Below are 72,089 nucleotides of genomic sequence, written 5' to 3' on the forward strand. Positions count from 1 at the left end.
GATACTTTTCGTAACTATTATTTGAACTTTAAGGTTCAACAGATACTTGCAAAGTAATTGTTGTATGGTTTTATTCACAATTTATTGCTTAATTTAAGCAGTTCTAGACTTTGGTAAATTTCTACATATCTGGGTAAATCTGAGTAAAAACCTTGCATGATACGATTTCTGGCAGATCTGAGACAAATTGCACTGGCGTGGGCGAAAACCACCCAACGTCAGCGCAACGACTTATTTGTTATTACGCTTTAATTTATTTGCCTGCAGTCGGCGATTGCCATGAGTTATAGTATATGCATAAGCAGATCTGTAGTGCATATATAGTCGAGCAGACATTGGGCGGACAGCCGGCAGCCCAATCGAAACCCTGGTCTGGGATCCACGCGCCGACGACATTCGAGTGGTGTCGTTGTTATCGTTGTTGTTGCTCTGGTGTCGCTTGTCTGAATCCGAATCTGTATCTGTGTGCGAATCTGCATCTGTATCTGTATTCGAATCCGAATCTGTATCTGAATCTGGCGCCTATATCCCCACCTCGGAGCCGATCTCTGGGGTTCTTTTTGGTAGGCAGACAGCTGGCAGTCAAGTGACAGGCGGCAATAAATCAAACGGCAAACGACAAACGGCAATTGGCTTCAAGTGTAAACTAATTTCCATGTCGATTTATAATAACAACTTGTTAGCATTTTGTATTTCCACTGCACGAGACTTCATTAGACGGAGCGCCAACGCATTCCCACATGGGAACCAACCATTCTGCACTTTTGCACAGTTGGGGGAAAGATAATAGTTCCAAAGATGATTCGGTTTTTTGAGCTTCAATCTAGTTGTGTTATAATGTTAAGTATCTTATGTTAAAATAAACTACATGAATATAACAACTTATATATTTAAGATTAAACTACTACAAATTAATTCTTCGTTTTGGAAGCTCATGCTTATATTAAATTCACCACTTTGATCAGCATATAAATCTAAAATTTGGTTTGAAATAACTTTCCGAAACTATCCTAACGACCCCCATTGTAAGCAGAGACTCGCAGCAGCTCTTTTTGATAACTTTTTTGGCCTGTTGATTTATGCAAATTTCATTCCTGGAGCCAAGTGGAAGCCGCAGCCAAGATCGGCGTAGATAAATACCCTTCAATCTAAATGTAAATGGCTCCGCATGTAATTGCCACAAATTGCCACTGCAGTGACCAGTTTGCGTTGGCAGAATGTCGCTGGTTGTTCGCTCTTCTTTTTTTTCGTTGCTTTTTTTTACTTTTTTTCTATGGCCAAAACGGAGCCCATTGGCCATGGTAGTAGAGTGGTATATGGGTATAGTAGTCTGTGTGCCATGGTGTTCTTGCGCCTTTTTTAATTACCCGCAGGATGCGCGACAACAGCAAACAAATTGCCTCAATTTCCAATGTTGCTGCTCGTCGTGATTCATGTGACGTAGATGGAGCAGCACAAGCTGCAGCAGCAGCAGCAGCATCAATGGCCGCAGCAGCAACATGCAACAGCAGCAGCAACAGCAGACATCTAACGGACTTTGGGCCGCTTCCCTCCCCCGATGCAACTGTAAATAACGCGTAAAGTGGCCAAACATGCGTGGCGGCGGTGGCCGAGACTAACGGGACTCACTGGCTAGTGGCCAGTGGGCAGTGGGCGGCAAGTGAGCAGCAGCGCCTGGCAACAAGCGATAAACAAACGCCACGCCAAGTGTTGCCGCCAGACACCAGCAACAACTGCAGCAGCAGCAGCAACTGCAACATGTTGCGTAGAAAAGTGTGTTGCAGCCTGCTAATGATGATGATGATGACCGTGTTGCTGCTGCAAGTAGGCGGTTGCTCTGGTTCTAAATGCTCTGATCTAACTAATACACTTGGAAAAAGACAGTAAGTATATAGTGAGATTTGTACTTATAGAGCTAAGGCTCTATAAGAGCTAAGGCTCTATTATCTCTTATTTAATTAAATAGCTTTTGCTTTTTTATGTTTCTTAAGCTTTAACTTCATTCAACGCAAAACCCGTAGGTGAGGGTGCAATTATCTCCTCCGATAAGCGGGAGATGTTTATGGCTCAAAGAACTGCCAGATCGCAGATAGTGAGTCGATTAAATGACTGATGCGCTGAAAGCTGAGCTTAGAAGGCCTTCACCCACGAGCAACATGAACTGTGCCCCGCAGCAACACCGCAGCAACACGGCAACATCGCGCGTTGCACGCTGACAACTCACATTGTTTGCGGCGCCTTTGAGTGCGGAGAATTCGAGTGCAGTGCAGAGGCAGAGCCAGAACCAGAACGGAAAATGGAGTCCAGGCGGAAAAGCCAACCGATTGCAGTGCCACCTTGCGAAAAGCCTGCCTGCTTTGCGATTTGATTTATAGCGCGAATAGATTAAGTTAGCGTATCTGCTGGATGCTGCTTAATTAATTTGTATCTGCTGCGAAATCGAATGGCCTGAAATGGCGAAACCGATCCCTTTCCCCTCGATTTGGGCCCCCATTTTCCCCTCAGTACCCCTTTTCCGTTTCGATGCAGTCGTTTAACATGTCACAGGACCGGCTTTTTCTCTTCCGTTTGGTTTGTCGGAGGTTTTGTCCTTTGGCAGCTATAAATTTTACGCCTGCTGCCTGTCAGCCGCTCTTATTTATTTATTTATCTGTGCCGTTCGGTGCGTGAGATTCATTCGAAGTTTGGCCTGTGTAGGCCAGCGATGTCAAACGAATTTGCCGTTGGCAGGAAATCGTTGTTTTTGCATTCGGCCCAATCACTTAGTCATTGATTGGCCCAGGAGCATATGGTTCATCAATGGGCCCAAATGCCGATGGCCGGATTGCCGAGCTTTTGTTTAGGCGCTGCAACACGCAACGAACGCACGGCATCGAAATGCAACAATAAGCCAAACAAAAAGCCAAACAATGCCCGATTTGGAGCAATCAATCAAACAGCTGCAACAGCAGCAACATCGAAACTCTGACATGCAGCAACTTTTAACAAGTGAGGGGTTTTGCTGATAGGGCAACGATCTTAAAGATACCCTTCAAAAGGAGTGATCATCCTTAAAAATATAATCAAATTTCAAAATACTAACAACAATTTCAACATCTGTTCTGTGATTAAAAACAATTAAAATATGTAATAAAATCATTTCCTAAATTATCTAAATAAAATATAATAAATAAAGTAGAAATTTGAAACATTGCATTTCATTGAATAATGTTCTTGACGATATATTTATAACTTTATAAATGAATTCAAATTACAACAATGAATATTCAAAATTAATGTGATTTGTTACTTCAGCATACCCCATGATTGATATTGTACAGGGTACGACGACAGCAGCAGCAACAGTTGCTTGCGGTGGCAAGCTGTGGCGTCTGCGCCTATTGATGTTGCTGCTGTTGCTGCTGCCGCTGCCGCTGCAGCGTGTCTCATGTTGCTCCTAGGTGAGCAAGGTGTTTCGGCTGCCCCAGTACCATTCCCATTCCAGTTCCCACTACAGGTCCCACACAATCAATCAAGCCGCCGGCAATTAATCAAATATCTCCAAACATAATTAGAGATGGGAAATCTAATGAGACTGCAGACTGAAGACCGAAGACGGTAGACTGAAGACTCCACTCGAGGCGACTTCTTAACCCTTCGCTGCGGTTGCGGGGGCAGCGTGTTAAATTATGAAAAATGAATGCGTGGAACGCGCTTTTAATTGTGCTAATGTTGCGTTTCGAGTGCCAGAAGATATAGGCCCCCCACCTGATCATCGCGTCCCATGGCGATCGCTTCCTGCGGCGATCGTGTCTGGAGTTTTGAGTCTTCAGCTTGGAGCTGCAAGTTGGCAGTCTGCATTGTGGAGTCGGGCGTCGGGAGTCTGTTGTCTGGCGTCCACAGTCTCTGTCTGCATCTTTGTTCGCCTCGGGTTCAGTTGGAAACAGTACCGCTGGCTGGGACTCGGCTGCCTGTTCAGTTGCCCCTGTGATGTCCCGCTAATCTCAATTTGTAAGTTAATCGGAGGCGCTGCTTGAGTCGGCCGAAAGAAAAACGACCGAGCGATCAGAAAGAGACGATTTGTTTTTTTCGGAAACTCGAAATACCCTACAGGTGGGAGTCGATTTGATGGTAAACGATGGAAATTTCAAGAATAAAGTCTACATATCTAAAAAAAAACTGGACACAAGGTCCAGGTTTATATATAAGATAAAAGAGAGAGCGAAGCTAAAGTACATTCACAAGATCATCGCTAACCTGGTAATTTTTACAGGGTTCCTCCAGGTCGATCCCCCAAATCTTTTGAGATCAAGCCGTTCCCTTTCATTACTTTTATTGTCGCTGCCTGAGAGCGAATGAAATGTTCGATTGTGCGTAGCTTGATTGGGCTCGACTGCTGGGAGGAAGTCGGGGTAAGGGCCTGGAAATCCCCTTCATGATTCGAGATGGAGCGTGGAGCATGGAGCATGGAGTGTTTGTAGTGGGCGCGTCTTGTAATTAACTCCGCTGGCACATAAACCAGACGGCCAGACCCGGCCTTTCATACATAATTTTTCATGAAATTGGCCGCGAAAGTGGCTGCAGCTCATTGAGAAATGGGTTTCGGTCGCCAGATCATTTGGCTGGGAAAGTCAACGCATCGACGACAGGCAGGTGAACAATGGACAGAATCGCTTTCGCAAGCGGCAAAATTTATTGATACGTAACCTGAGTAGGCATATTATTTTAATTAGGCGACACTAAAGCGTCGCTATCGAGGCCGTCAGATCGCGCCAGATCGCGATTGAGAGATCGTCTGGAGAGCCAGAGTCGCCAACTCCCAGACGAAGTCTCTCAATCGGTGGGCAGGTGGAGGAGATCGAGACAAAACTGCAAAAAATTAGCATCATTTTTGCTTAAACTGAATGTGTTAGTTGTTAGGACAAGCAAGAATTCCTAAGAATTTTATTGATTTGTTTTAACATACAAAAGCACAAAATGCAAGGAAGAATCATGTTGAATAATGGAACTTTACAGAATATCTTAAACTTTAAATGAAATGATTTTTTTTAAGTGCATTATCCTCGACAAGTCTTGCCTTCCAGCTGACACTTGACAACATATCCGATTCCGAGTCTGGTGCTTTGAAATTGCGTGGCAAGTGCGATTTGGATGCCGATCCGAGTCTGAATCCCGATCCCGATTCCGATACCGATGGTGATACCAATGCCGAATCCGATTCCGAATCCGATCCCGTCGGCGATGCTTGTCTTTGTTTGGTTTGTCTCTGGTTTGTCACTCGGATTGATATTGATGGACTGACAGAGGATTTCCGCCGGCCAGCTCAGATCACTACCGGATCACTCTCTCCTCGGCTTGGGCGGGGATTCCCCTCTGGGCTGCCAAAATGTCTGGCCTAGACGGGGCTTATATAAATTTCAAGCATTTTATTGTAACGCGTTTTATTAAAAGGCCGTAAACATTTATTTTATTTCATAAATTAGAATTTTAAGAGGCCGCGGAATTTGCATAAGAGCTTGTAAATGTCACTTGATTGGAACTGGCCTTGCCTTTGTGATCTGGGCCCTAACGGTAGTCGATCGATGGACCATCGGTCCATCGGCCCAGTGGTTCAATGGCGAACCCAACCCATCCGAAATCGACATAAACATCAACGGCGACACTGAAAGGCGCCGTAAACAACACTAACAACATATTTAATTTAATAATATTAACAAAAGCCGATCGGCGAGCCTGAGAACAGATCCATAAACATCAAAGGCACGACGTCGAAAGAAAGAAACTCGGATTCGTATTCGGAATCGTTGGGCTCAGTTTGCCAGGTTGATTATGCGGGAGGAGTGTCTCTGGGGGCATTAATTAGCTCCGATTTAGTCGCGGCACATAATGCCGATATATCTATATATAAATTTATTGTATACCCGGCTGTATCTTCGTGCCACGGTGTCTACTTAGATACACATCGCATTTGACTAACGGATCGAGATGAATGAAATTTGATATGCACAAACAGATAGCCGAAATCGAGCGTGGCGAGTTAATTCAGGGGCAGAAGTTAAGGGGAGTGATTAAAAATTATATACTAAACTAGTATACACCTAATTAAATAAGCCTGGAATTTAAGATCAATATATGAATGAGTTCAGAGCATTATTTTAAGGAAGGAAGAGTATAAATTACATCAAATTAATAATACGAATAATATTCTATTGAGATTACTTATAATGAAATATATTGTATATATATAATATATAAAACTTATCCCATGTTTAGACCTCCTTTTCACCACACCCCTGACCGTCTAGTCACTTAATTTATTTATTAAGCAGTCGCAGATAGTCAAGCTTTTGATCAGACTTTTTGGCATTTCTCTCGCTCCGTCTGGGCCATAAAAATAAACTTCGATTTTGATAGGGAGTTTTGGATGTTGAAATCTCGTTGTCACTTGCTTATCAGCATCGGGCCCTTAAGACTCGGGCGTCTATTATTGATTTTCAAATGCTTTTTGGCGCTATAAATCGGCCAGCGATGGCCAAAAACTTAAAATAGCCAAAGCAAACAAAGCCCGCAGAGACAAAAGACGCACAACAAACGCCAAACACCGAAACAAATGATGGAGTGACGGGCATTTCTTAGGTTAGTTAGCATAAATAGATGCGCAGTGCAGATACACAGATACAGATACCCAGATATATCCCAAAGATATCCCATCTAACTCCGGTGCGGCATTGTGGGTGAGATGCTCCAGGCCGCAGGAAACGGGGGCAGCAGGGGCGCTCAGCGAGGGAGAGCGATCTCAACGGGTCTGCATAATTATAGAGGCATGTGTGCATAAAATTTGTGGCATCATTAGGCTGCACCCCCGGCAAAAGACATACCAGAAAAAAGCAAAGCGACAGACCCGAACCCAAAGCTAAGACCAAACAAAAGCGAACCCCAAATAAGATTTTGGCTTAAAGGCTTTTCAAATGAATCCCTCTCGGTTTTCGGAGTCGGCTAATGACCAGGCTAATCATTATGCCTAAGCTAGATAACGACGGAGTCTGGAGTTGGAAATATTTTGACAGTTTCACGCTCAGCCCGCGAGTGCTATATGATACTTTAATTATAGGCCAATGCTGCTGCCAGTTCTCGACTCTCCGAGTTTCGTTTTGGGTTGTCGATTTTTCTAAGGCTTTTTTCTCGTCGAAAACATGAAGTATAAATTTATAATAAATAAGAACGGGCAACGGGTCAGCGGCAACCGCGCGAGCGAACAGAAAAAATTGTGTTTTTCGAAATTCTTTTCAGAAAAAATATTTGAAAGAAATCTTTTTTTTTTTTAGTTGGCGGCTGCTGCGGTGGCGGCGGCGGCTCCGAGAAATCTTTCAATTAAAATTTGCATAATTGTGGCAGCAAAATAAAATTTTGCATGAATTATGTGACTACTTGGGCATTATTTTCGATCGACAAAAATTGTAGCTCATAAAATAAATTTCGAAAAATTGACAAAATTATAGTATCGACTCTTTACAACGAGTTTCAAAACTGGTTGCTGTCTTAGCATAACGTGAAACCGATCTAAGGCCCAAATATATGACTATGTCTTTATTATTATAAGCAACCCGCCTCCTTTTCAATAAATAAAAACCATAGCCATGCTACAGTTGCTGAGTGCTCATGTCTTATCTATCGAATTAGCAGCTGAATGGTACCATTATATCCACTATATCTCATCGATCTCGGACCCAGGCCATTAGGAAATATCATATTTTTACGATTGTAGCTTTCGAAAAGCTAATTTAGAAATAACTGTCAGAAATTCGAACTTCGTTGGGGGTTTATTCCACCGCCATCGAGGGCTCTTCCACGTTTGAGATTTATGTCCCCGTCATAACTCGACTCATCTCATTCGGGGCTCGTATTACGGAGTCGCAGAAAGACAATAAAATCGTAGAAGAAATGTCTATGAAATTATGATTTCTCGTACTAATTTGATTTGTTAATAAAAACTATTTTAGTATCTTGCATAGATATCGAAAGCAAAGGCCGGTTAACCCATGGAAAACGAATAACTTTTTTGTTTCTCAGTTTTATTAATCCATTTTATTTCTCTTAATTAAGTTAATCAGATTAGTTTGCATGTATGGAAATAAATATTTAATAAATAAATCTTGAAAATTGTAATAAAATAAAATAAAATTAAAGATTATTAATTGGGCATACCTTTCTATAAATTTTATACACATGAGTATGAAATGTGGATAATTTCTAAGTCATATTTGGTCATCAACAGTTAAGGAAGCTGTACAGAAAATGTGCCTTAATTGACTACAAATAAATTGATTAAAATATATAATATTGGTTAGATGTTATAGGTCATTTGTAGTTCCTTCGTCACCTCAACAACTGAGTTGGGTGAGGTTAGTGCGGAGCGAGTGGGTTAACGTTTGGCCCTGTTGTTGGTCGCTTTCCGCTGCCGTTGGTGGTCCGGCGTTTATGGCCGCCTGCCAGTTGCTGGTTGGCTTAGACGCTAGACTGGGCCAAAAGCGACCACACCCCGCCGTATGCTAATTGCGAGGGAGACGGCAATAGGCGAGGGGAAAGAGACAGAGGGAGAGAGGGTGAAAGGGTCGCATAATCAGTTCATCAGCAGCAGCTCTTTTCGCTGGCTGTTGATAAACTAATTTGTTTGATGTCTGAGCTAAATTGCAGGCAGCTCTCGTTTTAATATAGAGCAAATATTCATTGTGACGAGCGGCTAGAGTGGCCAAAATGACCACTAAAATATTGTATGAAATTGACCAAAAATGACAGACAAATTGGCTTTTATCGCTCGGTTTTGTGTGTCGCCCGAAATCGGCCATATTAGTTCGTGAATAATTTAACCATCCAAAGTGGAGCTAATGGTGTTAGTTGTCGTGTTTCATGTGTCTATTTATTAACACTGCCTTTGTCTAAACACGAGTGTGGTTGTGCATCAATTTACGATGTGGCGTCCCATAAAGAATTGCCTGAATAGCCAAATGAGTTCAATCAGCATCCATTTCAACTGGCCGCTGATAAATTTCATATTTATGCTAATGCACCGGAGGTGGTGTATCAAAAATCAGCCGAAACCACACCGCATCACCGCACCACCGCACCACTTAGCACCACCCATCGTTGGAGCGCTATTCTAAAATTCAAATATCCGTCTGCAATCCAAATATATTTAATATATTTCGGTGGCCTGCGGTGCAGTCATCCGAAGTTCGCTATAAACACGGATAAGTTATATATCCGTGGCTTATTTGGGGTAATCTCATACCGCACATCCGCTTGGAGAAACTCGGTTATCGGTTTTCGCCTGAAGTTAATAAACTATATCGAAATATGTGAAACCTAAGGTATCTATTTCTTATTTGGGCATTCTCTTTTAAGCCGCACACTTTTAACTAATTTAGCGATATTAACGTATTTGATTTTATCAAGCTAAATGAGTTTTCAAGATAGATTTTTATTTATTATTTGTATTTTTCAATAAATATATGGTTTCATTTAAAATATTCATTTAAGTGGGTCCTATCAATCTTAGTCAACTTGGAACTAATTTAATGCTGCTACCCATTCAAAAGTAATGTTTCTCTAGGACTTTAATTTGAAACCAGCTTGAAGATCTCACAACAATCCCATCCCAATCCAGTTCATTTTTTATGGAGCTTATCTTGAAACATTTCCGATGTTTTACAACCGTTTCTGAGCTTTTATGTTTCTGTTGCGCTGGTAATATATATCCAAAATATATAGTAACTCCGACATGTGTTTCCCTAGACGCGGTTCATTAAATGTCATTAATGAAATCGTTTTTATCACTCATCGGCCCAGAGGCTCTTTTGCCATATGCTTAATTGTCAGTGAGATAAAGCTTTGATCCCAATTAACGAATCTCGAATGCAAATGAGTGGAGGAAAACACCCCACCAAACTCACCCAACTCACTAAATCTAAGCTGAACTGAAGATTTTACTGCGCCATTTTTAATAAGTTTTCAATTTGATTATATATTTTTGTTATACACCCAAATTGAGTCATAAAACTGAGCCCGGCCAACGGTTAATTAACTGTATTTGAATTTCGATTCGAACCGTTTTGGGGATTTGCTGGGGATTCTAGTTCGCGGACAGCCAACGACCAACACCCAATTAGCCCGATTTTATATGTACTAAAGTTTTTTTTCTTGTAGATTTTAATGCGAGTTATCAAATGGGTAACTGTTACAAAAGAGACAGGCTACTTAAAAATTATATCAATTTTTCACCTTTTGTTTTGTTTTGATTTTCCATTTGAAAATTAATGTTTATGGATTTTGATTTTGATTTCGATTTTTGTGTTTTACGAGCACCGAGAGTGTGGGAAAACGAGGCGCCGCCTCTGGGCGCAGTTAATAAATATTCATTGCCAGCGATCATCAAAGAGGTTAATCAAGTCGATTTCGAAAGGATATTAGATGAGACATGTGAAGTGCCCACAAGAAGATCGCCGATCGCCAGTTCCACTCGGGTGGGGGGCACACCACGCATCGAAGTCGGAGCTCTGGAAAAAAGAGTTCCCACAATGAAGAAGCGCGCTTGTGGCACTTGTGATTTCTACGAATGTTACAACAACCACTGGGGCTTCCTCTTCTCGATGTTGCCCGTTGGGGCTGTGGTTGTTGTTGTGACATTGAGGGCGAATGCGTTTGGTAAACGACGTCGGCAACGTCGAAATCAGGTAAAAACAAAAGGTTAACACAAAAGAACAAACAACGAAAACAACTGACAACAGCAACAACGATTTCGCTTTTGGCCTGGTCCACAAAAAAAGGCAAGCAAGGAGGGCAGACTCAAAGCCGGATTGGTTAATACCCTACACAATTCAACAAAAAAATCGTTTTAATATAACTAAATAATTATTATAATTCTGGAAAATATGGTAGAATATTTTAGGCATGGCATAAAATTACTTAATAAAATAGAAGTATTATCCGTTAGGTTTTCCGTTCAAGAGAGATTTTACTTATTTTAGATGGCAGAACCTTATGTTTTTTTTTTAAATTTCTTTCCATTATTAAATACTCTTTTCTGGTGCTTATTCAGAAGAAAGAGACACCCAGGCGAATAAACTACCGAAAAGCCAAACACCATGACATGGACACCAGGCGGATTCTCGCAGTCGAAGCACCGCTGTTCAAATCGCCTCAAGTCCGCTCGGACTCCGACTCCAGCTCGAACTCCTCCAACTTCCTCCCCCAAGACCCCGTAGTACCCGGGCTAACCTGCCAAAAACCCCGCCTCCTACATCTCAAGTGTGTGGAGGAGAACCAACCATCGCATTTTGTAACTCATGTGCGACATTAAGTGCTTTGGTTTTTTGACGACGTCGGCGGTGGAGAGTTGAAAAACAAAAGGAAAAACTGACCCGTAAGTCATCATAAATGCAAGTTTATGGCCACAATGAAATGATGACGGGACTCGCGGCTCGGAATCGGACTTGGACATGGAAATGGAAATGGAATAGAGCTTGTCCGCCGGAGGTCGTCGGAGCAATCCGCTTTACCTACCGACCTGCCGCTCACCGAGCAGCGACAGCACCGCCGCTTCTACGAAATCACATCAAGAGTGTTCCCGGGCCCTCGGAGTTCGACTTTGGCGGCCAGGCGGGCGTAACTCTTTATAGACTCGCATTTGTAGATCTATCTATTCCGCGGAAATCACAAAATGCTACAAATACTCGTACCCCCAACTCTGGTTGCTTTTATTTCGTTTTCGGTTTCCCTTGAATAACGCCAACGCATTTTCTCGGCTGGCGGTTGGATATGGTATAAATATATTATGTTGTGAATCCATAAGCGATTCCTTGTCAATCATTTGCCATATTAAGGCGCCTCTGCCCAGTGGCTGATTCGCCGCCCACTTTTCTTGATCCTCCTCCTTGGCGGAGTTTTGAACGCTCGTTAACCAATTATAGCGCTAGGAGATCGATTTGATGGGACATCAGTAGTGGTCTGGATGGGATACAGTGGGTAAAGCGCCAGCAAATCCATAGTTACCATACAAAATCATTCTATAAATCCATTATTTAACATGGTAGTTAGTCAGAAAAGTGAGGTAGCAACTGCATATTAAAAGACACACTTTATAAACCTTTATTTTTGTTCCACTAATCTCTTGACTATCTTAACCACTGCCACTGTTAAAGATGATTTGGGCTTGTTAGTGTCCGAGCTCGAAGTCTTCCAGCGGACTGCAGTGACTGCAATGATGATGAATTGTGTGAATTTAGCACATTAGTCGCATCATCCGAGCAGAAGGACAAATGCAGCCGGTCTTGCCGATTCTGCACCGGATTCCCCTGGCTACACCCCGATTCCAAACCGATTCCATTCCGACTGCATCCCGATGCCCCCAGATTTCCGGGGAGGGTAATCATATCGCTGGACTGTCGCTCCGCAAAGGTGGGCAGCAACTAGATCGATGGCCAGTCAGGGTCTCATACTCAAAGTCGTAGTCGCAGTCATAGTCGCGGAGTTATGGAGGTAAATGCATTCATTGTGAGTTGTAATTGCAATTGATCTTGATTATGGAGCCTGTGCGATAATGTTCTTATTGAGCAGCTTCAAGTCGGGCTTACTGGTCAGCGGTCAGCGGCAATGTTGCGATGTTGCTGCTGCGATGCGATTCAATTGTTGCACTTGACGTGGGACAAGCAGCTCGCATGTTGCACAGAACCGAACGTGCCTCAATGTGTTTTCCTCCATTGATCATTGATCATCCAGCCCAAGTGGGCGTCGCTCACAGAGAGCTGGGGTGGGTTGAAAAGGGGGGCCGATCCAGTCGGTCCGTTTAATTGATATACAGTACCTGATCTACTCACCCTTTACTTTCAAAGTTTCGTTTTTAATCAGAGAGAGAAATAACATAAGCGTACAGCAAACATTCATAACAGCGTTGATTTCAACTCAATTCAACTCAAAAAATGCTTTACATTTGTATGTTGTTTTTTAAACACACCTTGAATGTGTTAAAAATTTTTATTTTGTGTTTATTACCTACTTATAAGTGTAATTGATGGCTTCTTAATGTCAACACAAATGTTAAATAATTTTTAGGTGTATAATTCTGAGACGTAGTATGCCGAACGTAAGCAAAATTTCCAGGGTCAGCATTTCAATAAAAGTACCATCCGATTAACAATACATTTATTATAACAAAAGGAATGCAAATTTCGTCGTCAGAGACATAACTATAAAATAATTCTTAAATATTCTATTTTTTCGCTGTGCACCGTCTCGGCGAATCGAATTCAGCTAAATTCACACAAGAGTTCATTAGAGTTGACGCTTGCCTTAAAACTGACACACGTTACATTCGAGCCTGACTGGCGATCGTCGTGGAATTGGGTCCCTAGTGCAATTTAGTGCGGCTAATAAGCAGCCGAGATGTCGCTGCAACTCAGTTGCGGCTCAAATGCAACCAGCCGACATTTAAAAGTCGGGCTCAATCTGCTGCCGATCGATGGCGAATCAAACTAATCATTCAAAATTCAACACAGGCCCCGACTTTGACTCCTTTTGCCTCTTAGCTCTAAGCCAACTAAACTCCGCGCTGTTCAGCTCAAATTGTCATCATTAGGAAAAGGCAATCGCTACCGCTCAGAGCCACCGTACCGTTGAGCCACCGCACCACTGAACCCACCGAATCCACCGATTCCGCCGATGAGCCACCGCTCCCTGCCTAAATTTGATTTCTTCCTGCTCCTTTGTGCGCGCTTTTGTGCGCCATCAAACGCCGGCGACAGTTTGTCAGATTATTATCAGATTGCACTGGCTCACTTTTGACTTTCGAGCAGCGGCGGTCTAGGAGGAGCTCATTCGGGCCACAGAGGCGTCGCCACGAAGGGATCTGCTCAGCTGACCCAGTTCACCCGCAGGATGACGCCCATGTCCGGCGCGCACAGAGAGTAACATTACTATATAAACTATATCAAAAAATAGCAAAGTTATTAATTTGAACTACTAAGCTAGTTGCAAGTTGCACGTTATGATCTTCAGATACAAAAACAGCTTAAATTCGAATTAACCCAACAAGCATGTAGTATTTCTCCAAGTGTACCCAGTTCAGTCCGCCTGAAAGTCGCCGCTGACTGTCAGCGATTGTTTTGCTCCCGCGCATGCGCGCGGCTCTCTTCAAACGAAATCACATCGAATGTCGTCGCATGCGCGTGATCAACGTTGTTGATCTCTACCTGTGTCCCGCCCCCTTTATTGGGTGCTCCCCCTTACCCACCGCCCCTGATTGTCGTGGCATGTCGATTTTGGATTTTGGGTGCACTGAGTCCACACAAGACTCTGAGTCCCTTGCTTCAGGTCGCTTTCGTTTTAGGGCTTTTCAATACATTTTTATGGATCTCTTTGTTGACTCTTGTCAATAATACCCTCCTTAGATTTCGGGTGGGTGGGCTCTGCTTGCTCTCGAAATGCTGCGTTTTGAAATGTTTACAGTGCTGATGGAAAATCAACCTGTTGGAAAAACGCCAAGGGGAGGAGAAAGATTCCCGAAAAAAGGCAGATCGATTTTTTTTAAACATACTACCTTCGAAACTGGGTAAAGTTTTTATAATATCTAACCCATACATATAACTACGCAAACTTAGAAACCGAATCAGCTTACCAAATAAATCTCTCTACAAAATGTAGTCCACACTTTCTTGTAAGAGCATTTTTCATTCGGCCACTCATCGCAAAGGAATTTCCAATTCTTTTCGGTTTTTCGGCTTTTACGAGCTTTTTTCAAGTGAATTTCAGCGCCTGACGCGAGAGACAATGGTTTCGGTATTGTTCAGAATCCGCTGCTTTATGTGGGTGGCTTCTGTCTGGCGGTACATCTGTCCCGCTCTCTGTGGCTTTTCCAGTTAACTGCCCATTTTGGCCCCAACCCCGGTTGGCGGCGTATGGGAATCGTTAAATTAAATCGCAGTCGTTTATGAGGCTGGTTTTCCTTTTGGGCGCCTCCACTGCCGCATGATGAGTCTCGACCTCTTTTGGGCCTCAAATTTGTCAACTTGTAGTTAGTATATTTCTCTGCCGCTTTTTAGTTGACCCCCTGCGACTGCGTCTGTTGTTGCTGGGCCATAAAATACTTATGTTTTAAGAATTTTACGATGCCGACATCGTCTTGTGTGTTTTTCTTGTACTTTACCTTTACCTTACCTTTTTTTTATACTTTTTTTGTGTTTTTAGTGAAACCGAAATCTGACCAGATTGCCACCGGTTTTTGTGGAGAGATTTTTATGCCTACTTGTGACCGATTTTAACTGATATTGCCAGTAGTTGCTTCCGCTCGATTTTCCCTTTCTGTTTTCGCTGGCCGCTTTTAATTAAAATTTCATAAAAATGCCTCGCACTTAGCACTTGTCTAAGCGCTGGACTTTCCAAGTGCCCTCGGCTCCTTGAGGTCCTCCACCTCCGGCGATTCCCGCTCCTCCACCAGCAATGCCTCTTTGGAACAATGGCGGTTCGGGGCTTTGATCTTCGTGCCAGGCCTGATCGGTAGCCAGCACCACCAACAACAGTAACAGCACCACCAGCACCACCGCCGCCATCAAGACCAAAATCCACAAAAGGTTTATTATTTATTGTTGGCCCAGAATGGGCGAAGCAGGGGCGGCGAACAGGGGGCGTTGGCGGCAGGAGGCTGGCCAAGGAGGAGGCATCGACAAGTGCAGTCCATGCTGCAGCTGCAACTCGCAAGTTGCAAGTTGCACGTTGCCAGTTTGCCGATTGCACCACGAGCCATAACTACTGGAAACTACGCACGGCAAGAAAAACATATGCGATTCTTTGGCTTATTAAAAAGGAATATCCACAGTAAAATAAGCATTCTTAAAAATTGTGTATTCATAATCAAAATGATAACAAATGTAGGTCTGTTTCCTAATAAAAATAGTACTAAAGTGAAAATAAGTTCTTTATATAGCATTCTTTATTTAAGTGCATAACGCTCAAAGAAAAACGGGAGCCAAACGAAAGAAGCCAGCAAAAATCTCGGCGTGCACTGGATCGTAACGCCAGAGAAGGGGGCCAAATAGTGGAAAAGGAGGCGTAACCAAGGGGGGAGATCAGACAAAACGTTTTACAAAACGTTCGGTTTGAGGACGTTCAAATAAATGCACTCAAAAATGCCCAAATGCCCGCAAACAAAATAAATAAAAATGTTATTGATATTTAGCGAGTGGTCTGCTGAGCACCCCCTGGCCACCACCGTCATTCCCGCAGCGCGTGCTGTTGCATCCTGCAGCCATCGATGGTCCCCTGTTTTTTTGCTGATTTTTCTTTTTTATGGCGCCCAACGTGGGGCTGGCTTTTGTCCATGATTTGCTAGATAAACACGACTGCAAGCGAATGCCGCTTTGTTTTCGGCTTTCCATTTTTTATGCGCTTGCGGAATTCAGGTAGTAATTCCCATTTTAATGCATCCCCCTTGCTGCAGTTGGCCTAAAAATTTACTTTTATTCCACTTGGACGTATTCCTGGCACACGAATGGGTTAGTCTCGTTTAGTGCCGATTTGGGGGCAATTATGGCTTTATTAAACATCGCGGTGAAAGTCCTCTAGTCCGTGGTTATTAGTAACCCAAATCATTATTTTAAGTTTATGTTCCCTGATCTGTAAGGCTATAAAATTTATGTGCTCTAAATCAACGACAATTATGATGATAATTTACGTCTTACTATATTTCTTTCGAAAAGTCATACTTTTATGGCACCTAAAGTGTAAGACAAAGCATTTACTACAAAATAGTCTGTAAAAAGCACCGTATAAAACATCTCAATCTGGGATTTATCTAATCTAAAATGTAAGCCCGGCTTAGGCAATTAATTTGCCTGCCCGCTGAGCTTGCAAGACTTAACCAAACGTAGAACAGAAGACTTCCTTTGAGCTAGGTTTTTATTGCCATATCGGGAGGAACACACGATCTCGTGTCATCTATGGCATTTCCGAGGAACTCAGTGGAGGAGCAGACCTCTTGAGATGCACAACATGCGCAGTCAACAAATTTGCAGCAACATCAACGCCATCTACGGTGGGTGTTGCCGCCTCATAAACATCTATCATCGCACAAAGACCTGCGGATCCCTGAAGGCGAGGGGGAAGAGAATCTTCGGAGACTGAGGCACAGAGACGGAGAATTGCTGCCCGCCTTAACTGTCAACGACGATTAAATATACATTTGCATAAATTAGCCAAAGTATTCTTCTTCGTGCTTCCAGGTCGAAAAAAGGGTGAAAATAAAAGAGCAGCCAAGTAAGCCAGCCAGCCAGTCCGAAGAAAAGAAATCAAATCGAATGGAATGGAATGGTATGGTATGGAATAGATCGGAATCCACTCAAATGAAATGCGTCGAAATCAAATGCCGTAAGAAATGCTCCCCAACAAAACGCGAGACCCCGAAAAGCCCGAGCTCCATTGTTGAGCCTCGGCAGCAGCTGTCACATAATTCCGCTATAAATTCTTATTCAGTTTGGACTAGCTGTTGATTTCAACACCTTAGATAAGCGTTCAGCGCTGGAGCGCCTCTTATTTCGATTTTTCTCGTTTTCCTATGCCATCCACACCGCTCCACGTGGCTCCGTCACCCCCGCGTCGGCGGACTCCTACGCCTGCGCATATAAACTGCTTGTAATACGCGGCTATTAATTTAAAATTACAGTTTTACAAGCCCCGCAGCATTCAAAAGCCGCAGAGGGGCGAAACGAGGCGAAGCGGAGCCAAAATATATATGAAATAAAAACAGCTTATGGGAATTTTGAGCATAGCTTAAGCGACGATTATATACCCTAACAAATATGGCATGGTATGTCATAAAGTTATGAATTACAATCAATTAAAGTTATCTAAAAATTACAATTCCATCGCAGTCATTACTTTGCGCAATCTAGGAACCGAATCAGAACTCTGCAGTTATATTTCATAGCATGACAGATTGAAAGTACCTGCTGAAAGGGTATAAATAAAAAGAATTAATGGCTTACGCACAGATTTACAAGGCCCCTGAATCGATATGCATAAATGCATGGAAGTGAGTGGCGATTGGACCAGGTCCGCCGACCGAAAGACCGGAGTTTGAAGAAACTGTAGAGGCCGAAGGGAAGGGAGCGGAGGCTTGAAAGAGCTGCCCGAATCTGCATCTGAATCTGAATCCGAATCCGAATCCGAGTCGGTGTCTCGGCCACTTAGATGTTTGGGCCGCGATAAGAGGGCTCGCACAACTGGAGGGAGTTAACCGAACAAAACACAGCAAAACATACGCTTAAAAATGCATTTACAGTTAAACTCAATCAATTTTCAATCGATTTCATTCAACGACTCGAAATTTATGAGCGGACATTAAAGCGGTGCGCCTAGGGATGCTCTGGGTATTTTCTCCCATTTGGCTCGGCAACGAGAGGATGGGACAAGTGCATCCTTATCGATGGCCATTAAAGGTCCTTTGGCTTCCTGTGTGTGTGGCATCTGCCGAGGGCTACCTGTTGTCACCCGCTGTGCGTGGGAATGCCAATTAGGCGGGGAAGGAGAAGGAAGCAGGGTCACCAGGATGAGGTCACCACAGGCAGCTGCGGCTCATTGAGGCAGGGTCAATTAAACGGCAGCTCTTTCACTCAATGCGGATGCCAACGTGACCTGAAACCGCTAACTGTTGGCCAAAGTCAATTGGCCAATTGCTTGATTGGCTACACTAAGCCACATGATAAGTAAACTTTCAGTTGCAGCACTTTGAATATTAAACTTATTAAAAAATTAGATACATATAATTTAATATAATTTGTTTATTACTTATTTGTTTTTTTCATTTAATTTTACCTATTGCCATCCATCATCCACGTTGGCCAGTGTAATTGGCAGTTGATTTTAGCCACGCACTTGGCGGCTGCTTCAGAAGATCTTAAGATCTTTCTCTTTCCGACTCATTTTTCGAGGCATTTCAATTGGCCGTTCTATGAAATTAGCACCTGTCTCTCCGCTGCACAGCGACTGTGGTCCAATCCATTTGGAATTCCGCAAAATCATTATGCCCCGCCACATTCGATCCGATTCGCTTCGATTCGGGCTGGTTGGGGCTGATTCCGAAAACGCTAATAGAGCAATAGCCGATCCTCGTCCACTATATAGTACGGTATAGTATAGTATAGCATACTCTGGCTCATTGTTCGCGTGTAATAACTCCTTCAATCGATCGCTGGCGATCGCAGCCAGATCAATTGTTGCCGCCTATCGACGCCATGGTCATGGCATGAAAATTGCATGCTTTCTATTTCAGATGAAATCAACTGACAATGGGCCAGCGTTCTGCAGCCGAGAACGTGGAGAAGCGAGGATCGGGAGACGGGAATCGGGAATCAGGAATCTGGAATCCGGAGACCTCAGCCATGGCAAACACTTCAATTGAGTGCGCCTGGCCCATTGTTCTGCAGTCTCTCACCGAACTGACGAACTTTCGCAAACGCTGCCTTTGTGCAATATTATTAACAGCAGCAGCAGTGGCTGCAGCAACTGCAACATCAGCAGCAGCAGCAGCAGCACGGCGGCAACAGCAGCAACTTTGAGCTCTCAATCGAGCGTTACAATTTTCACAATCTCGCAGCGATTGGACATGCAAGTGGGGCCAAGGAGTTGCATAAGCTAGAGGCCAGCGGGGCTCAAGACGGGCCAAGATACCCACCAACCCACCATGCCACCATCCTACCATCCCATCTCCTCATCCTCAAAATACTTCTTTGCTTTCTGGATACTCTTCAAATTTCTGGCATGCTGTTTTCTTAATAAGATATATTGAAGTTCAAGTTGCGATAGCTTGCTTAAGGACATCAAACAATATATATATTTTAATAATGGTTTTGATTTTTAAGTGTTACATGACAAATAAAATAAGATTATTCCATCTTGGTCGAAACTCTCATCTATAATTTCCCAAAACTGATACGTGATATTAAACAAATGATTTCATTTATTTATAGAGTATTACGCGTATCGTTCAACTAAGCTCTCCATGTCCTCTTGTTATATGATCATGTATGAAGATCCGAATCAGAGTGCAGACTGCAACGGAGACTGAGACAATCGCAGCCTGGCTAAAGTTCGCAACTCTCGCCTGAATCTCGAGTCTGATCTTTGCCGCCATTCAAGGTGTCTGCTCCTCCCCAATCTCCTGCGATTTCTAGAGCCCCTCCGAAACCCAGTTCGTCGGCTTTGAAGATCTGCATTTGTATGCGGGCATTAAGACAATTTATAGCCGCTAATGTGCCAAGCAAAACCCACCACACAATTGGCCAGAAGGGTATATGTACTGACGAAAATTATAATAAAATGTACAAAATATAAAACATTAACAACTTTATTATGTTGTACAAGAACATTTAAACCAAAATCAGTTAGTATAATCCAAAAACATTTTTGACAAGCTAAATAAAAGAGTTGGGTTGGACTAAAATGCATTCGCAGCTCATATCTTAGAGATCAAAGACTGTTCCCATCATTTTTTCCAGTGCATCGAATGAGTGGCCCGCGGAGGAGTATATGAAGTAAAAGCTAAGAGATCAGAGATGGAAACTGAGGAGAGAGGCTGTCTGGAGCAGCTTCCGTTCCGTATCATTTGTCTATTTAGTTGCGGGGCCTGCGCTTTTCCGATTAACTTTTTGTTGAACTTCATTACCTGGCGAAAATGCAATAATCGAGAGGGGGAGAATGAGCTAATGGCATATCGCTGGAGCTGTGTTGCTGTGATGCTGTGGGGGAAATGGACTGGGCTACCAGCTCTCTAGCTGGGCAATTTGTATCGGCAATCGGGGGCCGTGGAGCAGACATGGACTCATATGAAGATCGCCTCCGTAATGATTAAAAATCGTGCACTGGACCCAATCGAAAACAATATTCGCTTACAAATTGGAACAGTGCCACGTGAAACACCTGCGAAGCCAGCGATGAGGATCTGGATGTGGATGTGGCTGGGCAGGAAGTTGGCCGGCTACTGGGCCTACTCTTGATGAGGCTTCCCTGGAAGGGTAATCAAGGTAGCAGCCATTGATGCGATTATCCATATTGTTGTCTACCCCACACTCCCATTGATGATTGCGAAATTAATTTCACAGGGAGTATGGGAATTCCATTTAGAAGATGGGTGTAACATGATATATGAGCAATCAGAAAGGGGCTAGTTTTTAGTTTAAATTCTCTTAAATAAACTTAGGCAAATTTCATTGTTTATGTATCTTAAATACTAGTTAACAGAGGTCAAGTTTTTATATCCTAGCAATTGATACGATGCTTTGTTTAGCCATAATTTATTCACATACCCCGCTACCCAGCGGTCTGATGGAAATGCCCTTTGATCTCTTCCCTCGATCCCGGCCACTTTGATTGCCATCCCCAGCTGAAGTGCTCCAATTGTCTAAAGCACTCTCATGCATTTTTCCTGCGCCTTTGTGTGTGTGCAGTGTCGCATTGCCATTAATTTCGCTTACAATATTAATTACCATCAAATTTCTCATTCCGCTGATTTGTGGTCGCGGCGAGGCGAATGTGTGGCAAAAATGATTTTAGCCGCAGATTCATAAAATATCTGCCCACAATGAGGTGGTGGTGGGCTGGCTAGTGGTGCTGCTGGCCAGACATTAAGTATGCGCCGTGTATGGCCCCCCGATATGCATATATACATATATCTATATATATATAGAAACCCCCTTATTTTGCATCCCACTCATCCTTGGTCAGGCGTTGCTGTTGACATGTTGCCGTCGCTTGTTGTTGCTGCCGCTGGCATTAAATTAGTTGTTGGCATCGGCGGTGGCAGCTAATGCAGACCACCGCCCCCTGGGTCCACATTCCCCACCTCCCAGCCCCACCCCCCTTGACCCACTATGCGCTCCATCAACCGACTAACGATGCACTCAATTACAGCGACCAGTGCGGTGACGTCGCATAAATTATAGTTTATTTATTTTTATTTTCATTTTTAATTCCGATGCGGCGCTGCTCTGCTTTTGTTGTCGATTGCCAACAGCGGTGTGTATAATAGCTATATGATAATTGCTACGATTTTCTCCTTAAAACTATTTATTTGCTATTAAACATTTCATAAAAAGCTATAATTTTTAGTGACATTCAATTCTGAACCCATTCAGACCACTTAAATCGCTAAACAAAATTTTAAATTCTGCCTAAAAGCTCACAAATAAATTCTGTTTGCCATATTTTGTAAAATAAATAATTTGTCCAAATCGGAAAGATGTTTTGACTTACAAAAGAGTTTTAAGTAATCTTTAAATCACTTATTTTCTGCTAAATTTTTCACTTCATTTATTTAAATATGCAACCCGACATCACAACTGGAGTAGCTACCAATAAATTAGTATTTAATTAATTTTATGTACACACCAACACTTATCTGCTTTTTTTTGCCATTTTCGCAGCCAAAAGAGATAAATTGGCTAACATTATTGGTCAGTTATGGAAACCTACGTTCTTGCTAGAACTTATCAGTTTTATTTTGACCATTAGTCAGCTGTGCACAAATTGCGATCGCGCTTTTGAACCCAAAAACCAACTCGCACCGCCGACTTACAAACACTTTATGAGGAACGACAACTGTCTGGCATTTCAAGCTGTTGGCACGTAGCACGTGGGTTCAGTTCGCCGATTCCCCTTCGATAAGCCACCGCCCTCCTGGGGCACCACCACCACCCTGCTCCACCCGCACCACCTGTTGAGCACCACCAAGTTCGGCGGAGTTGGTCGAAGTGTCACCTGCATACAGTGCGGCTCATTAACACGGCGTCGTTTGATTGACCAAATTATTATGTAATTAGCCGCCGACTGACCCACATCCCAGCAGGTGGTGCGGTGGTGCTAGTGGTGCTGGCTCTTATCAGTCTGATTTATTCATGTTTCTTGGAACGTGTTTTTTGTCGGCACGTCGGTGACAGGAAGCCAGCAGTACAGGGACTCGAATTGGGAAACTCGCCGGCTGATTGGCAAATCCATATGCTAAAAGTGAATAAATGTGAATTATTCCAGCGGGTGAATGTGTGGCAATAGTAACTCAATCTATGGGTGTCTACAACTGAGTGGCTCGCATTTGTTCATGCTCATAAACAAATCAGCGACTTATGAGCGGATTAATAAAATTGTAAATGTTTTTATTACAAGCTGCATACTGGTAAATCAAGATAATTGAAATTTAATTGTAATTTTATGTTCTCTGTTCATGTTTATTTGAATTTTATGGCAGACTTTATTAAAAGAATTCTTGAGTTAGTGAGTGACTTAGTTGAATATTTACTAATGTAAGTTCTCTGGTTATTAATAATTGTATTATTAATTAATACAGCAAAATAATTTAAAAGTATAAATCTCTGAAAATGATCAACGTTTCTCTCCTTTAAAAGCTTATATGCCCTTATATGCCTATCATCATTCCCTAAGTGCTCAATTTGTCATTTTCAATGAATGCCCTATGAATAATGTCCATAATAAACTCCCCAACCGATTTTAATGAGTTCAGTTTGCTACGTTTATTTACTTTGCAAGTTCGCACCAGCCAGTCTCTAGGTTAGGAGATCTCTAATTGGCATCTTGTGGGAGTGATCTATTCTATTAGCATCCAATTGATTCTTTACGCGTCGCCCACCTCAACGCGCCTGTTGATCCTCCAACAAAGCGGTTCCAGGTATTTCTGGCACCTCTTCTATTTGCGATCGCCACCAGCACCCACACATCGCGATTTTGTAGCATTGATTTTCGAGTTGTGCGACTTGCGTCGATCGCATTTTCGCACCTCTATTCGAGATTCGAGATGTTTGCCAAATATTTGGACTGCTCACGTCCCCAGTTGATTGAAGCCCGGCAAAATGTTGGTCACTCACCGGGGCTTTCACTACGCGGATTGCCAAATGGCCAGGCCAGTGGTGGTGGGAGTACTCATTAACCATTGCACTGGGGCTGTGGGCCATAAAATTATGACACGATCGGTGGGCACCTACTTAGGGTTTGTTGACAGTGGCCCCGGCGCACTCCCCTTACATAATGAGGGAAGACCTCTTCATTCATTCGATTTGACATTAATTCAAATCACGTCCTTACCCACTATTTTCGATTTCGTTTGAATTTTCTTTGGGCCGAGCCTCCTATAAAATGATTGAGCTCCACTCGCTGAAGGCACAGTCAATCGACAACAGTTCAGCAGACAAAGCGTAAGCTTAGCAATTGGATAACCCCTCAACTCAAGCAAGGAATCTTTCAGAATGAAGGTAAAGAAGGAAAGAATTTTTAAAATATTATAAAATACTAAAAATATAACTTGAAATATTCAGTTCTTCGTGTGCATCTTGGCTGTGCTGGCTGTGGCCCAGGCTGCCCCAGGTCTCCTGCCCCATGTGGATAGCCACCATGGCTACCACCATGAGGAACTGCCTCATCTGCTGGACGCTGAGATCCATCATTCGGATGGCATCCATCTGGGACACAGTGCCGCTTTGGTGCACGATGATCACCATCTGAACCACCATCTCGATCACCATTTGGATCACCACCTAGTGGAGTCGCTGCCAACCACAGTGTACCACCATGAGCCGCTCCACTACCACTACGCTCGCCTGCACTCCGCTCCGGTGGTGCACCACCATCATCATGACACCCACGCTGCCGTGGTGCATCACAGTATTCCGGCCCACTTCGATGTCCACAGCCACTCGAACCTGCTGTCCTTCGCCAAGCACGCCCTGCACGGAAAGTACGGAAAGGTCAGGATTACCGAGACCCATTATTGAGAGATTCCAAAAACATCCATTGTCCATAAAACCTCTGACTAGCCAAACGCTCCCTCATGACTCATAATTTATTAGGTCAATAGTTAAGCTAACGAAAAATAACTCGATTAAACGGGTGACAAGTTGAACAGATAAGCTCAGGATTTTTGTAGAAATAAATATCTAAGTCAATTGTTAAAACAGATTTATTTTGACTAAAGTTGTTTTAATGTTGATGAACCTCCTTTCTGATGATTTGACTGATTTGAAAGGAATCTTAGCTATTTAATCGGTTAAAACAAATGCACATAAATAATTTTAGCGTTCCTGGCATTTTGGCGTGATGAATATTTATTAAGTAGCCAGTAAAAGGTTTTCGCCCACCAACTTCTCACCTTTCTATTAATACTTAAACGCAACCCACCGGCTGGTTAGTGGTTAGTCACCCCCTTGCGAGATTTTCTAATATGATTTTGAATTTATTAAGCGTTAAAGCGGCTCACGAAATGTTCGGATAAACGGGTGAGAATCTGTGAATTCATCCAGCGAATAATTGGCCTAGCTACTGATACTTTCCCATTTTCCCCCGCAACACATCCCCCTTCAGCCGCAACCATTTGGGATTCATTGCATCCGTCAGAGCCTTCAACGCGGCCCAGACAATTTATCATCCACTGTGCGAGCCGAAAGTAATTTACTTGCAATTTAAAGATAAACAGGCGCGATAATGTCTACAAAGCATAAACGTGAGTTGACGCCTACAATCCGAGCAAGTCCCCTCTCCACCGAAAAGGGGGGGCCTTGAAAGGGGGGATGTCCGGGGCAGCCATGGCCATACATCATCGCGATATCGCTGCCAAAGAGAGTGAAGGTGTTGCTGGTGCGGCTAGTGTTGCTGCGGTGTCGGTGGTGTTGCTGCGGTGTTGCGGCGGTGTTGCTGCTGCGCCTGTGTGCCTGCCTCACGCCATCCATTTGCTGGGGGAAGAACAATTGCAACGGCCGCTGCACGATGCGGCAGTTTCGAGTTGCAACTGGGAAACTGGCAAGCCGGCAAACTGGGAAACTTGCAACCTGCAACAGGTAACTTGCAACCTGGCCACTTGCGACGCAGTCGACCCTGACAAACAAACGCTGAGGGCGTCGTGCTCATGTCCAGAGCTCTCGACTTGGACCCCGGAGTCAAAGGCAGTGGCAAACTGATGCGCATGCGCAACACGTGGCCGAAACACCACTGAAATGTGGCTGAAAAAAGCTAAAGAGGAACCCTCCGACCCAAAACGCTTCCCCTTTTTCGCAGCTAAGTGCAGCCAAGCGGCTTCTGCAATTTTCCAGTCGTGCGCCATGGCAACGCGTGCCGAGCTCATTTTCATTTTCATTGAGCCGCCGGAGAACGAGGAGATCGGAGCTACTTAACTGGCTATGAGGAAATTAGCCTCGTAGCCAGGAGCTGAGCTTTTCTGGCCTTTTCCCCCTTTGCAACAAACTAAGCCCATCCTTAGATGGGAAAACCAACACAGAGAGCTATATTTCGCTAGGTTGTGGGTCTAAGTTTAATATTTGAGCACTGTATTAATATATATTAATAAGATATAAGTACTGCAAAACTTCGAAGAATATAAAACAACTTTAAATTAAGAGTAAAATAGGTTTGATGCCGTTAAAACATTTCCAACATTCCAATCTTAAAAGAAACTGATGTACGTACAACAAAGAAATCTTTAAAATATGCAATTCAATGTTTAAGTTTCTTAACAAGTTCTGCTAGAAATAATAGAGGTATTTTTGAGTTGTCAAGTTATCTCATCTCATTTGTTGTCTGATGGAAAAACTACAACATGTTGCACTTGAGATTTAGCTGCAATTTGTTCTCTCAGTGCCGCGTTGACAAATATTTTGTACAAATGGCCCGGCTATTGGCGCATTCGAGCACATATTCACCGTATTCACGGCAATCTGAATGGAGACCCTGCGAGGCAGAGGCAAAAAGTCGTGCCACACGAAGCCCCAAAACTGAACCAAATGCGGCACGACTCTTTTTGCAGCTTGTCGTGCGTTGAATGGGGCAACATTGTATACACGGCGATGGATGCGTCCGAGTGTTGCAACTTGCAACAGCTCAAAGCCCACAGCTCAACACCTGCCGAAGCATCATAAATTCGATAAATCACACAATCTCACAGGGAATCAGCGTAGATGAGTGTCTAGGCTTCAAAAAAAAGCTGTCAAAAAACAGTGATGCGTGTACACCCGCCTGGCTTTGGATTTGTGTACTTGTGTATTTCTGTTGACTCTGAGCTGCGATGCGGTCGCCTCGCTACGATTAAAGCCAGCCTAGTGTGGTAGCGCTAATGGCTAAGACACACAAGTCGCTGGGTGTTCGCCAAAGGGGGGAATCCAAGGGGCACAGTCAGCTCCAGACAATGCCACAGTTTATATTGCAGCCTGTGCCTGGTCATTAGCAGCATTGCAGCTGCAACAGCAGCAACAGCAGCAACAGTTGCTGCAGCGGTGTTGCTGCGGTGTAAGTGAGGTAGCTGCAACTCCAACTCCAGCGTCGTCTCTTTGGCAGCGTAATTGTGTTAAAAATTACTCAGGCATCTTAATCACTTTGGTAAATATTTTGCCAGAGTCGGAGAAGAAGGAGTTTTCGGATTCGGATTCGGCCTCTTACAGACGAGAGACGCAACGAAAGAGGTTAATGCGCTGCAGCTGCAGCAACAGACGCAGAATGTTGCTAGTTCACAAATCCCCCCATTTTTTTTCCTTTAAATCGAGGCATGTGGGTGTGCGTGTATATCGGAAAGCCGAAACATGCAAACTCCACAAACGAGCCAAGTTTTCATTCATGAAATTGCCCAGATTGGCAAGGAAAAAAAGGAGGTAGAATCAGGGGAGGGCGAGGGCAACTCAAGTTGATTGCATGTTCGGGCTCAGTTCATTTTCAACAGCATCAAGGATCAAATGCATTAAATACGAGAACGAGACCAAGTCGCTGCCATCGGATGTTGCTGCTGCAACATCAGCAACATCAAACAGCAACAACACATCTACTTACGTGCAGTTCGCCGCCTTATCGGCACTGCTCATCTGGCGTCCTCCGTCCAGGGTCCCAGCTACATCCCCAATCCCCCGGTACCCAGTGCCCAATAGCCAATACCCAATCCACAGCCACATCCACATCCACATCCTATATACATTCACATCCAGGGCGGGTGGCGCACCTGCGGCAAACTGCTTTGCAATTATGAGATTTTTTGCGCTTCCTCTGCTTCGCTGCGAGGCCAGCGGCATGAAGTTATGCTAAACAAACCAGGAGCGGATTTAAGAAAATCTTAAAAATATCTTACGAAATATTTAAGTTCTAAGGAAAACGGCAAAACCATGAGTGAATTCAATTGAAACAAATATAAGGCACAAAAAATAGTCGTTGCCTAGTACCTCATTGATTAAAGTGTTAAGTGCTATTAGTAATAACTTTTAATATAAAAACCGTTTAATTAAACTTTAAGCTACCTTTCATACTTGTTAAATATCAACAGATACTAAGGCACTCCAGCCCTGACCGTCGAAGGAAGAGGAGGAGTAGCCGATTGCCAGGTCGATGATGTTGCAGGCAGCTTCTGTTGCTGCTGCTGCCGTTGATGCGGCTGATGATGCTGATGCTGCTGCCGCTGCTGATGCTGATGCTACACTTTCTCTCTGTACAGCAGCGCGGCATCATAATTTAGACTGCAATCATCATTATCGTTCGAGACCAGCGACCCGAGAGCATTCTTGAGCAAAACGCCCGCACGTAGACATTTTGGAGGAGGAGTGCTGGACCAGGGAGCTGGGGGTGCTCGGAAGTTGGGTAGCCACTGGAGAATGGCCAGAGTTGGGGGCCCAGCCTTGGCAACTGTCAGTCAGTGAGGATCGGACTCAAAAGTTGGACTCCGGAGCAGTCAGTGAGTCTATCATTCAGTCAGTCAGTCAGTCAGTCAGCGCAAAGTTGCCAGCAATTTGCTCAAATAAAAACGTAAAAACGAAATGCAGCAGCAACCCAGGAAGCTGCGCATGCGTCTCTGGCAGCATATAATTGTCTCTTGGGCAGGGACTCGAAAATCGAGGATGAGGATGAGGATCCACTGACGGAGCCACACAGCTGTGCCTGCCACTGTGCAACTCGCTTTCGGTGGTGCGGTGGCCGGTGGTGCTTCGGTGGTGCAGTTGTGCAGTGGTGCCGCTTCTGCCATCCATGTCCGGCGGCAATTGTAATTACCGCAGTTGCGCCTCCCGTCCGTCGGGGCCAACGCCTTCGCCAATTTCACACTGAGAACAATAACTTATTTACTAGGGCAACAGATATATGCAACTAGACAACAGAAATCAATGAAAATATTGTTATTACGAGATGTACTTATATTGTCATTGATTCTGAAGATATGAATGTGAATACAGTGCTGTTTCTTAATTGTTGTAATATTTGGAGTGCTGTACTTACTTTTTTTCTGAGTGCATCACTGGACAAATGCGCAGTAGCCTGGCATTTCAGTTACGCCTGCAGTTTGTTATTACGCGCATTATTTCTGCCGCAGCCCTTCGGTGTCCCATCCCATTGCACCGCATCGCATCCTCATTTTCATCCACCCATCCCCATCCGAGGTGGAGCCCCCATCCCATCCCCTCCTGATTGCATTCAGTTAAGACTGGAGGGCAGAAGACATTTTACATTAGCTGCGCATTCCAAAAATCCGCTCCTCTAAAGCATTCAGCTTTCAGTTTTCGTTTTCGTTTCGTTTTGTTTATTTATTTTTCGTATTTTTGCGATGGAAGAGAAACTAATTAGAGTAGACTTAATGGAAATACTCGTAGTTATTCATAATTTAGTTAAACGTTAGCGTACAATGGCGGAACTACCAAGAGAGTTCCTAAAGACTTTTAGTACAATAATGGATTATGTTTTTGGGCAGCTAAGGATTGTCAGAGTGTCGAGGGAATTTTGGGGATTCGAGGGGGGAGTTAAGGAAACTTAAACTAACCAAGCGTTATTCACTGTACATAGCACCGTAAGATAAGACCGAACTTAATAGCACCTTAATCAAATTGGAAGATCGGATTGGGTTTGGGGACATGGGCTCGGATTTTGGGCATCCACAAGCCCAAAATGATAGCGTAACTAGCATTTGGAAGTGATTCGATTTGGTTCTCAACTAATATCACAATGTTGCTCGCTGATTCTCTCCACTTTCAATGCAATTTCAATAAAATTCTTTTATTATATACCATAGTTTGTCTTTGATTTCGCAGTTCTTAGGACTAGAAGGCAAATGTAAGCTAAGAGTTGAAAAGTCTTTTGATCGATTAGCTGTTATAGTTATTGCTTTAATTTACATAGTTTAGATCGTTTGATTTAAAATTCGAAAAGCGCTATAAAAATACTTCTGAAAGCGATTCGTAAAATTTACTTGAGCTTAGTTAAGTGAGAAGATTTTTTTAGTAATTTCAATAGTTTTATTTATTTAGGCGATTTTTCAAGTCTATTAAATGGAGTTTTATTTAAAAATACTTGACTGGATGCGTTTAGCATTTAATGCTTAAAATTTTTAACTTCTTAGAAGCGTTAAGTTGAAAAACCTTATGACTACATTTTCTGTTCGTTAAAAATATGTTACGTATTTCTGGTAAATATACTTTATTTATATATATGTATATACGCCCTATATCCTTATTGTTTATCATTAGTCAAAAAGTTGATTAGGCCTGGCAAAAGTCGCTCAATGTACAAGGCAAAAGTTCTATCTTACAATATCGCAATTTTAGTTGTTGCTTAGATCTTACATTTGTTCTTGTTGAGTATCAAAAATGTTTTTGTTTTGTTTGTTTGTTGTTGTTGTTAAGGCACTTCCGTGTGACGGAAATATATAGCACTATATCTAAGTATAAATCTAGATCTATTTTCTCATGTACGGGCGCCTGCCTATATACATGCAATATCGTTCCTGGTTTTTGTCAGCGGTCCCAGCTTAGTGCCCGTAAATCTCCGCCAGGCGAAACAATCACTTGGAGCTGATCCAAAGCCAAACTGAATTATGTTGATGGAAACAATGCATAAACTGGCGAACGGCGACAACCCTGCCCCGCTCGCAAGCGTCTGCACAGCACCCCTGACCACCCTGGCCAAACTTCAAACTCAATCTCGAACTAAATTTTCGCGCTACAATTACAAATGACGGCGATAAATTTCGCGAGTGGAGACAAAAGGAAAGTTGGATGGCAGCCATCCCCCCTGAATCTGTATCCCTGCACCGCCCCCCTTGCTGACCCCCTCCACCCCATCCCCTGGTCTTGTGGAGAGGAAGTGATAATAAACGCACGACACGCGCGCCTTGTTTAGAGATTTATGCGTGCCACAGAATAGAGCCGAGTGAAAATAGAGGAGACGCATAAAAATAGTATAGTCGCAATATCCGACCACTTGATGTCCACTTCAACAGGGTAAAGGAAACCTCTAGGACATTCATTTAAAAAGGCGACTAAGGCACTCCCCTGGCCTACTTTCTTTAGTTTTGATAACATCTAATAAAAATAAAAAACTTCTGTGAGGAAGACCGGAAATTAGCATTTGAGGTATGAAATGTAAAATATGCAAAAGATCCTATGCTTCTAAGTTCTTAACGAAACCAATATACCAATACCCAAAAAAGAGGGTATCTTAAAAAGGAGAAAAATGCGCTGCAAGCTGCAAATAATGTCGGGCGATGGCGAGTTGACCAAAATGATGCACGACCCGAGCGGATTATGCAATGCGGCATCATCACATCTAGGCCCGGCTAATACAGTTTGGGCCATAAGTCACCCTCCACGGAAACCCCCTCCGTCGCCCGTGAAAAGTGATGGAGTGCAACATGCTAGCTGCAACAACACGAGTTGGCTACTTAGCCGCAGTTTGTGGCTGCCCCTCGCCCTGATTTATTGCCCCAGAGATGCGAGACTCCTCCATTTTCCGCAGCCAACACAATGTCTGTCAATTGGGGCATTTTCACTGCTTAATTACACCAACCGAGGGCGGTGCTGAATTCACGAGGAGGCGGAGTGGGAGTGCCAACTGTGCCACGTCTGCAGTTTCGTGTTTGTTTTGCAACCGCACTTATTAAGGAATTAATTTAGTCATTGCAAAACAAGGTCAGACATTAGCCGCAAACTGCAATGCAGCAAGTTCCACCGCCCCCAAGCCACCACCCATGGAACTCCCACGCCTGGACGGCCTTCTTCGTGTTTCGAGGCCATTAGGCCCCAAGAAAATTTCCATGCCAAGAACAAGGACTTGAATCGGTGTGGAGGTGTGGAGTGCTGCTCCACCACCGCAGCACACCCGCATCCTAGGCGTGGGAAAAAGCAGCCGAAAAGCGAGAAGTGGGTGGGAAAAGTGGCAAAAGTGGGAAAAGCGGGGGCTGCTTGCCAAAATGCAGTTTCGTGACCGGCGAAAGGAGCTGACTGCGCCTTGTAAGCGATTCCCATTGCCTAAAAGCTTGTAAGCCAGTTTCCGGCTCCGGCTGCGACTACGGCTAAAACAACGACTTCGTCTCCGGCTCAGCCACAAAAACTGTGGCGAAAGTATAGGGTTTAGGCTCGTAAAAAATGTATGTCTGAAAAATCCACACCGCTAATCAGTGAAATAATAACCAAATTAGGTGGGCAGCCATTGAAGGGATATGCTTGAATAATTTTAAGTTCCTATACAAATTCAAGAAATTTAATTTAGCAATTTACTAAATTGATAGAATTTACCATTTTAATTAAGAAGTTAAATTCAGTCAATATTTAATCAAAAAACTTAAGAGTATTTTTGAAAAACAAAGAAACAAATCCGATAAGCTTAGAAATGTGCAACTCAAAAACAATGCACATTGAAAAAGTCATAAATTATCCAGCTGAAAATAATATATATAACCAATGTAAATAATAACAAATTGCGTTGGCTTTAAATTCTGTTTTGTATGACATTGTCCATCATGTATAGACTTTGTTTTGTTTTATTTTGTGAAAAACGTTTTTAACTAAGTGCTAATCATAACCAACTAGAATAACATAAATTAATAATTTATTTAAACGTTTAGCTAAGAACTAATAATCAATAAGCGGGAGTCGGGGCTTTGTTTCATTTCTTTTTATAATAAATAACGAAAAACTTTAACTTGAAACATGTAAACGACCACGAAAGGTAAGGTGATTATTCCCACCCCTGGGGGCAGAAACGGGTTAACGTGTCCCCACTTGTGGGAGCGGGAAGGGGTGAGGTGTCTCCAATCCACAGATGGTTTATAAACTAAAGAAAACTTAAAAGTTTTTATTTCATTTCATGAAAACAAAAAGTAGTAAGGTGATAGAAGAGCAAACATTAAATCAATTACAAAGGTAATGTAAATTTAACAGTGTTTTTGTTGAACAAAAAAAGGAATTGTTTCTTTTTGTCTTTCTTTTCCATTAAAGATTTAAGATTTCTATAGAAATGAGTTTGTGTAGCGTTCGTTTCTTTTTCTTTTTGAGCCCTAGGGAGAATTCTTTGTCTTTTGTTTGTGTTTTTGTGTAGGCATCCCCTAAACTAAGTTAAATTAAATATTAAATAAGGTAAAATTAAATTAATACAAATCGTTGTGGTATAAGTTTACATTCTGCTGAGTAATGTTACAAATAAATTAAGAGTTAATTAAAATTAGGAGTACAAAAGTAATGCCTTATCCAATGCGGCGTGCCTATGTAGCCTAAGTAGCGAGTCTAACTTAGTAATTTCAACGTTGCTCAAAATGCTGAGAGATCAGATCATCGGGACGATGGATCTGACCCATATATATATATATGTATGGTGTAGTATAGCCTAGGTGTGGAACATGGAATTGCTAGCTGTATCGAAGATCCTGGCTATCTAAACTCCTGGGGGTTCATTTAACGCGTAAGGATCTAGCAACTAGAACTAGTTAAACTTCTAATACGTTGGGTGGTCATGAGTGCTGCCCTCTAACTCCTCTTTTACAAAATTAGTTGATGGTTCTTTAGCCTATTTAAACTGTAGGTAGTATTAAGGTTCCTCAGTCTTCGCAGAGATTTCCGGTACAAGTACAAACTGCTCTAGTTAATATGTTTTCATTTCTTTCCTTTTTTCAGATATTTTTCTGTAGCACTAAGCTGGGCCATTTAAATGGAGATTGGATAGTGGTTACCTAACAGGTCATAAATGGTCTGGATGCTGCTGCATACAGACACCGTTAGGCGCTCTCCGTCTTGACCACCAGTGGCATGGGTCCACCCAGGGTCAGGCCCGGCTGGGACTTCTGCAGCAGCTCCTCCTGCAGCAGACTCATCGGATTCATGGGCAGGCCCATATTGAGGCCCATTCCCATGCCCATGTTCATGTTCATCTTCATGTCCAGCAGCGAATGGGAACCGGGTGAGTTGGGCTCCTCGAGTCGGTCGTTGCTCCTGCGCGAATCGCGGCTCTCCTTGCCCTCACGTCCCTCGCGTCCTTCCCTGCCCTCTCGAGATCCTCCCCTGGAATCGTACCGCGTGTGGGTCCGCATGTGCCTGGTGATCATGTCGCGACGACAGGCGGCATACGGGCACTGCGGACACTTGTAGGGCTTCTCGCCGGTGTGGGTCCTCTGGTGGGTGGACAGGTGATCCGAGCGGGAGAAGACCTGACCGCACACCTTGCACGTGTACGGCTTGACTCCGGTGTGGAGGCGCATGTGGCGGGTCAGCATGTCGGAGCGGGCAAAGGATCGCCGGCACACATCGCAGGAATAGGCTTTGGCAATATCATTGGCGGGATTGCGGGACTTGTGACGCGATGCCATGTGCTTGGCCAGGCGGTCGTGCAGCGAGAACATCTGTCCGCAGGTGGGGCATACATAGGCCACATCCGAACCGGGCGGCATCTCCTCAACCACGGGCGACACGTCCAGATTGTAACGCCAGGCCACCGTTTCCTTTGTTGTGGGCGAGGCCACATCGCCCTTGATCACCGGCACACCCACTGTGGTGGTGGGCACTTGCGAGTGATGCATCTGCTGGTGGTGCAGCGGATGCAAAGGCATCTCCATCTTGATCATGGCTGCCGCCGCCGCTGCTGCCGCTGCATGGGCAGCGTTCATGGCATTGGCATAGGGGGAATTGGGCGGTGGCTGGTGGTTGGGTGTAGCAGCGCTGGTGATGGGCATGTGACCCGAGTGGCTACTCGATGCCGGGGACAGGGCACTCATGCTCTCCAAACTGCTGGCCGCACTCAGAGCCGGCGGCGGCGGCATCATACCGGCGGAACGGGACTCTTGAGACGATTTCGAGCCGGACTTTTTGTACTTCTTGGGCTCCACTTCGTTGCGCATGCACAGATCCAAGGGTCGCTCTTGCGGCGGTGGCATGGGCTTCTTCTCGCCCTTCTTGCCCTTGGGCTTGGGACTGCTGCGCTTCTTGGTGGTGCTGCTAGTGGTGGTGGTGGCCACATTGTTGGTCACCGAGGATTCGCTGCGCGGTGGCGATGGCAGCGATGGCGGAGGTGAATTATTGGCCAACAGAGCGTGGGGCAAGACGTGGTTGGAGCTACTCTTGCGCTCCTGAGAAGTGGGTGAAGTCTCCGTTTCGGAGGCTATGGAAGATGGAGTGTGCTGCAGAGGCGAGGGATAGAGATCATGACGCCGGCGGAACACCTCATTCAGATATTTGGTGTGCAGGTAATAGCCGAACAGAGGAGATGGTATGGGGAAATACCTATCATAGGGGCTGGGGATCTCAGTCTTGATGTCCACATGAAGCGGATTCTCCTTGTTCATCGGCTGGTTCTGGTCTTGAGGCAGATTGCTCTGGGCGGCCTGCAGCTGCAGAGGACTCATGCTGATCCTGGGGCTGTCCTGGTCATTATCATCGCTGTGCGACAGCTCGAGATCCTCGCCAGAAATGTCCTCGATGTCTTGGTCCATTTCCTGTTCGTTCTCCTCGTCCTCGCTGACGGGCTGCTCGCTCTTGATGTACTTGCCAGCATCCCCATCCCGATCTAAGGAATCATCTTCCTCATCGGGTACGGACCCATCATGATCTTCATCCTGTTCGGCATCTTCGGCCAGATCCCCCTTCATATCCATGGGTTCCGCCTTGCAGGCCATGCCATTGGAGTGAGTCTCATTATTGTTGTTATTATTATTATTATTGTGGTGCAGCTTGTCCAGCACCGCTGAGAGCCTCTTGCGCTTGCGCTGCTTCCATGGAACCACTATGTTATTGTTGGCCACGCTGGCTTGATTGTTGTTGTTGGAGTGGTTGGTGGCCACCGCTGCAGCCACTGCGGCCGCAGCAGCCGCCTGCTGATGGAGGCTCAAGGCCAGCGGCAAGTGGTGCTGGTGCTGGTGGGGATGATGCTGGTGCTGCAGCGCATGTGGATGGGGATACTGCAGGCCACCGTAGTGGGAGTGAGATTGAGCCGCAGCCGCTGCCGCAGGATACATGTGGGGAAGATACTGCTGCTGGTGGTGGTTGAAATTGAGTAGCTGCGGCGGCGGTGCCGGCGGAGGGTGGGGCAGGGGCAGGTGGTGCGGGTGGTGCTGCGGCGGCTGCTGGGGCGGATTGTGCGGATTCGTGTGGTGACCATGCCCCATGGGGTCGGTGCCTTCTGCCATCGTCATGAGGTCAACTTTTTGCGGCTTTAGCGGCGGCTTCTCCTGCGGATTGGAGGCTCCTGGTGGGGATTGGGCTGGCTGCTCTTGCAGCTGCGAAGGCCTCGGCACCCCTGGCCACAAGATATCCAGCCTGCGTGGCCTGGGATTCTTCCTCGCTACCTGGCGGGACTTTTGGGACTGCAAATAAATGAAATGAATATATCTAATATTAGTCATAGAAATAAAAATTAATTTAAACAAAAATGGTGTTAACAATTAGTTGAATGAAATGGAAAATTATGAATTAGTCGTGCGGATTCGGGAGAGATGTGGTAGTTTGAAGTACAAATTTCAGATCGCCAAAAACTCACGCGTGGAATAAGTAATTCTTCACCAAGAATAACTTTTCTGGGACACCTAACCTAAAAACCATTTTTACTTTGGTTATTTCCACACTTTTATGGACACTTTTTTGGGCACTTCTTGGACACGCTTGCCAAGAACAAAACACTAGAACCTGAAACCAATTAAAATCGTTGCAAATGCAACACTTTGTGCATTATTTTTTCAAGCTCATAAATTTCAATATTTTTGTTTCCTTTTTTTCTATACACCCACCACCATATCTTATTCAGATCTTTTTCACTAAATACAAGACACAATTGGCTGTAGTTTGGCAAACACTAAAACTTTTTTGGGTGCAGGATGCTTTTGGATTATAGACTTCTTGCGGAGCGGCAACGACAGCGTTTTCTTCGGAGCGAAGAATGAAAGAATGATTTTTTGCACGCCTACAATAGTCATCTCTTTCGCACCCGATACTTTTGGCACATGTCACGCAGAGCGTTGCCAGATCGATTTGGCCGCCTACGCTGGTCTGGCAAGAATTGGGTTACGTAATTGCGTTAGAAAATTTGTGAAGGAGGGGAATTAAATTAAAGATATATGTTTGGTGGGGACAATCAGTCAAGCATCAAAATGCAGCAATTTCGCCGGCATCCGTTTGTGTGTTGGCTTTCAGTCAAACAAATAAATAAGATAAATTTTCTGCTGAAGCTGCCAAAAATAAATAACGTAACGGGAAGACAGATGACAACAACGGCGGCGTTTACGCTGCGTTAGTTTTATGCGTTTGTCGCTATGAGTGGGAAAGGGACGGCTGTCTAACCATGGTGGCAGCGGAGTGGGTACAGTAGGGCCAAAAAGGGTCTTTGGTGGGTACAGTCTCCAACTCCCGCTGTGGGAATTTTTATGGCGCTGCCAGCAGATTTTATGGCGCTCAAAGTTTATGGGGCCTTTGGATTTTGGCGCTGCCTTCGCCTTGACCGGCGAACACCCCCCTTTTGTCACCCATCCCCACCCCGCTCCTAAGCTACTGGCGCTGCTGGTCAGCGGAATCAATGAAGGAAAGGAGACAGGATGGCACGGGCGACAGTCCTGGACAGGATCGCATCGCATCGCATCTCGCCGTCTGGCGCCAACATTCGCAAATAATTAAAAGTTACCACACACAACTGGTGGCGGGGTGAAGGGGGCGTTGGAGCTACTGAATCCAAAGCAGTTGGCTCGGGAAAAGGACAAGGCACCACACAAACAGCAGGAACAACAACAACAACAACGAACGGCACGTCTGGAAGGACGTTTGCTGCATTGCGCTTATCCTTGTGATATATGAATATTGTGCACACACGCACGTAGCTGCGATGTGAGGTGGTGCTAGGGGGGTGTTGGTGGTGCAGGGGGTGGTGCAGCAGGGAGCGAATGAGCGAAGCTTTGTGCTGTGTCTGCCATAAGCCGTCAGTTTACGGTGGGGTCTCTCAGTTGCACACTGAGAAAAATTATGTATGCCAAGTGCTATATTTTCAAAATATACATTCTTAGAATATTTAAATATTCAAATTTATATTTTGTTAATAATCAGAAAACCAAGTTTTTAATAAGAATGCTTGTTACGTTTTTTGGTAAATTGTTATGTAATTCTTCGGCAATTTGAAAAGGTTTGCGTTTAAATTAGGTTATTTTATATTGCTCTCCGTTTTTTTCCGTGCACTCTCTGTCGTTGTCCTTCTGTTGGCAATTTGCGCCTACAACCAAGCGGAGTGGGCCGAGGAGCTTGGCTAAGAGCAAGGGGCAGCAGGAGTCCGTGTCCTTAACGGTCACGTGTTTGCTTTACGTGTTGAGAAAATGAAAAGAGCCGGACCCGTCTGCTATCGAGTGTGTGTGTTGGTGTGCTGGACAGCCGAGGAGAGGTGTTGATGTGCCAGCGACAGGACACCTGTGTCCATCTGCTCATCCTTCGGCTGGCGCTGCAACAGTCCCCCTTTCACCTTTCACCTCCTGCCAGTTAGTGGCTTGCAATTGCTGTTGTTATTGTTGTCGCATATGTATGTCTGCCCCTTTTGGTTTAATGGAGTGCGTGTCCTTTGTCCAGAGCCAAGGACCTCGTATCCTCCCATTGGCGGCCCCTTTAAAGTTGTGTGAACTTTTTCGATTTCGCAACTTAAATGGAAAACGCTGTGAAAGTTTTGTGCATATCATAATTCATGTTCTATTTCCGGGAATAGGGTCACCGCCACACCGTTTTCCTCCCCCTCCTCGCACTTTTATTACTATTATCCACCCGAAGGGCAATTAATATTCTTAATTAGGGTAATTAAACAGCGCAATGCTGACAACTATGCGAAAAACTTCACACCAGCAAATGTGGCCAACGGCATTGGCTCTTTTCCTGCTTTTCCTCACCGCCTCCTCAACTTTTTTCCCACTTCTTTCGCACTGTCCCCCATATACCAGAATATATATATATATATATATACATATGCAGATGTATATATTCATGAAATAAAGTGAACAAAAAGCTGAAAAAAACATAAATTTTCACGCCAGTCGAGCTCTTTTCTGGGTTCTCCAAGGTTCCGCCGCTTTGGGGCCTTGTTAGCACGCGAAATCGGGGACCCGATTCATGGAGGAGGTGCAGCCGGGTGAGTGTCGAGATTTTTGATTTATGGTGGCAGAGTTTGTATAAACACAAGTGTACATATATCCGCATAAGTGGTCATACCCTTGCCAAGTGTTAATTAACTCGCCACAGAAGTTGGCACTTTAAATCGATAAAGTTGTGTTCGAATGCAGAATTGATATGAAAACCGATCAGATAAGAATATGACTGGTTCACCATAATCAAATTAAAATGAGTTGTACTATAAGCCATTCATTCTTAAAAAGGTCATTTTCAACTTCGCTATAAACTACCCTAAATCTCAACTTAAATTCTCCCTTCATTTGTGCAACTTTTTTTTTTGGCTAAGCGCGAAAGATTACATAATGGTAGAATGGCAAAGACAAAGTGGATTTGTCAGGCGATGAAAGAGATGGTGTGAAATTATGCTAAATGAAGTGCTAATTTTTGGCCACGGGTGAAATGACTTTGTAAGTGGCCGAAAAAAAAAATATATACAACGGGCATGGAAATGGAGATGGGAATGAAAATGCTGGGGGCCATCTCAGATTTAATTAAGCTTTTCTGGAGTGTAAACATGGCGCTAACAAGTCGCCAGCCAAAAGACCAAAACGAGCGGACAGCGAAACATGGCTTGTAAGCAAATGTTTGGCAAAGTGGAACGGCGAATGCCAAGTGCGCGCTCGTAAATGATCTGAAAACTGAAAAGCTGAGGCGCTGAAAACCGAAAGCTGGAAAAGTGCAAGCCAAGTGCAAAAGTGGCTGCGAGTGAAGACGGGGAAAAGCGCTGCTTAATTGCGCCAAACAACGAACAATGAACAACCGTCGAACAACGACGGCAAACAACTAGGAAGCGCATTAAATGGCGCTCATTTGTTGTCAACAATGGCAAAAACGAGAACCCAGATTTGCCAACTCGGCTTTGTCATTATTTTGCTCGGCAAAACTGCGCCAACTGCCAACTGCGAAACTGACGGCGGGAAAACTGAAAATGTGCAATGCCATGGAAATATGATTCACGGCCCCGGTTTTTCAGGCAGTCCAACAAGCATATAGGTGACCATTAAAATTTTATAATTAAGCGACGCACTTTGGCAATCGAAAAAGGGGTAACTTTATAACACTTAAGAAAGGAATACGAAATGGGGTTCGAAAATGAAGTCCAAGAAAGGGTTGCACATTGATTACTTAAGATAAATTATACCTTTTAAGAACATAAAACATTGAAATTCGACTGTCTGATAACATTTGAATTCATGGTATTATTATATTAAGTTAAGAACCACTTTAAAGCATATAATTACTAAAATATTCCAACAAATGGGGCTATCATATTTAAGCTAGTAATTGCTTTACAATTTGTGTTGTTCTAAGGATCAATATTATATTGCTTTCCCAATGCGGTGTATCAATTTTACTGTCCGACATCGTTTATGACTTATTTATTATGCCAACAATCGCCAGCGGTATTCCCCGCTGAGTGACCACTGTATTTGCCTGGCATTTGTCACGCTTATTACACACAGCGAAACTTGATGAAGTTTTGCAGTAGCAGCCGTCAAACACATTTATGCCCCCCACCTTTTGGGACCCAGAGACGCCGCGATAAGCCGCGTGCCATGTGCCTCCTTTTTAGACCCCTCCCCCTCCTTCACCTCCTGGAGCCTCTTTGGAAACCCCTTTTTCAATCCGACGGCAGTTCGCAGAGCTAAGCAAATAAAATTGCAGAAATTAAAATGTAAACAATTTGTTGGTGTGCGATTGCAGTTGTTGCTGTTGGTGGCTATTGCCACGCCTCCGTCGGGCTCCCTCGCCCCCAAAAAAGAAACAGCGGGCAACTGTGGCCATTAATCTGGCAAATGTCTCTGACGCCATTTAAGCCACACTTCACTGGAGTTTACTTCACTTGTCTTTGGTCGTAATAAACGACATCATAAACATCAGCATTCAACGTGATATGCATTGATAATGGACGGCTCTTCGGGCTGGTGCAAGGGGGGGTTGGGGGAGCGCAGTGGGTACAGTGGGGGCTTCAATGGAGTCGCAACTTCAATCACAAGTGCAAAGACAACACCAGCCAACAGCAACAACTCGCTGCGCCGAAGGCAAACAAAGCATGACGGCGCAGAAATATGGCTAATAAAATAAAACGCCATTTGCTTAGCCACGACAACGAACTCAACTGCTCATCAAACGAGAAATGAAAAATAAAAAAAAGCAAAAAAAAGCTGGGGAAAACTCTTTGTACGCCTACAACAATCGCCGCTGTTGCTGGTAGCCAATGACAGCAGCAACATGTTGCTAAGACCGCCCCCCGCGGCAACACGAGCTCGCAGCTGGCTGAAAAAGCTGCGATTGGATTGTTTTCATTTCGGAAAAACTCAGTGGAAAATTAAAGGAACTAATGAAGGGGAAAAACATGAACAACAATACTAAATCTGCCAGTGCTATTATATCCTGTTTATTAGTTTGTTATAGCTAATCTATTTGATTAAGAAACCAGACCTATTTATAGCAAATATATCAATTAAATAGGAATACCATTTGCATTGCTATAGTATCACCAACAGATCTTTGATCTCCATTGATCTAAATGTTCTCCATTCTCGCTGTATTTCTGTAATTCCCCACCATTCTGAACCCTGATCCGTAGATCTTCCATTATATTTCAACCTATTTCATTATCGCCTGGCTCCCCAGCCTTTTGCATTGCCCATGATGCGAACTCATTTATTATAACTAGCTTGGCTGGCTACTGTTGCTCGTTTGTTTTCAATTGGTGGCTCAATCTTTGTGTACGATTGTGAATCTGAATCTGAGTCCGCGCCTGGCGCACTGCAATTAAAATGATCACTGTAATTTGAAAACGACTGCGAATTGGGCCGGACCAAATTTGACGTCAATATGTGAGCTAACGATATGCTAATTAGTTGCCACTGCTACCGAGCGCAAGAGCCATGGACTCGGATCATTAATTAAGAGGGGCTCTGATCTGCGGATTGACGTGCTTGCAGGTTGCAGTTTTCAGTTTTCAGTCTGCAGGTTGCAGGTTGCAGCCTACGCCACCAAGTTGGCCAAGTGGATAATGCCAGATAATGGCAATTTCCTGCCACCAGGCCAATTGTTGCTGCCGTGCCAAGGAGCCACTGCAGCAGCAGCAGCAGCAACACCCCAGCAACATGCTGCCCCTGGCTGACCGCAGCTTAAATAAAATTACATTCAAATTCAATTGTAAATGCATTTTATCTGTTGGTTTTGCTGCTGCTGCTGTTGTTGTTGCCTTTGCTGCTGGGGCTGTAAACTGCAATCATGTTGCACATTTTTCTCTGGCAGGCCGAGGTCCGATCTCGAGTCCCCAGCCTAGAGACGCTGGCCTTTTACAATCAAATGTAATTATTTTTGCAATATACACCTTCAGCTGCTTTTGCTGCCTGTGCCTTTGCGGCAGCAACAAGTTGCTTAGCATACTTCCGTTTGTGCCACAAAAGGCCGCGCCCGAGAACCTGGAGCCTGCAACCTGGAATCGGCCATATAACTCGGGCCAAAAGGGGGGATTCGGGATCGCGTGATCAAAGTCAATTTAGCTGCGATATACAGACACATTTGTTTTGCTGTTGCTGTTGCTGCGGCTGCGGCTGCTGTTGCTTCTGCCGGCGCAGCAACTTCTGTTGCACGTAGACCGGCCCAACGATCCTGTCGTCATCTGCTGCTGCCGCTGGTGCAGCTAAATTAAACCATTGCCGCCTTATCGTTGCCGACTAACTGGGGCGCCTAAAAGGGCCACAAAAATTGGGAAGGGGCCGCAGGAAATAAAAATAAATATTCAAACTGGTTTCAACACGAAACTGCAAAACAGCCTGGTCACACTTCGTATTGCTTAACGTTATAGTCGCCTCTATTCACTTACATTAAAAGATCTTTACGAGTTAAGATTGTTTTTGCTTAAAATACATTAACTGGTCAGACCGCGTAACTGCAATAAAGTGCACATTGGTCACACTATTTAAATGTGTACAGCCTAGAAACACCCTCTAATGCGGCACTTCCTCTTTCTGTTTTCTATTCTTGGCTTTGGCAAATGTTTATCATAATTAGGCGCACGATTTGCTGCTTAATCGCTGCATTAACATAAATAGCAGAAAAGAGCTGAAAACGAAATGAAACGTAGAGGAACTAGCAAGCTACAAAAAAAAAGACCGAAAAAATCGCCACAAGCGAAAAATGGTTTCTTTGACCAAACTAAAGATCCCTGGCTCATTTCATGCTAATTATATATGACCGGGCTCAAAATGAATGGCTGGAACGCCCGCCATTTTAGCCTAGACTAGAGAAGCGCGCTTCGCCTTCATTTGGAGTCGGAAATTATTTAATTTTAACCTCTGGGGGCCAGCAATCATCATTAAGCACGAGCTTCGAATGCCGCGTATTTGTTTTTTCTCTCCCATTTCAGTTGATTTTTGTTTCTCGTATTTTCTTTTACTTAAGATTTGAAGCAAAAGGGTTTTGGGTCACCGCCAAGGGGGCAAACCCACCGAGTCCGCCCACTCCACCTTCTCCTCATATCCGTTCGGACCCTCTCCACTTCGTTTATCAGTCAAAAGCGATCTTTGCAATTAGCCTTAAACGCTTTTTGGCTCAACACGAAGCCCGCCCAAGCCCCGAAAAACCCGAAAACGCCGAAAAGCTGGCTGAAAACCCCTCAACTGGGTCACAGGTCCAGCCTGTCTCATCCTCCGTCCGTCACATTATCAGAACGAAATTATCGTATATCAACCTTCGGTCGTCGAGAATTGCAGCGCCTGCATATTTATTTTTAATCATCTTTGTGAAAGCAGGTGAAATTTTTGGCATTTATGAAAGTGCAGCAGCGTGACTCGGTTCAGTTCGGTTCGGTTTCGTATAAAAATTAATATAGATTGCAAGTGGGGATACGCAACGGCAACACAACCACATACAGCAACAAGTTGAAAGTTTCCTGAGCGTTTTGCGGCACATATTTCCCGTTTCTTTTTCGCTTTGTGTAAAATTTATTATGCCAAAGGCCGATCATTATCGGGTAGCCAAATTATATATGCGCGCGCGCACATGATGCGCATTAAGGGTTCCCAGTTCGCAGTTCGCAGTTCCCACATCGATCTGCTCGATCCGGTGGATCTGGTGGAGCTGGTGGATCCTCGCAGGTATCGCTCGGTTAACCGCAGGCTCTCCGGGGCCAAAACTATAAAATGTCGCAGACTATAAATCCACTTGGAGCAATAAATTTCTCAAAATGTCAGCGCAGGCTCCCGCATTAATTACAGACTCTGTTCGATGTTGCTGCTGCAACAGCCCAGCAGCGGAGGCAGCAGCAACATATCGCCGCATGTTGCATGTGGCACACCAGCAACACCCGCATCTGGGGTCTGCTGCTCCGGTAATGTGAGCCGTTCCTTGGCATGTAATCAATAGTTGTAACCACCAAAAGTGCACCACCAATATCTCGGAGTTTTGCTGCATTTTTCTCAGTTTTCTTAGTGCTGTTTTGTGACCGCAAAGGCAAGTGCAAAGCATTCAATTTTTGCCCCGTTGACTGCAACAAGTTCTTTCAATTTGCGTTGCCAGGTGGAGTCGACAACAACAATAAAAACAACGAGAATTATATTAACAACAACACACCAAGCAACAGCAACAACCATACACAATTGCAAACTTGCGCGTGTTTTGGCTCGCATTTTGATTGCCTACAAGCCGTTGCTGTCACTTTGCATTATACGAGTCCAAGATTCCAGAAAGGGGGTTTCGAATGCGAGACTAAGGGGGTCTCCCGAGGGGATTTGGGGGAGCTTGGGGGTCGGCAGGCCTTTCGACGAACGTCAGGCGTTCAAAAACGCGCTCAAGTCTTGTGGAAAACGTAGCAAATGAAATAAATTGTTTAGATCGATAAGGAAACTAAAAGGGAATGCATAAAACAATTTTATTTGAATTTAGAATCTTTTTAACTTTTAAGCTTCGATATTAAACAAGGTTTTTACAACTATGAAACAGCGACTCTTTGCTCATGATTTTTCAAATCCAATCGCTTCATCATATCAATTCCTTTTCATTTAAACAAAAAGCATTTTAGCATATTTTTCCCTACTCCAAAGAAGTATTTCCCTAACAAAGTGCAGCCTTTTGAGTCCCATTTAAAATAATCTTTGTTGTCACAGAAGATTTCAAACAGAAGAAATGACCTTAAGCTTCCTTGACTATTTTTCTATTCAGTCTGCACGACGGGGAGCCCTTGAAAGTCATTAATTTTCAGCGAGCTATCAGAGTTTCAGGCTTTAATTTTCTCACTTTTTTTTGGTTTCAGTTTTAGTTTTTGGGGGGGAACCTGGCGCGATTAAAGCGCAATTATGCTGTGTTTGATATGTTAATTTCGCTGGATCGCTTGAAAGAACACACAATTATGCTGCTGGACCACTAATTTATGCAGCTCGTGTGTGCGAGATCGATTGATCGATGGCGAGGAGTCATCAGCGGCAGGTGTTAATTGATTTCATTCGCTTGTAATTTGACTCGTTTGTTTATGGCCCGTGTGTGTATTTACCGTTTGCGTACCGTTCCGTTTTCTCGAGCTCAATCCCGCATCCGTATCTCAACTCAATTATGGAGATATTGTGGTGACAAATTTCGGGCGCACAAATAAGACCAAAAACGAAAAACCAAAAGACTCCGGCGTTGTTCAATGGGCGATTGAATGAATGGAACTGCGCCACCGCTGCGTGCGGCTGCGGCTTTTCTCCCAGCTTTTTGTTAATTAAGCTGTATTTCATGCAGCTGACGGATTTTATGAATTAAGCGCCGCCACCGACGAGACGCAAAAATCAAAAAAATCAAAAACAAAAACCAAAAACGCTCCGAAAAAATCGCGAAAAGCCAGCGAAAAAGTTCAACTGAGTGTATAAAAAATCGAAAAGCGAATGTGATGACACCCAGAGAAAAACGCGGGGCGTGTCAAAAGAAATCTCTCGCCAGTCGATGGATTACTTAGCCAGAGATTGGAACATTCGGACATGTGGAACGCTTTTCTGGCCTTAATCGCCACTGGCCAACTCGACAGGCCAAATCGCAAAGGTCGCACTCGTCTGCTGCTGGCCAATTGAGCTGTTGTTGTGCGCTTGTCGTTGACGTCATGTTAATTTTTTTGTATGTTTTCTTTTTGTGTGTGCTCTGTGTTGCCAACAAATGCCGATTTTTATGGTCAGGTTGCCAGCTTTTGGAGGCAGCTTCGAAATCAGCAGCAACTTCAGGGGGCAGCCTCGCCAGCCTGCGACTTGCGACTGTCGCGAGCAATTAATCTTCAAAAGTGGCCAGGTCCAGCTGCACTGGCTTGTATCGTTTTATTTTCTCATTTCATGTTTTTTATTCGGACTCGTACGAGACGAAACTTGGCAATCCGTCTAGAGTGCTCAGCTTCACTCGCTTTCAATGGCAGCCGGCGATTCCTTTGGCGGGGAAGGTCGTCGTGACAACGCCCCCACCAGTGGTGCACCTGTAGAACGATACACGAAGCCGCTCACGAAGGAGCCGATAGCTGAGATACAAGGATGCGATAGTTGGGATCTTACGATTTTGGAGTATCCCCTGCGGGATTCTGTACAATTTTGGTTTTAAGCTACAAATCTATTATTTGTTATATATTTGTTCTACACTCCGAATATTTCAAGAGATTTTCTTTCTATGATTAAAAATAATTTTTAAGCCGAATTTTGAATGCTTTAATAAGCAGTCATGTGCTTAACGTGCCTTACATGGAAGCAACTTTTCTAAGAACTGAATTTTCAAATTTTTGAGCTTTAAGATAAGTTTTTTAATCATCTTGGAGTTCCCATAAGTGTGAGGCTTATCGATGCTGGCCGGAATTTCTCAATATTTTACTTTTAAATTATTATATTCGGAAAGTATCGGATACTCGCATCTGATTCCACCACTGAATTCGGCTGAAAGCGAGCTCACCAAGAGACGACACTGGCTTGTGGCAAAGTTGGACAGCCCCACAGACGCACATGATCGATCCGAGGGGGATCTACCCCCTGGCCACCCCCTCCAGCACCCTGCACACCCCCACCCCTGGGCTGTCCTCGTCGCACGCATTAAATTCAAAATGCGTTTCAGCTTTTTGTGAAGGTTGCCTGGCCAGGTGGAGTTGCGATCGCAAAATAAAGCGGCCAGGCCAGGGTTGTCATTCGCCGCCAAAAAAAAAAACGAGCAAACTGCAGCAGCAGCAGCTGGTGTGGCAAACTTACCTCTTTGATTTAGACGGTGGCCGAGTCCAATCGCTGCAGATCTGGCATAGTCTGAAAAGAAAAAATAGCGAAGAGCAGGTTAGAGATTGCAGATTTTTCGGCGATGATGCTGCAGCCATGTGCTATGACAAATTGTGGCAGCTTGCTGGCAGAGCGGATTTTTCAGCTGCTAATTGCTGTGGTAATTAAAGCAGAACACAGACGAGCGCGGAGATCATTAATCAAGCTGGAAATAGTTGGCAGGTTGGACAAAACTCTCGGACCGGCAAGCTCATAAATATTTAATGGTCTAGGCAAATACCGATCGCTTGGTTCTCAGACTGCTTGGCGATTTAATGAAAATTTTAGCCAACTTTTAGTGGAGCTACCTATGTATATTGAGGGGGTTTCCCCTCCCCAGCACCCAAAAACGACATTGATTGATTGAAGTGTTTTAATATTAGTTACAAAATTAGCCCCCCCGAAAAAGAGCGGTTACCACCCACAAACACGGCCAAATTAAGTGGGCGTGTCGGCCACCGTAAAAATTGGCTAGGGAAAGAAATATCAAACAGAAGGAGGTAAATGCCGCCGACTGATTGGCAATCGAAGGCAATCTCCACGGCAGCTGATTGATGGGGGAAGCGTTTGCGATTGCCTTCAGTAAATTATAATTTCTACCGTTTTCTCCAGTTCTGCTCATTAATACAGTAGCTCAAAACAACGGCGATAAAAAACAAACAAATGTCAGGCTGCAATTGTGGCTACTGCCTTTTTTGGATCTGACAATTGCAGCTATTATTTGCTAATTTTGCAAGCAATTTAAGCAATTTATAACAAGTATTGTCAACATGATTTGCATCGAAGTGAGGGGCTTACAAAGTGCGGGTGCTTTGTTTTGGCCGCTAATTGGCATGTTGCTGGCGTAGCTGCGACATGTTGCAGGCGGGTGCAGCTGAGTCGATTGCCACCTGTTGCAATTAGGCATGCAGCACGACGTGTTGCGGTTGCATGCGGCATATGACCAGCAGCAATGCGACCAGTTTCCAACTTCCAGCAGCTGTGCCGACCTTAACAAATATGCGGCCCAAAACCATAACCAAATCCAAAATCGAAAACTTGTTGGCACAATACGAGTGTTGAGTATATCTGTGCCACAGCTGCGCCACAACTGGAATCGCTGATAAACTCTGGCTCCGCCTTATCGCACCCCCACAACAACAGCCAGAAGCCACTCTTATCTCACGAACCTTGGCCTCTTCAATCTTAAATCTGAATCTTTGTGCGTGAACTGGACCAGGGCACTCCAAACTATTCGACAACGCCTACTCAAAAAAAAAACATAAGAAAAAACCAAACCGAACCGAACTGAAACCCCAGATAAACATCGTTTTGTGTGCGTTATTGAAATTCGAATTTCAAATGAGCCACGCAACAGGGAAAATCTATTTCAGTTTTTTTTTCTTCTTTATTTTTTAGAGCTGCGGTGGGAATTTTTATATTCGAAGCTTTTTGGGTTATGGCATGCACATATCTGGAAACCGTTTGACTTTTGCAGTTTAACTTTCAAATGCAATTAGTTGCGGGCATAAATTACATAGAACCTCGAACTGACCAGCGAAAGAGCTGCTATTAAAATGATTGCCAGCGATGTGGCGAGGGTGACCACCTACTACAATCAACGAGGCGTGCATGCAACGTAGAAATTGCTGCCTGGCAGCAACATCAGTAGCTGCAGCAACAATACAGCAGCGGCGCAAAATTAGCAGCGCGTGCTAAACAATTGCCCCAAGCAACAGTAGCTGCCACACAGCACAAAACACTAGAAAAAAGGCACACACCCACTCTGGCACACACCAAAGGCGAGTTTGCATATTGTTTTACCAGCAATATGGCGGCGTTGCAGCAGCAGCATCGGTGGCACGGCAGCAACATCGCAATGGTAATTGCAACAATTTAACGGTCTGTCGCTTGGCACTGCGCTTAAGTGTACCTTGGGTGCAGTGTCTCTGGCGAATCTCCACTTTTTTTGGCAGCCTACAACTTAATCAAAAACTAATTGCATTTGCATACAGATGCAAGAGTTGTTGCTGCTGATGTTGCTGCTGCTGCTGATTCTGTTCCTGCTGCTGCTGATTCTGTTGCTGCTGCTGCTGCGTAGGCCCCTTCCACGGATGTGGTTTTCAACGCTTGGCTGTGTCAACTTTCAATCAAAGTCAACAAAAAAGTAAGACTGAAAAAAGTGGCAGCCCACTGTGGTTTACTTTAACCAAGCCCAAAGTCAGCTTCCTGGCAGCAACCGCAAAAAGCACTGGCAACAACTTCTGGCTAGCGGGTGCTGGCCATCTCAGGTGGTCAAGTTCTGCTGACTCCGCTCAACCGTGGGAGCCTGGCCATAAAGAGTAAATTAAAAACACACTCACACATAATGCACACACGCGGAGTGGTATTCCTCAGATACAAAGATACTCAGATACCTGAGCATACGCAGCACACATTCTAATTTATAAGGCGGACGCCCGCGCAGGCTACGCATTTCCTCTGCGGATCTGCATTTCTGCACGAAAGGCAAAAGGCTGGACAGGATCTCAGACTGCAGACTGCAGACTGCAAGCTGTAGACTGCAGACTGCGTCTGATGGATCACCGTAGATAAGCGAATCTTGCAGATAATCGCATCACTCACTGGGAGTCGTCTCCTTTGCAGTCTGCTCCTCTGGCAGGTTGCAGTTTGCTGGCCCCGGAGACATGCAATAATTTTCAAACAGCAGACTCCGAGTAACTCCGCCGCGATGATGATGCATGACAGTGACAGTGCGTTGTTGTTGCTGCTGCCGCTGCTGCTGTTGTTGCATGACATTAAGCATGTTGCAAACAGACGCTGCCACGCCAAACTGACAATGAGTCCTGCTGCAGCGAATTGTGGGTGCCTCGAAAATTAGCCACAAAGGTAGAACGGATGGAAAGGGGAGAGGAAAACGGATACACTGTACAAAATAAAGTCATGGTAGCTTATAAGGATATGTGACTGAAGAAACCTCGAAATCAAATAGTATACAAAATATCTAACTCAATAAATAATTCCTTTATTAAATTACGTATACCTTTTTCAACTTCAGAAGTTTCTTAAATTGACCCAAATTTCCTCTCTCTGCAGCTTGAAACTTATTTTCATGCTTCATCTGTGGCAGCAGCATACGGAGAGCGGTAAAAATAAGTTAAAAGCAAAAAAAGGGAATCTTTACAAGCGCAACGAAAGCTGAAATGAATTACAACTTCTACGGCATTCCCGCGCTTTGTTTACAGCGAAAAAAAATCAATTAAAATTCATAGCTTTTATGCACTCTTCCATTCGAATTTTGTTATTTATTTATTTTTTACTCTTTACATTTTGCTGGGTGGGGGAACCGTGGCTTCTGCTGCCCAAAAAACGAAGGGACAGCGGCTGGCTGAATATGAAGCTGGCGCCAGTCGAGTTGAGCTGATAAAAATCACGCCGATGCAGCATCAACAAAACTGGCCAAGATTTTCACTCGGCCTTACCTGTTTATTTCTTTGTGGGGAATGTGTGGTGGGGGGATAGAGGGGCTTTATGTCTAGCCACCGACGCAGTTGCAGGGGCAACGTCAACGGGGCCTCATCATTATCATCATTAAAATGTCAGTTAATAATTTCTACCTACCTCAAAACCCCCTGGCTGCCCCGTCTGAACTTTTTCGAGTGCCTTTACAGCATTCAAAAGGGTTTTCTGATGTTTTTTTTTTTTGGCTACCTGGTGGAGTATAGATGGTGTCTGTGGGTGGCCAGACAGCACCGCCACCTCCAACCCCTTGACCTTATTTGGGGCATTAAGGCAGTGGCAGAGAAGGATAGAAGAAGAGAGACAGAGAAAGAGAATGAAAAAGAGTGCTGTTGGTCCTGTCGAGTTCGTTGCTTAAGTCTTTTGTTTTTGGCGGGCGCAGCGAGGAAATGTGAAAAATGCTCAAATTGCAGTGTGCAATTCAAGTGGCCCAAGCAGGTTGCTACTGCCGCTGCCACTTCCAGCCCCAAGTTGCAAGTTGCTGTTGCACCTGCAGACAATTGCTAATAATTATTTATGCGGCCCAGGGGCAGCTTGCTGCAAGTATCTCCTAGAGAAGAGTGGCTGCCACTTTGGCATTGGCTACTGTGCCACTCCCCAGCCCCTTTTTTCTTGGCTCATCAGGCAGTTAATGACCAGTCGACGTGGTCATCGCCATACCCTGGCCAATCCATAATTATGCTGCCGTACATATAAGCACGTATACATATGCTGAAACACAGATAGCTGAGCCGATGCTTTGGTGTTTTTGGTGGGTGGAGTCACGCCTTCAGCCTCACGCTACCACTCCCCACTGCTTTCAGTTTTAATTTAATAATATTTTGTTACTTTATAGGCCGAAGCGACAAGCTTGTTTACAAGCTCCAAACATGCAACAACTTTAATAGTTGTTGGCCCAAACAGCAAACGGCAAACAGCAAATGCAGCGAAACAAGCGAAACGCAAGGAAATCAAACGTGAAAGAGATAGCTTAAGAGGCCAGAACTCCTTAGCACATTGGCAGCACAATGCGGTCGTAAGTTGTGGCATTTTGCGCACTTCCTGTCGCCTGTCGACCAAAGTTCCTTCTGTATCCTTTTCCAACTGCATGTGTGTGTGTGTATATGGCTCAGGCAGTTAGCTCCCCCACTTTTGTGAAACTTTTTTGCCACACGCACGCACTGCAGTTGTTTTGCATAACGCCTTTAACTGCGCCAAGTTCCCCTGGTTTTACCATTTTCCATGCCATTTCGCATTTCACTTTCTTGCCAGCGGAGAACACTCCCCCAAAAGTAATCCCCACATAGACACATTTAACTTGTTTCGCCTTTTTTGCATGCTATTAGTTTGGTAATTTGATTGCGCCAGTATCTGTATCGCTCTCTTTTGAGTTAAGCTGTTAAACTTTGTCCTTGCACTCGGTTTTTTGGCTTTGCGTGCTTGCTAATTGAAAGGATTTTGTGGGAAATAGTTTAGGGCCCCCTCCCCCTCCGACTGACACTCGTTTTTCCAGCACTCATCCCATTTTTCCAACACTTCCTGCTTAGTTTTCTCGTGCCTGGGAAAAGACCTTCGGGTGCAATTAGTCGACTGGAAGAAAGGGAAAATCTGCAGCATCATCTAATCTAATAAAATCAGCTTGCGTAATAACTTCCGTTTTAGGTTCTGCTGTTTCTTCAATTAAATCAATAACCGGCTAATCAGTTTCGGGCCTCTTTTCATGCTGCATATCCGTTTTGGGGGCACACGGCCTGAAAATCACGATCATCATCATTGTCGTCATATGGGCTACATGGGATTGGGATCCATCCTTTGCCAAGTCATTATCCCCAGTCTTCCCCGAGTTTCTGTTTCAGTTGTTTTCTGTTTCGCCCCTCGCAGTTTGTTCTTTTGGACCAGTTTGACAGGTGTTTTCTTGCCGCTGACTGAAGCCCGATTCTATGCGACGTCTGCGCCTCTTTGGCTGTTTATTTGTTTTGTTTAACCGTCGGTTTTTAGCCTGGCTTTTCGACTTGGCCCAGAGATTCGGTTTTTGGTTTTGGTTTGGCTTTGGCTTTGGCTTTGGGTTTGGGTTTCGGGTCGTGTGGCGGCGTCGGCGTCGTCGGCGTTTTGAATGCAAGCGGTTCTACTCGTATTTTAAATACGCTCTGACATCAGAGCCCCAGCAAACCCAAACCCCTCCCCCCCCATCCATGTGTCTTCTGGCGTGTCTTCTCCTTTTCTTCGTCTGCTTTAATTATAATTTATCTGACTTGTGCCTTAGTCGGCATCGACGACATCCAGCGTGAGCGTATCTCAAAGTTTTTGACTTTTATCTGCTGCTGAATTGATGAGTATATAATAAGACTTTATTGGTCGGAAAGCGGCTTTCAGGAATTTCTTTCAGTCAAGTGGAATGGTTGTCTCCGTGCGATTCTCCATCTCCATCTCTGGATCCGTGGATCTCTGGACCTCAGTCCTCCTGTCGCCTGTCGTGGGTGTCGTTTCCCTGCGAGATCCTTTCCCGTTCTTTTTAAGCGAGCGTGAGAAACAATTCCTTGTGGTTTCTGTGGCAATGCATTTCTCTTGTTGCCGCTGCCACAAATTCTCCAAGTGAATTCAGCGAAAAAAAATAAATACGGACAGGGAAGGTAAAACACCTTGGAATTTCGAGACCTCAGCCCTTTGCGTTCCTGGGTCTCTGCGTTCTTTTTCTTCACGTTGTTGTCGAATAAATTGCAAGCGGAAATCAGCCCAAAGAACTCAACAGGCTTCCCTTTTTCCTGTGGTCAAGTGTAGTCACTTAAAAATTCAACGGGGGAAATGTATACTAGTCTAACATAAGCACACACGTGCCAGCAAAAAATAAGACACAACCAAAAAAAAAAAAAAAACAGCGAAATAAATAGAAAACAAATAAACAAACAAGAAACACATTTGTTAGACGAAAGCCGCTGGAAATATGCATAAACATAATAATAACAAGTCATTTACATATTCATCCAACATCGGATTGAAGCCTAAAACCATAAGTCAGGCATTGAGACCTAAACTTATTGGACTCACTCGCCAGATACTTAATATTTGTAGATAGACGAAAACTGTAAAAATAATCGCGCGACAAATTTATGATTGAAAGTGTGTTATGCGGCAGACACTCCCCCTGCATTTTTTCCACCTGCCAGACCCATTGTGATTGTCATCGATTGGTTTGCATTGTTTTCGATCGTAAGAAAAATCCGATTTGAAAAATGCCTTAGTGACAGTTTTTCTACAGACTTTTTTTAGAGTGAGAGATGGGGGGTTTTGGGAGGTGTCGTTGTTGCCAGAGGCAACAACAAAGCGGCTTACACTTTGTTTACAATGTTGCCTGGCTATTTTACAGATATTTCTCTCCCCGCCGCCCGCCTCCTGCTGCTGCGTCAATATTGATCCATAAATAACAGATCCCCTGGACCAAGGCTTAAAAACTCCGGGGCCCAAGAGCGAATACCAAAAAAAAACCCAAGACCAACTTCGAACATTAGACGGCCAAAAGAAGAAAAAGAAGAAGATCTGGCCGAGCGGTCACGTCTCAAGTGAAAATGGTTTTTAAGTGGGCAATGTCTAGTGAAAATTAAACTGTCCCCTGGGCACGTCAACGCCATCATCACAACTAAGCCTTGGCCAAAAACTGACCAGAGTTGACTTGAGCGGAGATGAGCTGGACCAGCGGACATCATCATTTGGACCCTTGGATCCCAGTGATCCCGAGAAGTCGCTAAAATCCAAATGGAAGAAGCATGAATGTGTTGTGAGAATACTCTGATACCCTGTAGTGTGAAATTTATAATATATTATGGCGCGAAATAGGGAGATATATATCATATTTAAATAGTGTCTATAAATCAAAAACGTTTGTTTTTGCAAAAAGTTATCTACTATAATATGGAACCTAATCGAGCCTAGCTAGCTACTATTAGAAACCTTGCCATAAATCTACATTTATTCGAAAAGTTAGAAACGACTTATCTATTGTTGTGAATTCCGAGAAGCCAATAAATAATATTACTTATAAAAGTAAATGCCGAATGTTATTCTTAAGAAATGTATGTGGGGGTGTAAGTAGAATTGATATACCATAAAGTTAAACTGGTTATTTCACCATTCAAGCAAAGTTTTAGACAGTTTGCTAATAAAGTAATGAATTTATGTATTTATATTTAAATTATCGGGATAAAACAATATATATACTGAGCACCACAAGACTGCCAGGTATCGTCAGAAGGAAAAATAAGAAAAGATCGAAAATCCCAAAGTGTCAACTCTAATTGCCTTTTGCTTGGCTTGTGCGCTGGGCTCTCTGGACCAGGTTCAATTCTTCCCGCCAGAAGAGAGTCTGCGGGAATGCAGATGCCTCACCACCACCACCACCACCACGACCGCCCCCGCCCCCAAAAAGTCGGGCTCTTTTGGTCAACGCTGGTCGTCAAATATTTGAGGTTGACTTTGGCTTGCGCTTGCGCAAATACTAATAAAATTTCGGTTAATTTTTTTAACTCGACACGCACACACACTCATCGCTCTGTCTGTCCGTCCGTAAACACATACATATGTACATGCACACTCGTATATTTTTATTTATTTGCTGTTGCTGTTGTCGCGCACTTGAGTGTAATGGATTTGTTGGCATGAAGATATTTCTTTATTATTATTATTCCGCTTTTTTTTCTTAACGCTGTCGCTTACTTAAAACAATTTGGAGGAACTTTCCTTCGACCGAGTGAAATGACAAACAGCAGGGGGTATTACATAAATTAGGCACTCGCCGCGATCCGAGATCCGAAATTAAAGTGCAATTCATATTTGAGATACTCGCTGGATTTATGGACGCCATTAGTTTGGGGGTGGGTGGTTTCGGGTCTTGTTCGAAAATCCGGCATGTGGAGCTCGTAAACAAACATTACAATTAAGTTTTATGTGACAGACATTTGTGCTTATAAACTCAGCGAAAATATTGAACTGGCCCAGGCTAAAGCGAATTGCAAATTTTCAGCTGGAAAACTGGCCGTCGAGCAACAAACGGGTTTTCCACTTTATGAGTTGGCCTAATCAAAAAACTGCGACAACAATCGAAAGATCTGTCTTTTGGACTGACTCAGAAATAATCAGGTGGCTTTATGCAACGACCCGTAAATTTCCTAACTCGATCCCACCCACCCACTGACCACTCCAAGTGCTTATCAAACGCGCCTTATCATCCACCGCACCCAACCCACCAGCCACCCACTCAAAAGTGGGCGTCCGGTAAATAGAATTGGGTTCGCTTTATTTTTTTTTTTTCGAGGCGAGAAATTCATGAATTGCGACGCGAGCTGTGACGTAAATCGAAGGACAGATAGCCCCACCGGATCGGGGGGCTATATGTGCGTATATGGTGTATATATATATAGCTTTTCCCCCCGATAACGGACGACCATGTGCGGTGGGTGGCCGCAATCGCGCAATCTTCGCTCACGATTTTAACTTTGTTTTCGTTTATATTTTCAATAGTCATAGCTCAAACCAAACACTCCGCACTTATTCATATATACTTTTAATGCTCATTCAATCCGTAATCAGCGATCTATGTAGTCCAATGACGTTAATTGAAACTACTCGAGATTAAAAGTTGTTTTCAAGTACGTGCTGCGGCGGTGGCCCCACCGAAAAAATAATTCACTTCATTGAGGACTGCGTGCGTTTGTCTGATATGCCAAAAAAAAAAAAACGAAAAATATATAAAACAAAATGCCCGCGGTGGGAACTCGGCTATCTAAAGAAACCCGCAGACTATCAAAACCACCGAGAATGTAGCGGTTAGTCTGGGATAATTCAAGGTCCGGAAAGATAAAATGTTTTTTTTAAATTTAATGTCAAAAAGTGACATCCCATTGTAGTTGTAGAAATTTCAATTTAAGGCATTTCCCCCTTCTGTTTATCGCAATTGAAATTTCCAAAGCTTGATTAAGTAATCAATATATCCTGGAAGATGAATTCATGTTTCACATATTTGCTGTGTGCTTCGCAATCTAAAGTTTTCTTGAAATACATTTGTTTGAATTTTCAATAAATTGTATTCAAACTTGAAGTTATGAATGGTCATTTCCTAATAGTTGACCAAACACAATAGTTCGACTTGAAATAAGTCTAGTAATATTTAGATCGAATTTGCCAGTCTTGGGTTCCTAGAAACTGGAGCTGAACTCCCTGCTAATCAAAGGGGTGTGATCGGATCGGAGCGCATCTTTGATATCTCCTCCTCCGCGGCGAGGCTCTAATGAAAAACAAAACGTTTATCAAATGCATGATAACGACGCATGTCCAGGGTTCCCAATCCGATGTGGCCCTATCAGATGTCGATGTATCCACATCGATGTCGGAGATCGGCATTAACCGCAGATCCCAAAGGTGTTAAGTCACTTGGCAACTGTGGCAGACATGGCCGTCTTTGTTTTATTGTTTAACGCATTCCAATTAACATCTCCAATGATCTGTCTGATTGTGAGATGGCGATGGTGTGTCTCTTTTAACGCACACGTGATGATTGAATTTTAATTTTAGCCCGGCTTGGCAACTCTCGGCCAAAAGCTGTGACCCCTTTGAGCTGGGGGTCCACCTCCACGATCTCTGTGGCATTTTCTGAATCGGGCACGACTAATCCAAATCAAATGGCTTCTCCAAATCAATTCGTTTTCAATCGTTTAAAGTTAATTAACGCGCCAGAATTTTATTTCACTTTACACATTCCTCTTTCACTGCTCCCCAAAATCGCCTCCTTTGTTCTGTAACACGCTTTTGTTTTGCTGTAAATTTATTTTATGTTTTTTCCTTTTAAGCTTTTTGTTTTTTCACCCCGTATTGTGTGCATTTTCTCTGTTCTTTATTTTATTTTGTATTTTTTTTTTTGTATTTCGCTCAACGTCTCAATTTCAATGCGCGCTCTTTTGTTGTTTGTATTAAAATTGTTAATTTAAGGCTGTGTCAGAAATAAATTAACCACTGAACCAGGGACCTTAAGTCGACCAAACACAGTATATATGGCGTTATTTTCTTTTTTTTTTATTCCGCCCTGTTTCTAGGGAAGGGAGCCACCAGGAGCACCACCTAGGTGCTTTTGTGTGGAAAATGCAAATTGCCATTGACATCGGGGTCTGAGAAATGGCGTCGTGCGGGTGAGACTCCAACCAGCGAACCACCTGAGACACCTTCGCCACCATCGCCCCCAACTGCACCACCGATGGCAACCATCGAGTGGCTCCGGCTGTTTTATATGCCAAATGCAGTGGGACAGCGGCAGACGTCGCCGTTCGTCATATAAGGTGCGGTGCGTATAAGTCAGCCGCGTTGGAGGAGCAGAGAAAAAATCACTCGACATATTGAGAAATGTGCAATAGCCTAATGCCCATTTAAGGCAGCACTTTTCATGGCAAGTTGCATTTATCGCCGCTCCGATCCGATCCGATCGGAATCGGAATCGGTTTAGAGCGATCGATCAAGCGTTTGGCTATTGGCGTTTGCCGTTTGCCAGACAGGTCAAAAGCAAAAGCAAACGGATTTTGGTCCAGCACTTGATGCAGTAATCTATGCTAATGGGCAAGTGTAAAACATCGCGGAGCTATTATCCCAGAACTGTTGTTTAAGGAACCCCCCGTTCCAGCCAACCGCATCGAGAAGATGCCTGTAAATGGTATAAATTACCAATGAATGACATACGATTTAATTGCCTCGACTAAGTAGCAACTGCCAGCAGCTAGCAGCAACCAGCAACTTGCAACTTGCAACTTGCAACTAGCAACTTCTGTTGCATACAGATCAGTTGGTGTTGTTGCTGCCCGTGTCTCGAGTTGCTGGAATTAATTAATATTGCACTTTTGAAGCGCGTGCATACAAATTTGTCAGCCAGCTCTGCGGCTCAGGTGTAGACAATTGGCATAGTTCACATAGAGAGAAAGAGGGAGTGCGCAGGCCAGCTCTGCTTTTGGCCAAGATGGGCAATTAAAATTCCCCGAGTCTGGCTAAAACTGGAAGTGGGAATCTGGAGCTGCATGCAACTGGAAGTGGGGAAACTGGGGCTAAGGGTCCTAGTACTATCTTTCCACCAGGCTCTATCTCACTCGCTTTTGTGTGCGTCAATTTGCCAGGCACACGATCTGCAGATCGGCGATGTCAAGTTGCTGCTGCGATTGACGTCAATATAGATAGAGTCAATATGGCATGGGAGTGAGATGAGATTGGGATGATGATGATGATGATGATGTGGATGATGCCACTGGAGGGGGCCCGTGCTGATATGGACTCATCATCAGTCCATCATTCATGGGTGCAATCGATTGCAGCACACATACATGCATATATAACATATTGCCGCCGATCTGATATTACGCTGAGTGTTATGGTAAACCGATCCTATTCGTAACTGGAGCTCAGCTTTTGACACATTTCGACCAACCAACCAACAACACAGCTGAGATGGCAGTTTATAGTTTTTTTCTTTTTTTTCGGCTGTCCAAATGACTAAGCCGTCGGCAAATTGAGCGATCTCGCGAACTCACCTTTAAGTTTTTTGTAGGAGGGGAATTATCCAAGCATTATCCAATTTGTAGCTTTTGCCTTCGGGGTGGCAAACACATTTAACAAATATTTTTTAGGCTGCGTTGTGTAAACTCTAATTGCTAATATCAAAATATCACACTTCTTTTTATTTCATGTATTATTTGTGCTTATGCTGCGTTTGCGTGTTTGGCTTATTGTGTGTTTTGCGGCTTTAATTGATTTATATTACTTAATGGGCTGGTAAGACACACACTTTTCACTTGGTTTTAACTGATTTGACGAGTTTAGTTTACGGATTTCTAGGCGTTTAGATACTTTGCGGCTTGCCACTATTCGATTTCGAATTGCTGTTGTTGCACGCGCGATCGTTATTCTTGCAGTTGCAGTTGCAGTTGCAATTTGGACTGCAGTTTCGTGCTGTCGTGTTTCGCGGTCTCGACGCGTCAACGTGCGAATAACAAATAACGAAAACGTACGAAAAGATTTTCACTGCAAGAGGTTGGTTTTCCCGACGTGGCGTCGTCGTCGGCGTCGGCAGAGCTTCGGCAGCAGCGACGGCACCACCGAACCACCAAGACCTATCCAAGCCAACCACTGAAACTCTCTTCGCGGAGAGAGAGAAAGAGAGTTATTGTGTGGCGGGTTGGAGGGGGAGTCTGCAAGCGCACTGCGAAGATTACGTTACGTTCGGATGTATTTTCTATATATTTCTTTTTTTTTGGGTCCGAAAAAGACGCGTCTTGGTTTTTCAGCACTGAAGAATTCGCGGCAGCGCGTGCGGAGCGTCGATGAACCTGAACCGACACTGCCCAGCAAGAAACTGACTTCTGAGTAGAATCGCCACTCGTTCAGCGGCGATACCAGGCACCAATACCAGCGCACCGAGAGACACCCACACCGAGGCAAGCAGGCGGCGGTATCTGTGTGTTGGTGCCGAGTGTTGGCCTCTCATTCGCCGGATAAAGCCGCGAGAGAGCGAGAAAGAGCAGCACGTGCAGTGGAGATTTCTCTAGTTTTTTTTTTTTTTGTTCCGCTTTTCTCGGTGGGAGCTGCTCGAAGAGCTTCTCCTCCCACTCTCCGCCCGTCGAGCAGTTGTTGTTTATGGCTGCGTGGGCTTCTAATTGCTCAAAACTCTATGCCAATGGGGGCACTCGGCTGCATTTGGCGCTTTTGGGTCGCCAGTTGCGAGTTGAGCTCCGAATAGGCACCTCCCACTTCCACCGACTGGCGTTATATAACACCGAATGCGAAGATAAGCTAACGAAATCCGAATCCAAGCGGGTGTCTCTTCCACTGTCTTGCAGAAGGCGAAGGCAAATAGAAGCGGCGCTCGTTGAATCCTTTGGGGAGTTGGCCCGCTTTTAGGTCACTTCCGCATCCTTCGAGCAATATATGTCACTTAGCGGAGCCCTATCTTACAGCATTTCATTTTCATTTGAGTTTTAAAGTAGTGAGCAAATTAAGTTACTAACTTAAAATAAGAACCTTTATTATTAGATATTACTTTGCTCAGCAAACTAATAAATTTGATTTCTGCGCTTAGTCCTTAATTGACTTTAAGGATCTTCTAAGCTAATTCAGAATTACAAAAGAGTTCACATAACTATTTTAGTTTAGAAAACAATTTAAAATGTATAATTTATTAAAATGTTTGACAAATAGCAACATCAGCTTGTTAAGTTACAGTTTAAAACTCAAACATTCTCTAAATCAAAACTGTAAATTCAATAGATACTTTTTGATTGAAATTTAATTACTCCGGTTTTTTTATTATTCTTGACTATAAACCTATTTACTTTTTAAAATAATATATATTTAATTTGATTTGTTTTTGTTTAATTTCTCAAAAAATTGAAGCGCTATGAAATTATATTAATTATATATTTATTTAATTTTAGACTTTCATTTGTACTTATGGAGTTATTTTTGTCTGACATGCATATAAGCCAACTTGCATTATAAGAAAATAGCAGTTGGCTGATTTTGAGCCGCATTGAAGGCCCGGATAAAATCGCCGGATAAACTCTCTCACCTACACCACACACACATATCGCTCGCACACAAAAACAGTTTCAGTCACTACTCTCTCTGCTCTCGCGAGAAACGAAATGCCGGCAAAACAACTTCACAGATACGATATCTGAACTTGAAATGCCGATGCACGAGAGAGAGAGAGAGCGCGCTCTCTCTTTGCACACCGTGTGTGCGGTTGTGTGTGTGGCGCAGCTGCCGAGGTGTCAGTGTATCTGTATGCGCCTCCATCCAGGTGTGTGCGTGTGTATGTGTGTGTTTACAAAACAAAACTGAATTGAGAAAAAACCAAAAAAAAAATACAAAGCAAAAGCATGCCAAGGCAGCAACAACACAATTTGTGAATGAACGAATAGTGGCGCACTCACACACACACGCACACAGATACCCAACCCACACCACTATCTCTAAGTGTGTGTGTGATTGTGGGCAGGGAAAATAAACGCGTTTACGCGATTCGTACAAAATTCGTGGGTCTTTCGAAAAAGAGAAGCACTGCAAAGAGCCAAAAGTGAACGTAGGTGTTTGGCTATAAGTTATATGCCACATGCTTATAGGTATTATACATATGCACGTACATATATTTCATATGCTGATGTATCTGTGAGTTATTAAAATGAGACGGCGACAAAAGAAACGAAACCAAAATGGTGTAGGCCAAGTGATCGGAGATCGGCGATCGTCGAGATATATCCATAGCGATAGCGAAGGTGTTTTTTCATGGGGCATTGGAGGGGGGAAAAGGGAAAATGGGAAGTCAGCTGCCAACACAATCCGCAGGTTGACACCGCTGATTTGTTGATTAAGTCGTTCGTCGAGCTGGCGACATTTTTTATACACCCGGTATTTTGGTGGCCAACAGGGCGTATTATTTTTCAAGCTGTTGTAAGCTGTTTGTAGATGAAATATTATATGTTTGGATTAGGCCCTATTAACAAATAGGTATAATAAAATTATTGTGCTAGAGTTACCTATCTACAGCATATATAAAAAGTTTTACATTTAGCTTAAAATGCTAATGAAATTGCTAGTCTTTGATGATACCCAAATTAGTATATTAATGAGACAGCTAATAATAACTCTTGTAGAGATATTTTAAGTACATTTTGAATAAGCCTTTCGTACAATTAATGTATCGTTTTACTTTAATTTAGTTGATAGATCCTCGTAGAATAGTTTTCCATGGCTGTTTTAATATCTATAAAGTTAAACTAGCGGATAACATTAGGTCGGTATAATAAACGCATAATGCTTTGTCTGTACTGTAACTACGCTAAGTACACTTCAGTGTCGCGAATGCCTACGCCCGAAAACGAAATAATAGTGTTCAGAAACCCCTCAAAACGGCAATCAAGGTAAAAGTTCTCGGCACAGATCTGCTTTTTTTCGCATTCAATGCGATTTGAGTGCAGCTGCAGGGGAATTTCGCAGCGAGATTCCTTCGCCTTTTGTGCTGGAAATCTTCCCACGGTTTGGCCCAGTCACCGTCGTTATTTTCGCCCTCTCAGAATTCAGCCTCCTCATTGTTGTCCTTGCGCCACCCCAGCAGCACCGCCGCCACCACCAACCCACCACCGCCGACCCACCCGATCGCAACCCACCACCACCACCATCCACGTCCATCCGGGATCTCAGATCCCGTTGTGCAACCCCCGTAACTTTTTGGCGGGAAATCTCCGTATAACGTCTTATCGCTTGAAAGGCGGCCCAGTCAAGATCTTAGCGAGATTTTGTGTTTTTTTCTGTGGCCTGCGGCAAAGGAAACACACCGCCGAACGGGAGTCCTCCATCCAGCCAAAGGAACGAGAACCACCCCGTCGGAGGGCGGAAGTTCTTCTTGGACTCCTGCTGCTCCTTTTTGCTATCCAACGTGAGTTGGCGTTTGATTTGGCTTTAATTGGAAAAGATCGCGATGGGAGGGCACACAGGGGAAAAGCAGGAGGTCCGAAATGTAGTTGACAATTTTAATTTGAATACAAAGAGGACTGAAAAGCCATATAAAAGATGTGATTACTATTAGGACTAAAGCTAATCTCTTCCTGCTCCTAAAGTTTTACCATAATCAAGTTATCTTTAGAGTTGTTAAAAACTATACAAATTAATATTTCTTATATTATTTTTCCCTGTGCATCCAGTATGATCGTCTCTGACTTTTCCATTCATTAGATGCACCGAAACACAATTTTCAATTAAGCACGCAAAAAACGCCAACATCCCGAGCAGTGCGACCAATGTCAGTCGCAATTTGCATTTGCAGCAGCAACTTGCGATGCGGCAACTACGCAGCAGCAACATCATAGTCGCAACAGCAGCAACACAAATGCAACAGCTGCCGGCGCAATAACCATAAAAGCGAATGACATCTCAGCACCTTGAGGCGACGCCAACGGCAGGAGATCAGAGGAGATCTGAAAATGAAGCCCAGATCGGGCCAGATACTTTAGTTGGGCGTTATTCTGGGGGTCAGACGGAGATGTCGCCGCTTATGCGCCAATTAAAAAAATCTAATTTGCATGCGAATGCGCGGTTTCTCACCTCTAAGATTCCCACGGATAAGCGAGCTCAGGAAAATTTCGTGTGGAAAGCCGGGAGAGTCTCATGATTTAGACCGAACAGCTGTTTGGATTTTAATCTGGAAAACATATTATATTTCTGCCAAAAAACGGAACAAAAACAGTTACAGTTAGCAGAAAATATAATTATTTACCATTTTATCTCCAAAAATGTATTTATATTAATATCAACGTTGTTAAAAATATCAAAACGAATGGCTGTACATTCACTTTGCGTTTGAAATCTTATTGGTTCCAGGTCTTTTGAAATTCCTAGTATTACTTAAAATAAAGAAATGATTTAATGACCTTTCTCCAGTTAAAACTGAAACAAATCTGCTTAAATCAGACGTATTTATTTAATATTATTGTTTTACTCGAAGGGAATTCCCCTACTTTTGTCCCCGAATTACTAAGCTTTCTGGGAAAGTTTCTTTGGCTCACATGGTGTGATTGATGATGCCACTGATGATGGCAAATTAAACTCAATCAAACGATTATAGATCCAATGGATGATTTACTATTTATTGTGGCTTCATTAATACTCAGATATCCTATAAAAAAATCAATAATATAGTTTCTTGGCTGCACACCAAAAGCAAGCTCAAAAGCATTTCAATATTTTCGCAACTTCCGCCCCTCTCTATAAGCATTTTTTGCAATCTATCATAACCTGTCCCGTCTGTTCGGCTTTTTTAAGCAATTAAGCCTTTCTTGCTGCCCATTTTTCTAAAGTCTCTTTTTTTTGGCACAACTTGGAGATCTTATCACGGCACTTTGCACTTCCTCCAACACACGAGTGCCTATTGTTGTAGTTGTTTTGGATGTTTTTCAAATTTTTTTTGTTGTGTTTTTGGTTTTGCTACCAACATGAGCTTAAATCACGCGCACGCCCCGAAATCTTGGCCAAGATCTCGCTTGGAAGACAAATTCGGAATGATTTACCTACAGCGATGAGATGAGTTAACCTTTACTTCTCTGATGAGGTGAGGGAAGTTGGCGGCTTGCGGGTGCGTCTCCATTTCATTCACAAAAGTTTTTGTCTTAATGAAAATCTCTTGAGTCTTGAGACTTGAGTCTGTGGTGGAAGTGGGAAGGTCGCCTGGGATTAGTCTTAAAAAAAGAAGTTTAAACAAAGTTTAACGACATGACTGGAAGGCGTACACAGAAGCAAGTTCTGTGTTCTTGGAGCATATGGCCCTTGGTATTGCTTGTCTCAGTTTGTTTAATTGATTTTGTTGTTTGTTGAACGCAGATAAATGTTTACTGGAGTCATTAAATCAAAGTGATTCCAGCAGTGTTCCTTTTCCCTTCGCTACAAACCCATGGTTACACGCTGCAAAAATCTTGACATTGTTTTAATAATAATAATAATTTTTTTAGTGCATTCTCTAGGGCTCCTTTATTTCCCACAAAATATAGAAATTTCGAATATTTGGTAAATTTGCATAAATTTTAAATCAGTTTTTATTGAGGGTTGAACCTTTTTTAGCTGATAAGCCCTTTTTTGATTACTTATACAAATTTAACAGTACCTACTCTCGGAATCCCTTTTCTTAACAAAATATTACTTTTCTTAAAATGGTATTAAAAAAGGGAATTACATATTTTGAACATTCTGACAAGGGTTAGCAGCCTCCATCGATGAATAATTTTTATCCCAAAAAGAGCTACCATTATTTTCAATTTTTATTTCCATATTTATATGATGGGAAATAGCGCAAATGGAAATTAATTTAAAATTTAGATATAATTTACAAATGACTCGTCTTTACTTGTTTCTTATGTTTCTCAATGTGTCAGTGCGTATTCATGTTTTTCTTTCGCGTGTACTTCAACAAAGTTTTCCCAATCGATAGCAGCATTTTCTCACGTCGCTTAAATGACTTAATAACCCAATCCGAATGCAACATTTTGTGGCCGAGCTTTAAGTTGTTGGTAATCGCTGGACTCCCCCCTGCTGCCCGTTTTTGCCCCCCTCCTGCGGGACAGTAACTCGCTTCCGGTCTGCGGTCCTCCAATCATCAATGAATGAGTGAATGAATGAGTGAATGGGGCTATCGTGTGGTTTGTGTGTTAGAAATGCCATAAAAAATGCAACAGCGGCATAAAATTGATTTGATTGCCAAGAAGATGATCAAGCAGAAGCAGGAGCCGAAGCATCGGGTAGGGGTATCTGCGAAGAGCCGGATCCGGAGGAGAATCCTACACCCGCCTCCAAGTCTAACTGATTTCGCCCATGGGCCATGGCAGGCAGGTTGCAGATCGTAAAAACACCGGACCCCAAGTCAAAGTCCCAGATGTAGGCCGAACCACTTTGATGAGCTTGGATCTGAGATGAGTAGAGTGGAGTGGCTTCCTCAGATCGAAACTGGCAATGAGATAGAGGCGAAGAAAGAGACAGGGATTCCGTCTACGACTGAGCTCGGCACATTTAGAGATTAACTGGTTTTATTGCCCGATTGGCTATAATATCTTTTATTTACGAGTCTCGGGCTAATTTGAATTTTCAACGTTTTCTTTTTTGGGCTCTTTGCCTTTTGGCGCGCTCTCTTATTTCTATGGTTTCCCACACTTTTACAGGTGAATGGGGGCCGGGGCCCAAGTATTTTGTGAAAGATTTTTTGATCGCATGATTGTTATATTTTATTGATCGGCTTTATACATATATTGAAACGCTTCAGTTTTGGGGGCCGTCGTGTGTGTTTTTTGTGCGCGCCCCTTGGCCAGCTTCTTGTGTATGTTAATCGTTTATGCGTCCGAAGGTCCATTTCTTTGCTCTCCCATCGCATTTAATAGTTTAATTTTTATTTGAATGAACAGTTAATTTTATGCCAAGTGGCAAATGGTAGCCAACAGTATGCTCCTGCTTGTGGGAGTCTTTAAAAGCGTGTGTAATCCCCTGTCTCTTTTTCTATGTTTGGGCTCCCAAAAAAACATAATTTATGCTGAGAGCTGCCAAACGAATGACTTAGGCAGCGAACTCGAATTGAAGTTCATCCATTGATGATGATGATGTATCAGTGTTTATGCTAAGATTAAGATAGTTTCAAAGATAGGCCAAAATGGAAGGGAGTGCTGTGTAACACTTGGATAGGCATATATCTATATCTCCTCGCCCTTCGATACAATGGAAATTAGTTCCGCTCACTCGCAAAGCTCATCAACGTGGAAGTCCCGAGCCAGCTGGCAAGCTTTTTTTTCCATTCCCATTTCTGATTCCCAAACTGCGCAACAGCAAAGACTGAAAGAGATTGTTAAATTGTTCATTAGCAGGCGCAGCTGCGTTGTCTGTCTTCCCTCCTTCTAGTTTTTTGTGTCCTTTGCGCAGCGAAAATCCCAAGGGAATCTAAAGAGGGAGGAAGATTGGTTCTTTTGCGTTCGGGTTGGGTGGTATGGGGTGGAAGGAAGGAGGAGGAGGACCTCCGGCAGTCAAAGACGCAGCCGGTCCTTGGTCTTTTTGTGTCCTAGTCCCGCCTCACGGGGTGGCGTTGGCGAGCCTCAGGATAGGTCCTTGAAACGGGATCTCTGACAGCCCCTTAAGTGCGCAATAAGCAATTTTCACGAAGGGTGGTGGCGGTTCGCCCGGGCGCCCTATAAATCTTGCCACACCTTTTCCCACTCGCAACTCGTTTTCCCTAAATGGACAGCTGCCTGTTTGGCTGATCCTCAGCGACGGGGCTTTCGGTCCGTGACAGATTGATAAATATTTTCAAGATTTTCTCCAGATGAGCAGCATTTTCCTCGGGAAAAGGGGGAGTCTCAGGGATAACCACCCGCCCCATCTGATGAGATCTGTGCACAGTAAAAATTGCTTCTATTTTAAAAATAAATAAATAATAAATATATATATAAATTTAATAATAATGCGAGTTAATTATACAAATTAATATATAAGTAATATACAAAATTCATGACTTCCTTAGCCTCTATTTCACTTTTAATTTTTTCCTTGCGAAATATGAAAAACCAGAATTCAAAATTGGGCAAACTAATTAGAGCACTCTAAACAGTGACTTTTCGATTATAATTGAATTAAATCGAGGTTATCATAAGCCGCATTGCTAACCAAGTACAATAACGACTTTTTTCACCGTGCCAAACCGCTCAGCGTATATATTTATGTCATTAAATTTAAGCATTTTCGTTTAGGCCATTCAGCTGGCCAACCTGTGATTAAGTTGGGCCCTGACTTGGCTTGGCTCGCTGTCTGTATTCTGTATTCCTCCTCCTGCCTTCCCTGCTCTCTTTTGGCCAATTGCATGTCCCGGCTAATAGTTGCAAGCTCCGCCACAAGAAATTCATATGAAATTATAAACGTTTTAGTTTTATTGTGCGTTTCGCGTCGACTCGGACTGGCCATTTGAGTTTGAGCCAAGTTGAGCCGAAATGGTAGAATGGTGGCGGTGGCGGTGGCGGAGGTGGAGTCCCCACATAGCAGTGATAAATGTTTCCTACGCCAAGGTATTTCACCCGCGGCATTCACAACGGCAGGAAAAAATCATACAAATGCAAATTTAATTGTAGTTCGCCGCATCCCAGTGGCACATAAACGCACAAATATCTCTCGGGGATTCAGTCTGGCTGGCTGCAAATGAATGCTTTCAACGTGGCACGCAATTTAAGTGGGCGGGGGGCCCGAGGGCATGGTCCAGAGTCAGGGGCAACACAGGCGGATATATATCCCACATATATGTTATGTGCCAAAAACCGAAACTCAAACGAATTCATTTGAATTTCTTTAAATGTTGCCTCTGCGGCGATGTCTCTGTTTATGATTTGCCTAACGGTTTGCCAAATCAACTTTCTGCAACTCCACCTACTGATCTTTTTACCTTTCTTTCGAAACTTTTTCAGCGTCTAGTCGTTGGTCGATTAATTTTCGTTTTTTATTAATCTTTGCAGGACCATCCTGCATATGACTGTTTAATAGCTACTTCAGTTTTTATGAGAGTTGCCCATTTTTTGTACCATCAAAAAGCACATAATAAAAGTTTGATTTCGATATTAGAAAGGCACTTCAACTTTACACATATCATAATATAATTACATGGAATTATATAACTTTTTTTTTTAATTATCTATTAATTACTACCATCAAAGCCATTCTCGACTTTTCTACTGGCGTCTCCCACATGTTACTTGAAAATAGAACACTTGTTTCATTCGTAGTTCCTCGTAATTGCATTTACAATTAAAACCAAAATTACCTTCACAGCTGTTTGCTACAATTCCGACACCTTTTCCGCTCCAACCGCAAAAAGGATCAGATGCGATCCTTTCGTCAATTTCGTTTCCGTGTGGCTCGTGTGTTTCCCTGTCAGCTGTTCTTTCTCAGATTTTCCTCGGCTCGACTTCTGTTCCGGCGGCTTCGTCAACTTCTTCAGCTTCTGCAGCATTATTCGCCCTCTGCGCGCCAACAACTTCTTAAGTCGGATCCTGATCCCACCAGCAGCTGGCCTGGAATTCTTCGGCGGCTCCTGCTGCCCAAACAAAGGATACCCTGCGGGGTCGCAGGACTCGCATGCTTGTCAAGAGGTCAATAATCTCAGATGGGGTGACTGCTGATTTCGGTTAGGGGAAGGCGGAGTTCATGCAGAAATCTTAGCTAAATCTAATTTGGAATTTCGCTAGAGGGGCATTTGCAAAATAAAATGTAAGTTAAGACGTTACTTTAATAATTTTATTAGTTCAATAACTATTTGTAAAATATATTCCAAAATCATTTCAGTTAGATGTCTTATTTTTATATTTAACTTACTGTTTATATAATCACTGAACTTTATACTATACTATAATTTCTTACATTTCACATGGCAGATATTCTATTCATTGTTGTCCTTGTTGTCGTGCATTAAATCTAAAGATTCTTCACCTCTTAATGCCGATATTCCTTTGTTACCTTACACAATTGTATCTAGTATCTCACCGATTTGATCGCTGCATTCCGTGGATCCTGCCCCGATGTCATTAGCGCTGAATACAAATATGCAACATTTATCGATCAAGGATGTAATGCGGGTGAGATACCCCGCCCCGGCCCCCTTCCTTTGCGCTACTTGCAAGGGATGTGTGAGTGTCCTGGAGAAAACTGAAGAAATCACAGACAAAGTGTAGGTAGAAATCTAGGTAGTCCTGCGAAAGGTAGGAAATTAGATGTTATTGTATAAGGACACACCGGGCCGTAGATAATAACAATAATGAACAGGAGTAGCGCGCGCCAATGTGCACTGGGAACAGCTGATGATCCAGAGGGAAACCCTGGATGGATCATCTGACTGAGAGGATTCAGGTGCGGGGGAGTTGGGATTTTGTCTCAGTTCCTTTTTTCTTCCTGCTTTCTCTGATGATTTTTTCTTTAGCCCTGCAGCACGTGACTGCCTTTGGAGCTCTTTTTTTTTTTGTGCTGCCCCCGACAAATTATTCATTTGAAAGAGTTGTGCTGAAAGCGGAGATCGATCGGGTATTGGGTTACGAAATCTGTTATACTTTGTTGCGCCCACACCGGAAGCAGAGTGGAACCTCCTTGCGGGGCTTCGCAGGAAAGGAAACCCGTCGATATCTGCATGCAAAGCCTTGCAACATCGGCAACATGATCAGTGCAATTTGGCGGAAGGGGGTTGTCAGATTGCCAGATTGCCGGCTATAGACTATCATCGGCTATATTCAGCCAGGCCCAAAGACGGTTATAATTGGCCCAAGGCAGCAACAATTTATCAACGCCGATTGCCATTTGTGTTGACAACTAACATTGTGGACACTGTGGACATTTGAGCAGTGGATCAGGAAAGGAATGGGGCACGAGTACTAGTACGAGTATGTAGTACTCCCTGGCTTCTTGCAATCTGTAGTTGGCATGAAGCGTGTTGATTTCGCACTTTACAGCTTGTAAAACCAGCAAAGGCAGTGGCCACTAGCCACATACTAGCCACGCTATGAAATTATTTATTTAATAATCGGACGGCGAGTCATGGAAAATGGAAATGGTCAGCAATTGTCGTTAGTTGCTACTATATGTTGCAGCCGCTAATTGTGCACGAAAACGCCGCAGCATCACAGAATTTATTACGTTTCAATTATGTACATGGGCAAAATACGTTGGCACTGCCAATTGGCAAGGCATAAATCTCCAAAGAAGTCACTCTCTCCCTCGCTGAAAACTTGGCCCGGCTGTCAAATTAGCACGCCAACAACTTGGCCATTAGCAATGGCCAACTCTTTGGCCTGGCAGCTCTGATCTGGCTAATCAGCTGCCTGGCTCTTCGTTGCCTGTTCTCTGATTGCCACAGCAGCCACACGTTGCATTTAGGCTGCCAATTGCAACATTGCGGAATATGGCAGCACTGATGCATTCCAAGTGGTCTAATTAGTTCTTATCAGCTTCTAATATTATCCAGTTTGTGATATCAACTTATTGGTGCATGGAAATTGAACAACAAGGATATTTTCGTGTTAAGCTGCATCAGGAGCACTTGCAACTCCTCAATTAACAAACTTGTCAGCCACTTCTAAACGTTCTGTACTACTAGAATACCGAAGTAGACCTCATCTTCCAAACGGTTTTCCTGGGAGTCCAAATTAAGTTGAACAAATGGAGGGTTGCTTTCGGGTTGCGTATTTCATATTCAGCCAGCAGCGGCAACTTAAGCTGCCCCACCGGCAACATGCAACTTGTGTGGTCTGCTGCTGCTCCTGCGGCTTTCGCTGTTGTTGCTGCCCCTTGCAGTTGCAACTTTTGTCGTTGTCCGTGCATAAATCGTGTGAAATATCGCATTTCGCGCATTTTCGCT

The 72,089-nt window shown here is 43.8% G+C and overlaps 2 protein-coding genes across 2 annotated transcripts; one reads left to right on the forward strand and one right to left on the reverse strand.

Annotated features, from left to right (window-relative positions):
* Positions 1-24,272: 24,272 nt before the first annotated feature.
* LOC117139255 (histidine-rich glycoprotein) lies at positions 24,273-24,924 on the forward strand. Its single transcript, XM_033301471.1, has 2 exons — positions 24,273-24,278; positions 24,342-24,924. The coding sequence occupies exons 1-2, from the start codon at positions 24,273-24,275 to the stop codon at positions 24,795-24,797; spliced, it is 462 nt and encodes a 153-aa protein (XP_033157362.1). The 3' UTR covers positions 24,798-24,924.
* A 7,811-nt stretch (positions 24,925-32,735) lies between these two features.
* On the reverse strand, positions 32,736-60,538 carry LOC117139677 (transcription factor btd). The gene is made up of 3 exons (XM_033302156.1): positions 59,716-60,538; positions 47,627-47,677; positions 32,736-36,595 (listed from the first exon to the last, which is right to left on the reverse strand). Exon 3 carries the CDS (start codon positions 36,422-36,424, stop codon positions 34,019-34,021), a length of 2,406 nt encoding a protein of 801 aa, XP_033158047.1. The 5' UTR covers positions 36,425-36,595; positions 47,627-47,677; positions 59,716-60,538; the 3' UTR covers positions 32,736-34,018.
* Positions 60,539-72,089: the final 11,551 nt, after the last annotated feature.

This window comes from Drosophila mauritiana, chromosome 3L (genome assembly GCF_004382145.1).
Source record: "Drosophila mauritiana strain mau12 chromosome 3L, ASM438214v1, whole genome shotgun sequence".
NCBI classification, from domain to species: Eukaryota; Metazoa; Arthropoda; class Insecta; order Diptera; family Drosophilidae; genus Drosophila; species Drosophila mauritiana.

Coding starts and splice junctions, on each gene's coding strand:
- LOC117139677 (XM_033302156.1), bottom strand. CDS start 36,424: ATGACGATGGCAGAAGGCACCGACCCCATGGGGCATGGTCACCACACG.